The 72,089-nt window shown below is 36.3% G+C and overlaps 1 protein-coding gene and 3 pseudogenes across 3 annotated transcripts; 3 read left to right on the top strand and 1 right to left on the bottom strand.

Moving 5' to 3' along the window:
* The first annotated feature begins 11,095 nt into the window (after positions 1 to 11,095).
* Positions 11,096 to 18,117, top strand: LOC143573754 (65-kDa microtubule-associated protein 6-like). Its single transcript, XM_077058555.1, has 12 exons — positions 11,096 to 11,287; positions 12,406 to 12,609; positions 13,453 to 13,707; positions 14,096 to 14,311; positions 14,402 to 14,557; positions 14,647 to 14,806; positions 15,316 to 15,467; positions 15,679 to 15,766; positions 15,848 to 15,921; positions 16,019 to 16,093; positions 16,848 to 17,206; positions 17,839 to 18,117. The coding sequence occupies exons 1-11, from the start codon at positions 11,219 to 11,221 to the stop codon at positions 17,184 to 17,186; spliced, it is 1,788 nt and encodes a 595-aa protein (XP_076914670.1). The 5' UTR covers positions 11,096 to 11,218; the 3' UTR covers positions 17,187 to 17,206; positions 17,839 to 18,117.
* Positions 18,118 to 20,265: 2,148 nt separating this feature from the next.
* Positions 20,266 to 21,264, top strand: LOC143572546 (putative clathrin assembly protein At1g25240 pseudogene; annotated as a pseudogene).
* Positions 21,265 to 21,993: 729 nt separating this feature from the next.
* Positions 21,994 to 24,454, bottom strand: LOC143573100 (protein BASIC PENTACYSTEINE1 pseudogene; annotated as a pseudogene). The gene is made up of 2 exons (XR_013142370.1): positions 24,370 to 24,454; positions 21,994 to 22,889 (listed from the first exon to the last, which is right to left on the bottom strand). The product of XR_013142370.1 is annotated as a protein BASIC PENTACYSTEINE1 pseudogene (transcript).
* Positions 24,455 to 30,187: 5,733 nt separating this feature from the next.
* On the top strand, positions 30,188 to 45,700 carry LOC143573090 (PHD finger protein MALE STERILITY 1-like; annotated as a pseudogene). The gene is made up of 3 exons (XR_013142367.1): positions 30,188 to 30,789; positions 31,432 to 31,698; positions 44,309 to 45,700. The product of XR_013142367.1 is annotated as a PHD finger protein MALE STERILITY 1-like (transcript).
* Positions 45,701 to 72,089: the final 26,389 nt, after the last annotated feature.

Genomic DNA, 72,089 nt, shown 5'->3' with positions numbered 1-72,089 from the left:
TAGTGTTCAGTTTCCTTTAATGATTCATGCGGATAGACCGGCACTTTCATTTAATGGGATAATTGAACTCTTTCCCTTCAACTGACCTGCGTGAAGGTTTGCCACGTTATTGGGTTCGTGCGGGTAGGACCGCCTTCCCACGCAACGACTTCACGTAATTATGCGGTGAAAACCGGCATATTAGTGTTCAGAAAAGTATAAATGTAAAGTCATCAGCTTCGATGTTCTAAAGAGAATCATTTCCATTAGAAGTGGCTCTTGGCCTTTTCTTTACAAATTGGAATTGATTTACATGCAAACTGTGTAAATGAGCTCCCTTCCATGTTGTTGGGATGGGAGCGCCATCGAGCCGATACGCACCTGGTTCGGGATCTCGTTCTTTACGCAGCATGTAGTCTCGATATTGAAGCTGGAATTTTGATTCGTGTTTTCCCCAGCTGGGGTTCTACACGCACCCGCCTGCTCAGCTTTTATTGCGCCACGAGGTGCGCGAGCGTCCCATCTCTGACAAATGCTTCGACCATGTCTTTTACGTCTGTGCATTCTTCAGTGTTGTGGCCTTTTGTCTTGTGAAAGTCACAGTATTTGCTCCGATCAGCATCGTGACGATGTCGGATTATTGGAGGCTTTGGCCACGGGAGCTCTTCAGTGGCGAATATCTCAGTGACGCTTTTGCTGAGTGGCGTCCATCTGGAGTTCCGGTGCGGCTGTGCATTATCCCTTCCGCCCAATCGATGTTGCAAGCCGGATGAGGTGTCAAAGTTTACCCTTGACTGCCAAATGCCTTGCTTCCGCTTTTTATTTAGTCGGGCGGTGAGGACGTTGTCTTCTCTTGTCTTTTGAGTGTAGAGGTTTGTGCTCTGTGGGAGATCTCTACCCAATTGCTTCTCCGTTTCCGCATAGCGTTTTGCTGCTGTCATGATGGCATCCCATGTGGATGGCATGCCATCTTTACCCGTTAGGGTGCGGATGAGCTCTGGGTCATGCGCGCCCTGGATGAAGGCAGCGCGAACAAGATCTTCGCTGATATTGCCCAAACTTAGCTTCTTTGAGTTGAAGCGAGTGATGAAGTTTGGCAGAGATTCATCTTCTTCTCGTATGCATTTGAGGATTGTCCATTGCTCCTCGGTATACTTCCGTTGCTGGCTGAAGTGTTGGCTAAACTTCTGCTGAAAGTCTGCCCAGTCGTAGATGTGGTTGACCGGTAGACGATCAAACCAAGCTCTAGCAGCCCCAACAAGCGTCATTTGGAACATGTAGCACCACGTGGGTTCCGTCCAATTGCTGACGGTTGCCCCCGCTATGAATATGTTCAAATGATCGTCTGGATCAGATATACCGTTATATGTGCCTATGTTAGGCATTTGTTTGGCACTCTTTGGGGCGATTGCTTCCGCAATGTCCCTTGCAAATTTGGACGTTCCCGCATTTGCTACGTTTGGTCTGAACGTTTTGGAGAAGTCTCGTGGACTTCCACCTGTGCTTTTTGGTTTGAAGGCTTGTCCAAAATGCCTTTTCGGTTGGGATTCCATTTCCTTACGCTTCCCTTTTGCCCTATGGCGAGGGTTCGCGTCGGAGTCGGATTCCTCCGAGTCATCCTCCCAGTATTCGAATTCGTCGGCCTGTTGTACGGAACGCAAGCGTTCGTCCAACTCAGCCTGGAATTCCTTTTGTCGTGCCTCCGCCCATGCCTTAACTTCATCGAGAGTTTGGCGGGGGAGTCTTCGTTTCTCAAGCTGGGTATCAGTGGATCCCAGTAGGCGATCATTTACTGCACTTGCCCCAGCTTGAGTAACTGGGGTAGTGTTCGTAAAATTTACTTCACCTGCCCCGGCTTGGGTATCCGGGGTAGTGTTTGTAAAAACTGTGTTACCGGTGTTCACCCCAGTAACTGGGGTTGTGGTTACCGGAATTTCTCTAACCATCTTTGTAGAAGTTTGAAAAAACTGGAGAAAAATAAAGTTCTAGCTTTATGCACGGATGGCGCCAATGAAGAAACACTAACCGAACCCCGGGCAGATCACTGGTAACCTGGGGGTTAGATAGATGTTTCCCACGAGGGGATAGACCCTTGGAAGATGGTTCTTCTGATAACCTGCAAAACAGACACCGTGAGCTCGTCACTGAGAAGGGGGGGGGGGGTTCCTCCTTGTGACCACCCTCCGGCGTGAGAATCAGACTAGATTGCTCTTTAAATATAAAAGTATATTAAGAGATTGCTAGAGCAGATATCAGGTATATATGATGATAATGTGTTAAGATATGATAAGATGAGATGGTCATACCATTTGTGGTATTTATAGCCGAAGGTAGGTTTCCAAGGAGGTATGGCCGGCTGCAACAGTGTTCCTGTTCCACCAACAGTAGCCTACGCACGTGTCCTGCTGGTAGTTGGTGGGTAGGGAGCGGCTGATAGTGACCAGACCTGCTGTATACTATTCCTTTCCCACCAACTGCCGGCTACGCACGTGGTATGACAAGAGTTGGTGAGTAGGCAGCGGCTAATAGTGACATACAGTGTAGGAGCATGCTGCTCGCCATACTGTTGTTCATAAGCTGTCGTATCTTTAGTCAGATCTTTTTCCCATACCTCGTCAGGTACAGTACAGAAGATCTTCCTGTATCGTACGGACTGGCTTATTTGGGCGGGAGTATTCCCCCTCCCGCCCTTGTGCGGGATTGTTCCCGGCTTCGCTCATTCCTTCAGGTGACACTGAGGAGAGCTAAGTGCCTTGTGCGTGTAGCCTTGCTGCGCGGGTGGCCTTCCCTAATGGCTTGTATCCGAGGCTGCGGGGACAGGCGGAGTCCTTCACCATTGGGAGGCATTTCCTGCGGGAACAGCTTGCGTACTGCGCGTAAGGACGTCACGTCTCTGAGCATGGTTGGTCCTGCGGATCCAGTTGGTTTCTGCGCAGACCTCCCTGTTCAAGGTGAGTCTTGCGGGTCCAACTGGGCTCTGCTGGGACCTACCTCTTCAGTCGAAATTAACAACAAACGTCTGATAGTGAAAAACTTAACGGTGCCATTGTTTAGAGGGTGGACTGTTTTTTAATTAATCTTTAATATGTTTAATCTACGTAAGGATAGTTTAATCCTAATTTCCACTCAAGCACAAATTAATAAAACTATTACATTAAGTTTATACCAATTGGACCCTTCACCGGTCACTATATATGCAGAGTAACATGAGTAATAATCATATATGCAATAAAAATATGTTGGATAGTCATATTATAATATTAAAGAAAGTGAGTTATTGTTGTATAGCCTAAACTCTTCTACACATGTGTGCTTCATTTTCTTTTGCATACGTGTCATTAAAAACATCAAAATATACCACTAAAGTATGGTTACATGTGATTATATAACTACAATTTCTATATGCTCCATCTATTATTAACTAATGATTGGGATGCTAATTGTATACACTCATCAATAATTCTATTGAGCATAAAACAACCACATTATCCGGTGGTTGAAATAATTATTTGTTATATACAGTACTCCAAATTTCAACTAATTACCATGGATTGAAACATAATTTGATATGACAAGTTTAAGAGATTATAGATGTAGGGTAGTAAAAACTACCCGCAAACCTAGAAACCTGCGGGTTACTATTGAGCATCCGCGAAAGGAACCTGCGGGTTACACAAAGGACCCTGCACGTGCATGGTCCTCACGTGATATGGAAGAGCAATTGTAAAAAACTACTTCTAGAAGATTTTCCCAACATTCCCTGATAGCGACATCAGCCAATGGAAAGATGACACCTGGACACCTGGTAAACGTTCCTAACGTGGCCAGGTTGTCATACCCTATAAGCGCTCGACACGTGTCCATTCGGGAAGATATGGAATATCTTGATAGTGACAACTCCACCAATCATCTTCCTCCTTGAGGTATTCATTCACTCTCACCTAATCAGAGCAATTCACTTGTATTCGTACTTTATTGCCGACAGTACAGTAGTTATTCTCACGCCGGATGGTGGTTACGGGAAGACCCCCCATCTTGTCATTCCCGTAACGAGACTTACGGTGTTCGGTTTTGCAGGTACTTGGCCGGAATCTGAGCTCATTAAGCAATCAGTAAACTCACATCTAGAGAAACGTAGATTCGGACTATCCAAGTTCGATCTATGCTTCTTGAGAGGTGTAGAAAGCACAAACAATGAAGCTAAAAAAGGGATTATAAAGTATTAAAAATTGTCAGACTTAAGGCCTTAAGCGGGTCAAATTTAGCGGTCAACATTGCATAGATTCTATGTTGAATGATTATAATAAGAACATATTGACGTCGGATACCTCTATCAATATGAACCTTTTATTGATTGACGGATAAACGAACTTGACCTCATTAATTCTATCCATGTAGGTGATATACAACATGACAAACGAGATTGATGGCCCTTTGAAAGGCTACTTCCTATTCATATACCAATTTGTTTTACAATATTTATTATTCAGATTACTTTATTGGGGGCATGCTTTAAACACCATTCAACATTCAATCACTAGTCAGTTGTTGCTTAGATATAAATGTCACTAGTAGTTGACAACAGAAACACAATAGTAACCTATAAAGAGATTTTTTTTACGTTTGAAACTATTTAAAATACAAAAAGATCCAATTACAATAAAGAGACAGATAACAATCGATTATTTGTGGATTACATGTTGGTTGGTTTAGCACCACGAAAATAATCTCATCTTCTAAAGTGCTACGAAAGAGAGAGAGGTTATTTGATAATATAGTGAGCGATTTATATATAGATTTCTAATAGGTTGTAATAAGGTTTCGATTAACGGGTCAAGTGATTAAAAAACATTATGTTAATTTTCGTAACTACAAGGGGTTTTTATGTTTTTATTGATTTACTCATCCATAAATATATGTTATACATACATTACCTTAAAGTTTGAAGAGAGATCGTCACTTTAAAACTTTTTGTAACAATCAAACAAGCTCTTTCCACAAAGTAGTTATACCTTACGCTTCTGTGACAGCTAAAACTTTATTAAAAAATATTTGTCGGTCATAATATATAATTCATTTTAAATTACTTTAGCATGTAACTTATGAATATTTGTTAATAATGTATCAAAACAAAAGACATCAAAATAAGGTTTTTTAATTATTTAATTATTAATACAAGCACTAGTTTATTTGCGATACTAGTACAAAAGTAACAAATAATTCACTTTGACTTTCTAATTTATGATAATTACTATTATATTTACATTTATATATTTTAATTATACCGTTTCAAAATAAATTAGAACATTCTAAATTGAAATAAAAATAGAGTTACGTTTCCATTAGATTTAAGGGCTGTTTGGTATTGCTTTTAAAAAAGTTAAAAGATGTTTGATATTGTATGTTATTGTGAGAGGAAAAGTTAATAAGTTCAATGTTATAACTTATGAAAAAAGTTATATGATGGTAAATTAAGAACCTAAACACCTTGTTAGGTTGTTATTGACAACATGAATTGAAAATTATAAGCGTCACTCTCAATTGAAATTGCTTTTTTTTTTAACCGCACTACCCATTGGTCATATTATCGGTTTGTGGTGTTATTTATTTAATTATTATAGTTACATTTATGTAATTTGCTTATGGTCATCCTACTAATTTTCATAACATTTATGTATTTCAGTTATAGTTATGTTTTCTCAAAATAATTTACAACATTATAATAATTAAGATAAAACCAGAGTTACTTTTTTTTTATATTATCTATATAGATAAAAATCAAAATGTCGGTGCCACAAATGATTTTTAGGATTTTCTATTTGACCTTTTATGTAATAAACTTTAGAATATTTATAATATGTTAACTTGGTCTAATGGTTAGAAGCGTCCTAAATAGTCTCTGATGTGTGATCCTTGCGAGTTCGATTCTTCACCTGGCAAAAGTGTACTCTTTTTACTCTACAATGTGTGTATCGTTTGATTGCTTTATCAGTTATTTTTTCTTCAGTTTTTTAAGCATGCTTTATTTTTTTTTTAATATGATAACCTGATAAAATTAATTTTAGGTATAGTTTCCGTATCCGTAAGGAACATAACGGATACCGATCCAATTCGCGTTGACTCTCCGCAATGATGCCCGTGTTTTAAACATGTTAACTTGACGAAATTTTTGTTGGTTTAGTTCCGATACCATAACAAACGTTGCCGGAAAATTTTGTTTTAAACATGTTAATATTTTGTAAAATTGGCTATACGAGCGTCACTACTATTATGGGTGTTTCCGTGTTTACTAATTTATTTTTAGGTTTAATGCATAAATCTGTATGAACCTGACCGATAGCGACCACATTCGTGCCACTTTAATTTAAGTTGTATGTGTACCGATACTGTTTTAGGTGTTTACGAAGTTATAGTTTTTGATTTAGTATTGGTGATGCAACAAAATTGATCGATAACAACCGAATTTGTGTTTCGCCGCAACACGCCGGGTTTGCTACCAAGTTAAGATTAAGTTTGTTAGTACTAGTTACAAATTACAAATTGATTATACAATTTATCTATTTATTATATTATAATGAATTATATATATGTAATTTGCTTATGGTCTTCCTACTAATAAATGAAAATTCCACTATACCCACCTAAAAAAAAAAAGAAAAAGATGCCTCCTGAAAATAAAACTTGATGTAAACATTTAACAACCCAAAATAAAAGATGAATTCTCTTGTATAAAATAAGAAAAAGACTGCTTGCACACAGCTACTTCATGGCTGGCTCATCGTCCCCATAGACCCTACATCTTGGACTCACCACCACACCCTCTTTACCTCCGGTGGCACCCACTTCCCGCTAACACCTTTAACCGTGTGGCCCACGCGCCACCACTGCGAGTATTACTTCCTTACAAAATTACCATATTTTAATATAACTTGATATACGAACAAAAAGTGAATAATAATGGAACAAAATTTATAGGTTTTTTTTAAAATATTGTATTTTACTATTTTTAAGGCTTACGTTATTCATACACCAAGAAGGTTATTCACACATTAGGAGAGCCTATACGAGTCGTATAGTGCCTATACGACTCGTATAGGTGTAGTGTCAAGTCATTTTAGTCAAGAGTGTTAGTTTTCATTTATTTGTATCATATAGCCCCCATACGAGTCGTATAGAGCTATACGACTCGTATGGAGTCTGTTTGACTCGTGATGTGCGTCGGATAACCCTATAACAATTACCCTCACAACTAAGCTTTAAATATAAAACGAAAATCCTAAACCACACACAACCGGCAAGTGTACCGATCGCAAGTAGTATAGACCTAGGAAGTCCGAGTATCGAACACGTGAACACGTAAGAACGCTAATGATTACTAACCTTAGACAAGACCTACCTTAGAATAATATTCAATTGATTTTTGATTTCTTTTAACTTAACTGGACTAACTAGACTGAGTGACAAAAGTTACCTAAAATAGAAAACTTAACGGAGAACTAACTGTGTTAACTTCGGATGGAGAAAAACGTCTACCTAGGTCTGAATCAAACTGTAGGCCTATCAAGCTAATGTATTGGATGATATCTAGACACTGGTCCCTAAAGATGACACGACTAAGGATCGCTCTGGCTCACTGGATCACCTCTCGGTCTCACTCAATAAACCCTAACTACTCAAAATCAGCTAAAACGACCAAACCGGGAAACAATTGCTAACGTGTTCTAATGCTGACTCACCTCTCGGTCTCACCAACACTCGACCCTAATGGTAATGAATACTACACAACCAAGGGTAGAGGAACAATCTAACTTAAACCAAAATAGATCAACTAGTCGCTCAAAAAACCTAAACCTGACAAGAAACGAACTCGCTGTCGCGCAATCCTTATTCTAGCATGCAAAGGTAATGAGACGACCCTACTTCTTATCATCTCTCGGTCTCTAAGAAGGTGCCTAACCGCTGTACTTTAACCTCAAATTCACGCAACAAAACCCTACGGTTGTACCTACCGCAAACAAACCCTAAACACAAAGTCTAGAATCAAGCAAGCACCGGTCAATCAATACAAAACTAATTAACCGACACAAGGGGTTCAAGCAATGAATTAATCAATTTTCCAGCCATTAAACACAACCTATTTCATGTCTAAATCAAACTTTACAATTAACAATATACATCTACCAATCAAACAATCCAATAAGCTCATCAAACACTAACAATTATCATCATTCCTAGGTAGAACTAACAAGTTTAGCCTCTAATCATATTTGGACAGCCATGAACACTTAATAAAAACATCATATAACTCATCTCAATAATCAATTCAAGCATTCAATGATCAACAAATATCATAAACAATTCAATCTCTCAATCAATTGCAAAACTAGTTAACAATTATGCAAGAGAACTAAAGTTGAAGAACAATGAAATAGTTGAAAGGATATGGAATGATTCCGGGCTGCTCTTGGCTGTAATAATCAATGGAGAACGACCCCGAGACTTGGTTCTTGCTTCTTCTTCCTTCCTTAGCCGTCACACCTTCAGACCCTAGCCGAACAACACTTGCTTTTCTTCCTTGGCTGCTGCTGGAAATCCTGATCGGAACTAGGGGGGCCGCCCTAGGGTTTTATTTTTTTTATGTTATAATATCATTGTAAGACTTGGGCCTCCATGATGCATATGGACCGGGCTTTGAGTTGTTTCTTGAAATCGTATGCGTAAAAGGCTCGTAAACTCCTCGAAAAGCTCAGTTTCTTCAATCTTTCACCCATAGCCTACAAGATAAAGATTAATATGTAAAACCTATCTAAAACGAGTTAAAACACATAAAATATAATATAATACGTCGATCAAAGGTGCGAAAAATAAGTGTGTTTTACAACACATCAACTCGTATAGTATTTTTTTTAGATTTTTTTTAAATTACAAAATATTAAAAATAATACCCGAGTTGTTTACAAAATAGAAACACGTAATTTAAAAGTAAATATTTTGCTATATACATAAAAACATACAAACAACATGAGCGTTTTTGGGTAACGACTTTTTATATGTGGTTACGCAATCCATTTTGATTGAAGTCCATGTGAATTATCTAAGCTTTTGAAATATAACTGTCATATAAATAATTACGCTTGGAGTAAGAAAAACTGATGCCTGGCCTGTACCGTATACCATCTATACGACTCGTATAGACCATAAAATAATTATAAATATCTGGCCAAAGTACAGCTGACATGCTGTCTATATGAGTCGTATAGACCCTATACGGCTCGTATAGGGTCTATACGAACAAGAATATCTATACGACTCGTATAGGGTCTATACGGCTCGTATAGACTGCGAAAAGCTGCCACACTGTCACCTCCGTATGCATGTTAATAAGTTAGGCCTATACAACTCATATAGGCCCTATACGAGCCGTATAGCCTTATTCACACACCATGGGGATAGTGTTTGTATATAACAACCCCTATTTTTAATATGGAAAATTTTTGCCAATAATCTAGTGGGGAGTGGTAAGGCGGAGACTTGATGTTTTATATGATCTGGGCTCGATTTATGCTCCTATCATTTAGTTTCAGAGGCACCAGGTGATGATTAGAGGCTAGAGAAGTTGATGGCGTTCACTATTTGGATCCTTGAACTGATGGAGTTTTATTTCGCCGTCTTTTCGTGCCTTTGAGTGAGTGTTCACGGGCGTTGGCCTTAGGTGAGGGTTTTTCCTAAATTGAAAGACGAGAGTCTCCCAATGTGATGAATTTAATCAGTAACTCATTTGAAGGATTTGTTGGCGGTTAAAAAATAGGAAAAATTTCCAAAATGTTTACGTTTAAGAGAGAGATTCAAGAATTATCCCAAAAATTACCAGTTATGAAATTGTCGATTTATCTCATACAATTTTGTTGTCGGTGATTCAGCATTGCGAGTATTTTCGTATAAGAGGAAAACGACATCTGTAACTGAAAACAAGACGGCCCAACCAAATATTTGAAAATTTTACGTGGTTTGGCCATATATTTGAATTTTTATGCAACATGATCAAATATGAGAGCAAACGCATGAATTTATGGGAACAAAAGTTATGCAATATTTGGCAAAACATGTTGGGCTGACTTATTTGGTGACAAATGTCTTCTAGTTGGAGAAAAACTCGTCGTCCCGCCTAAAAGACATGTCGTTGCTGACAAATTTAAAGGGAACATACCTAGAGCGCCCTTTATTGTGGGCGGTGTTGTAGTACTCGTTAGGCGCTAGTAAAGCAGTGGGGTAGAAAATAGCGATTAATCGGATTGGAATTTATATATAATTTCATAATATACATAATTTTATATTCAAAACTTTTAAGTTAATCAAATAGTGATTAATTGACGACTAGTCGATGAAGTGCCAACTAATGGTTAATTGGTGATTAATTGACGTCTAGTTGTGATTTTTACAACCATGATTTGAGACGCAAGACATGAATATCTTAACAAAGGACATGTTGAGAATTTTCCCTTTTCTCTCGAAAGACATATGTAGGTACGACAACAGTGTATCTTCCAAAAAGTCTTAATACTCGTTATCCTCGTTACCCAAGTTCGAATCCCCCAAGAATTTACACGGCCTATTTTCACCCAAACAACGAAATCTTGTGCTAACATGCGCCTATCCATCCAGTGCGCATTTTAGCCGAATCAACTGTATTTAATAAATTAAGTGGTTAAAATGGGAACAAAATTTATGGGCTATTAAAAGAAAGTATTAATTAAATTTAACAAAACAGAAGAATTTAGTAAAAGAAAAAACGATGGGCTAACGTGCGCAGATCCGTCCGGTGCGCATTATAGCCACATCCACTCTTGAAAAAGGGGTTTGCTTGCTTGCTTCCTTTGGTGGTCCATTTTGTTTGCTTGTCCTCCTCATCACCATTACTATTACCTAATAATAATAATTCTTATCCTTTGTGTTTTAGTAAGCTTCCAAAACAGATCTAATTTGGGTCTTTCTTGGTTTCTTGATTTTCCCATTTCAACATATCATCTTTTGAAGCAAAAGCAAGAGCCATAGTGGAGTTTGTTGAAGGATTAAGCTTTAGATCTTCAAAGGGTTGTTGGTGCTGAAGATAACCAAGGCAAGAAACATGGAAAAAGACCCACCAAGTTTCTTGTGTTTTTAAGAAAACAAGACTCAAGAAACCATCATTTTGTGGTTAAAAAGGTTGGATTTTTAGGGGAGAAAGTGGGAAAAAAGAACAATGTTGGCAGGGAGTCCTTCTAGTGTCCGTACAGCCACTAATTGTAATACTTTACTTAGGGAGTTGCAGGTAATCTTTCTTCTTGAAAACACAATCTTTTTTGATAAATTTGTGTGCTTTGGGGTACCCTTTGGGGTTTTTGACATGGGTTTGTTTTGAAAGTTGATGATTTTGTGTAATTTTGTAAATTTGGTGGTGTTTTTGAGTTTGAAAATGGGAATCTTGAAATGGGTATTGAATTTTTTTCTCAAATTCAGTGAATTTGGGTAATTTTTGTTAACCAATTTGTTTAGTTTGGGTTACCCTTTGGGTTTTTTGACATGGGTTTCTTTCAAAACTTGTTAATTTGGTGTAATTTTGCAAATTTGGTGGTGTTTTTGAGTTTGAAAATGGGAATCTTGAAATGGGTATTGATTTTTTATTCTCAAATTCAGTGAATTTTGGTAATTTTTTTTAACAAATTTGTTTATTTTGGGTTACCCTTTGGGGTTTTTTTTGACATGGGTTTCTTTCAAAACTTGTTAATTTTGTGTGATTTTGCAAATTTGGTGGTGATTTCATCTTTGAAAATAGAAATCTTGAAATGGGTATTTGAATTTCTTCTCAAATTCAGTGAATTTTGGTAATCTTTTTTTTTTTTTTCTCAAAACAGTTTTTTCCCCAACAAATTTGTTTATTTTGGATTCTTTGACATGGGTTTTGATTCAAAACTTGATATTTATGTGAAAATTTCCAAATTTCTTGTTTGAAAATGGAAATCTTGAAATGGGTATATGGATTCCCCTCAAGTTCAGTGAATTTTCTGTTATTATGTAGTTGGAATTTTAAGCAGAAGTTATGAAATTAAGGGTGTATTCTCTGTTCCCTGAAATTTAGGCAAGTTGTGAAATGTTATTTAATACATTTTTTATGATTTTGTTTATAATTTTTTGATTTAATATATTTCACATGCTTCCTGCTCTTCTTGTTTGATGAAAATTTGGAAATTTCAAAAACAGTAGTCATTTTTGTATTGGATTTCACTGACTTGTTATAGTACTAATTTTGTATAATATATACAATTTCAGAAATTCTATTACATATTTTGTGGTATATTTACTTAATTGTTCTAGCCAAGATTCTTTTACATAATTATGATAATAAAAATGCCCTTTTCAATTTCTTATTTGGATTATGTCATGTGGCAGCAAATATGGATGGACATAGGTGAAAATGAAGCCGAGAAAGACCGAATTCTAATGGAATTGGAAAGAGAGTGTTTAGAAGTTTACAAACGAAAGGTCGACGAAGCGGCAACTGCCAAGGCGCGCCTTCACCAGTCGGTTGCCGCCAAGGAAGCCGAACTCGCCACCCTCATAGCCACCATTGGTGACCTTAACACTCATTTTCCGGTAAACAAATATTATTAAATTTTAATCAAATTAGCCATCGTTGTCAACTTTATTATTTCTTGTACCTAATCCTAATCATCATGTTTTTATTAGCCTTTCAACCACTCCTTTGCTTTAATATTCTTTCTCTTTCTATATAGAGATGTACTTTGACTTTGAAAGTGAAGTGGATTTAACCTTATATAACCGGCTTCATAATTGTAATGATTAATAGAACTTTTACTTTTAAGAACTACACACCTTGAGTGTACCTTTGACTTTTAAGAGTCAAACAATAATGGCATAATTTTAACTAAAGGGTGTAAACGAGCTGAGCCGAGCTCAATGAGCTCTAATTTTAAAGCTCGAGTTTGGCTCGGGCTCGCTTATTATTTAATTAATTTTGTAATTTATGTACTTATAATTATAATTATAATTTTTATAACACAATTATAATTATTTAGTTCTTTTTTAGATATTTTTATGTATAATAATATATTAATTATTATTTTTATGTACTTATAATTAATTTTCACAGTTATAAATTATTTAGTTCTTTTTTTGATAATTATATATATAATAATTAATATTATGTGAATATATATTTAATATGTTAAAAGAATTATCTAACAGAAAAGTTCGTTTAGGCTTTTGAGCCTACTCGAGATATATATTTGATGCATGGGCTCGGGATCGTTTATTAAACACGCTTATTTTTAGGCTCATGCTCATTTAAGCTCAACTCGATTTGAGCTTTTGGCCAGCCGAGCTCGAGTAGCTCACGAGTGGCTTGGCTTGTTTAAATGAGCAATAGTATTTATAACTTGGCTTAAAAGTGTTCTCTTCTTTCATCGAATCATACAGATAAACATGGAAAACAAATCATCATCATTGAAAGCTCAACTTGCAATGGTCACACCATTGGTAGAAGATTTGAAAGTCAAAAAGGAAGAAAGAATCAAACAATTTGCAGATATAAAGAGTCAAATTGAAAAAATTAATGGTGAAATTTCGGGATTCAGTCAATTTGCAGATTCATTGAATCTTGAAGAACAGGACTTGTCACTCAGAAAACTTGGCGAATACCAATCTCATCTTCGAACTCTGCAAAAAGAAAAGGTATGATAATTAACAAAGGAAATACTAATACTATTTGCAGAGTTGCATAAAGCTACAATCTTTTTATAAAAACTTGTTGAATTTGATAGAATTACATAAGCTACACTATTTTTATAAAATCTTGATATACTTTATAGAATTATATAAAGCTACAATGTTTTTGTAAAGTCATGATATATTTATAAAGTTGCATAAAGCTACAGTTTTTTTATATATATTTTGATATATTTTATATAAGAGTTACATAAAGCTACAATCTTTTTATAAAATCTTGTTACATTTTATAGAATTACATAAAGGTACAAACTTTCTATATAATCTTGATGCATTTTATAGATTACATAAAGCTACAATCTTTTTACTAAATCTTGATGTATTTTATTCGCAGTCGGAACGGCTTCATAAAGTTTTGGCCCATGTGAATGAGGTGCATTCCATGTGTAGTGTTCTTGGGTTGGATTTTGGTAAAACAATTAGTGAAGTGCATCCAAGCTTGCACGGTACAAGCTTAGAACAAACAACAAATATAAGTGATGGCACATTGGAAGGTCTAGAAAACGCCATTCTTAAGTTGAAAACCGAGAAAAAAGTGCGGTTTCAAAAGGTAAAGTCAAATTAAAACTTGAAAAACCTTATTAGTTGTATGTTTAAACTAAGATTTTTATTATTTATTTATTATTTTTATGAAATACAGCTGAAAGATATTGCTGCATCATTATTTGAACTTTGGCAAATAATGGATTCTACAAAGGAAGAAAAGAGTTACTTTTCAAAAATTACTTCGGTTATTAGATTATCCGAAGCCGAAATTGTGGAACCGGCAGCTCTGTCGTTGGGGATTATTCAACAGGTTTAACTTCTTTGTGTTTTTTCTTGTTAAATAATATGATAATATAATGATAATAATAATAATAATAAAAATAATAATAATCTTGGCAGGCATCACAAGAAGTTGAAAGGTTGAGTAAACTGAAAGCTAGTCGAATGAAAGAACTAGTTATGAAAAGGAGATCTGAGTTGGAAGCGTTATGTCACAAGACTCATGTCGAGCCCGATCCGAGCACGGCTATTGACAAATCTAATGCAATGATAGATTCAGGTAAATGGGCCTTAGTTATTCAAAACTTAAAAACTAAAAACAGTTCTTTTATTAAAATAACTAAAAAATGGGTACAAAAATAGGGGTGTTCATTATTCGGTTTAGAACCATGTAAACCGGACCGAAACTGAATACTCAATTCGGTTTTCGGTTGTGCAAACTCTGAATTTGGTTATAACTAAATAAAACCTCTATCAACAGTTTAACAGAATATCCATAATATTTTTTATAAGGGTCATATATGTTATGTTCACTACTTCAGAAGTTTTTGTTTTTTCTCAACCGTATGTTTCAAAATCCCGACTCAAAATCTTTTATACCAACATAATTAATCTTTGTACAATAACAAAATAAGCTAGTCACTTGATAAAGATCATACCAAGTTACTTATCTCTTTATGTATTACTGGTGCATTATAATAAAATTTTAGAAGTAAACTATTTTTAATATTTTTTTTAGCCAAAAGGAATCAGTTCAGTAAAATTCGGTTGAAATCGGTTTATTTGTAGGTCTGGTGGACCCGAGTGAACTTTTGGCGAACATCGAAGCACAAATTAGTAAAGTAAAGGCTGAAGCTTTGAGCCGAAAGGAAATCATGGATCGGATAGAAAGATGGCTCTCAGCATGTGAAGAGGAAAATTGGCTTGAAGATTATAACCTGGTAATATTCTTTTCCTTTTTCTTAATTTCAAAAAGACCAAAATACCCTACACTGGAGCTAACTGAAAAAACTAACACCAGTTAGGGGAAGGGCGTAAACTATGACAATATACGAACATAAAGGATGATTTCTGTTATTTCCTTGGTTTTTCTAATTAATATTTAAAGTTATAGCTGTTGACTTACTTTGACTTTTGTTTTTACACCCTTAGGATCAAAACAGGTATAGTGCCGGAAGGGGAGCACATCTTAGTTTAAAACGGGCTGAACGGGCCCGAATCGCTGTTAACAAGATTCCAAGTATGTGTATTCTTCATTTGCTTATAACATCATCCATTTCATGTTTTCTAGTAATTTTTTAATTAATCTATAAAATAACAGCAATGGTTGACAATCTAATATCTAAGACACTCGTGTGGGAAGCTGATAAAAAACAGTCATTTCTTTATGACAGGGTGAGTATTCTTATGCAACATAGTTGTAAAAGTTTTGTTTTTGTTTCATCATTATTATCCCAGATGTTGATTTTGATTTATTAAATGTTTTGTGTAGGTTCGTTTGGTGACGATTTTGGAGGAATATAAGCTAACGAGACTACAGAAAGAAGAGGAAAAGAAGCGATTCAGGGTAAATCATTGTGTTGTTTTTGTGTCAGGCGGTTGGCTAACGGGTTGAAACGGGCCACTTTGCTATGGTTTGGCCTGCACGGATATTTTTTTTAATTTATTTCTTTCAATAAATATTGATGCATTAATTACGACTAGGGGTGTGCATGAAATCGAAAAACAGATATGACTGAACCCAAACAAAAACCAACCGTTTTCGTAGAGAGCAAGTTTTCGGCTCGGTTTTGTTTTTGCATGTAATTAAAACTGAAAAAACCGAACCATGATTATGGTTTTTCATTTCTAATAATAATTTTGAATGTTAAGTAATTTACAAGAGTTTTATAAATAGTGTAACCCAAACATTTTAGCCCAAATGTTTAGGCCCAAAGTTTTAGGCCTAAATTCATTATTTTGGGCTGATTTTTTCGGCCCTAAATTTTTAGGCCAAATGGTAAAACCGATACCGAACACAAACTAAAACCTGGAAAAACCGTAAAAAAAAAACCCTGGAAAAACTGTAAAAAACAAAACCAAGTGATTTTCAAAACCGATATTTCGGTTTGACCCCAAGACTGATGATAGTCATTTGACCTGTTCCCACTTATTAGCTAGTATTTTTCAAATCGGCACATTCGGCCCGTTTGAAATTAAACACAAATGATTCAAAAATAAACAGGTCATAATTACCACCTAAAAAGCCCGTTTTTGGCTCCCCTTCACGCATGAGAAAAAGAATGGTATTATATTATTAATATTCATTTACTCTTGCACAGGACCTAAAGAAGCTTCAAGACTTGCAACTTACAGAACGGGAATCCATTTACGGGTCCAAGCCCAGCCCGAGGCGAGCCAGCAGTTTTCGGATGTCGAGTAACGGGTACCGTGGAAACAGAAATGGGTTGATGACACCGCAACCTCGCAGAAACTCGGTTGCAAGTCCAACAACGGAGCCCATGACTCCCCGTTCGTATTCAGGCCGTCAAAACGGGTACTCCAAGCAAATGAGACGGTTAACCACCGCCCCATTAAACTTTGTGGCTATACCCAAAGAAGACACAATATCGTTTTCATCCGTATACGATTCTGAGCCCGGGTCCCCCCTTCAGAGCTGAATCTTTGAAATCATTAACCGGTATGTCTTACTTTTAAACTTTGGGTGACTTTTGATCCACTTGACCCGTTTGACCGAATTGACCCGTTAAGGATAAAACATAACCCAAGTTGACCTGTTTATAAGCAATATGCCACCGTGGTCTTTTTTCTTTTTTCCTCTCTTTAAGTCTTGGAATAATTAAAATAATCAAAACATATTTAGGTAGACAAAAACAAATTATATATTAGAGCATATAGTTATGGCGGTTAGTTAGTAGTTACGTTTTTGTTATATGTTGTTATTCCTAATCGTGCTACTATATAGGAGGCATGACTATGTACATTTTAATAATTGTAAAGTTTTATCATTTTTCCCACAATAAGTGTGTAAAACGATGCTCACTAGAATTGATAAAATGTACAATGCAAGGCCTACTATATATAGACCCGAATAGGAATAATAGCCTGTAATTCAAATGTAACAATAATTATCTGCCAAAACTATACGCTCAGTGTTTATATATTGATTGTGATGTTTGTCTCCCATAAGTTTGAATATGTTGGCTATTCAAGGTGGCATATTGCTATTAACGGGCCTAATACTAGCGTCTTTTAATTTGGAACATTTGAAAAAAAAAGCGAAAAATAATATGTGACGGTTGGTTGATGCAGCAGGAAGGAAGCTTGTGTTGTGTGTTGATTGGAGTAGAGACAGGAGCAGAAAGGATGTGAATATTTGAAGGGTTGGGTTGTACACTAGTTTTTTATGATTTGAACAGCAGCTGACAGTTTAGCAACAGAGTGTGGTGGATATAAATAGGATTTGTATGATGTTTGTTTGGCAGTTTACTTGTAATTTCGTATCCGTCCGTGCGTGCTTTTTTTTTTGTTTTGATTTGATGGCAATGGTCATCTTTGACGCGGTTTCATAAAATCCAATAACTTGTAATATGATATCTCTGCATTTTACTGTTGGGTGGTGGTGGTTTTGGCGGCGGTGTGAATTCTGGCTTTTACCAGTTGTGGGCTGGTGATTTTATAAGGTCCGAGGTTATTTGGTAAAATGTAGAAATATCATTGGTAAAATGTAGAAAAATAAAAACACGATGATCGCCTTTTCATTATTTGCGTTTTTGTGGCTTACGGGCTGCAACTAATTGTGAATTACCATACAACATACAATGAAACAATGTGTGTAGAATGTTAATCAACGTCGCTATGAAGATGATAAGCCGAGTAAGTAGTGAGCGTTTAAGAGATTTCTACACGCGATTGCTTGTGCTTTTATGGGGACAATTCGTTGGTATTTCGGGTATATAGAATGGCATTGAACCGGCAAGTTTGTATGTGTGATGTGTGTTTTTTTTATTTCTTTCTTTTCTTTTCTTTTCTTTTTTTTTCCAAAATAGCGGTAGAGATGTTTATATAGGTCTGTTTGATCAATGGGTCACGTTTGTTTAGATTACTCATAGACCATACGCCTTGCAATGAAGCGTGTGCAAAATGATAAGTATGCTATTAGAAGACGTCATAATTTAAAATGCGAAAGTTTATCCATGAGTGACACAGTTTATGAACTCGCCAACTTCGTAATCTAGACAAACACTAGATTAATATGCTATGCTACTTTGTAGAAAACTATTTCATTACAACAATGCGCCATTTAATCGACGAATGTGAATCACTTGATTAAATAGGTTTTAAAAACGTAGTTTATCTTGATCATTTTCGCTAAAACACACATCATTTTTCACCGACAAATAAAATCTAATTATAAGTCTAATCATTCAGGCATACCTAGAATTTAAGCTTCTAAAGTAAACCAAGCATTCAAAGAATCAAAGTAAACCATTTAGAGGATTAAATTGGCAAAAACCCAATTAAACATTGTCTAACATATTAGAAAATAAAATGTTGTCTAAGATCCTAACATATTAAAATCAGATTAGATTTGAAAAAAATAAATAAAATAGAGTTGGATTACCGTTGAACCTAGGGTGAGCAGAAAACCGAATTAATCGAATCGAAATCAAATTAACCAAAAAATTGCACCGAAAAAATCGAACAGAAGCATTAACCGACGGTTAACTTTATGTTTTTTTTTGAAAAACCGAAATTTCAGTTTCGATTCGGTTATCCATTTTTAAAAAACCGAAAAAAAAACAAACCGAACCGAACCGATTGATGATGATAAAGATTATCAAGATGATGAGGAATGGACTAAACTTTTAAGATAAATAAATAAGATGATGAATGAAGATCGGGACTAAGCTTATAGTTCCACGCTTTAATTTTTAAACTTTTAAGATAAATAAATAAGATTATCAAGTTTTAATTTTTAAACTCTATTTTGCAACTTTGTATTCATATAGTTCCCCCGTACGTCGTAACACGTGCCTATTTTTGTTTTTTTGAATTCAATATATATGTGGACCGTGGTATTCTAACACGTTCTTATACAAGCTTAAAATATGTATTTTCATTTTTCATTTTTTTTTGCAATGTCAACACAAAAAAACTGAAAATAACCGAACCGAAACCGAAATTAACCGAAAAACCAGAAAACCGAAAAACGAACGGTTTGAATATTCAAATAACCGATTACTTCAGTTTCGATTTGGGTTTCGCTTAATAATTGAACCGAACCGAACCGTCTCAGTTCTACTTGAACCGGTCTTGTTTTACACACTTGGTTTAAAGTGGTTATTTTAATATTTTAATGATTTTCCTAAAAAGTTTAATAAATATATTTACAAACAAAAATGATATACTCACCAAGTGTTGGTAATTAAACCATCAACTTTGAAAAATAAAAAATAAAAACGGTTTACTAATTAAGGATATAAGCTTTGCATTGAAATTCAAACGGCAGTCAAAATTCAAAAAATTATAGTTACTAAATAAAGATAACCGCAAATAACGTACACCATAAAATCAGAGAAAAACTAGGAACACAATCATTTGATGTATAATAATAAGAAACATCACAAACACAAACTTCATACACAACGGGTATTGATTCAAGAACATAAAAGCCGTAAACGGTGGTCGGTGGCGGGGACGACACACGGGAACCAAAAGAACGAGAAAAAAATAGTAATGTGGACGCTCAAAGGAGCCTCCAACGCGTTTAAAGACGCCAGAAGTCTTTTAATCGCTAATTTTACCCCTCGTTCATCATCTAGGAATCCCGAGATTGAGGCTGCTGTCATAAAAGCCACCAACCATGATAATTCACGTGTTGATTACCGGAGTGCCCAACTCATATTTGCATGGATTCGCGTGTCGGGTCATTATATCCGTCCTGTGATGTCAGCATTGACCACCAGGATGGAAAAGACCCGCACATGGACAGTGGCATTAAAAGGCCTCATGCTTTTGCATGGGGTTTTTACATGCAAAGTCCCCGCCATTCAAAAGATTGGCCGTTTACCTTTTGATCTCTCGAATTTCAAAGACCGACGACCGGATATGCATAAACAGGAAGCGTTCATTCGCGCGTATTACAAGTATCTCAGTAAAAAATCGGCTTTTCTGGCGAAACATTCCGAAGATAAGAAAGATGGAAGTCTTAGAAGGGGGAACAAAGAAAGACCAAAGCAATGGTCCATGATGCAACATTTAGCATGGTTGGAAAACCTTCAAGGTTTGCTTGATATGTTGCTCGAGATCAAACCGCAAGGCGAGAAGATGATGAACGCGTTGGTTCTCGAGGCGATGAATTGCATTGTGCTCGAGATCTATGATATTTATAGCCGGGTATGTAACGGGATTGCTGCGGTTCTTGTGAGGATATACTCGATTGGCAAAACCGAGGCTGGGATGGCAATCTCGGTTTTGAAGAAAGCGTCATCACAGGCTGAAGTTCTGTCTCGCTACATAGAATTTTGTAGAGATCTCGGTGTTGCGAAAGCGGCACAAAGCCCGAGAATCGTGCGTATCCGTGATGACGATATTCAAGAACTCGAGCAAATAATAGAAAATGCTGCGAGTCGACGTGAATCAAGACAATCGAGTCCAAAACACGAGGGTAAATCCTCTATATCGGCCGAGGAGATTACTAAAAAGCTTGAATCATTGCAGCTTGATGTAACCTAAGGTCACGAAACAGCAGTTGGTCTTGAAGTTGGCCGTGATTCTTCGGTTGTTAAAGCTTCTTGTTCTTATTGTATAACCTTCGGAATGATTGTTTATAAAGCGATTGATCAAATATATATGCGAATGAAGTTAACATCAAAACACACGTGTGAATGATCTCGATTAATACATTTAGTTAAGCGAATCATATTCGACTTAAGAGGTTGGGTTGATCGTTTGGTATCTACTTTGTATGTCGGTATCAATTTGTCAACCCGCAAAGAAAACCATTAACACCCCTAGACTTTATAACACGCCGAATAATTGTCTATAAGCCAGTTGATCAAATCTGCATCCGAATGAACATATGCATCTTCCGAAACGCTACACGTAACCACAAGCCGATCATAAACATGTTCAAATCAACACAAGCGCATAACCTCGATCGACCCATAGCCCATAGCAACCAAGAACTATACAGAAACAGTTTTTAATAAAGAACACCAGCAAAAATTAGCAAGTAACAACAACGTCAGCTTAAATTATACCAAACTAAGAAAAAGAGTTCATAAACAATAAATCTACTGTCAAATTCACCAAGGCATTGTCTTTTTTTCCCATTAAAAAAAAAACCAGTTCCAGCCGCCCCGAAAATGCCTAAACCTCGAAAAAAGGTAAACAACAAGTAAACCTCCAAACAAAGCCTAAGACATATATACACTTACAACAAACCACCACTTCATTTCCTTAAAACACTTACCTTATTGTCACAAACTTATTCGTCCCGTGTTTCGCCCAGTACGCCCTCAAATCAATCGCATCCGCAAAACTATACCCTTCCGACGCCAGTTTCTCTAGAACCTTCTTAAACGCGCCCTGACTCATCTTCCGACCCGCAATTCTCGCACCACGGCGTTTAGTACTCATTGGTAATGGGTACATTGATATGGTCGTGGTGCAGCATGCCGACTGCCACCCACCTAACCCCCATCGGTAACACTGCTGTGGCGCCCCTGTACACGTGCACACGGGTATCGGGATTCCTGAAATGTCCATATCCACGCCGTTTATCACCACATCCATGCTTCGTTTAATAGTTTTCGCTCGATGGTTCGTGTTTTGTTTCGGTGTGGACGCGGGTTTTTTCGGTTTCTTCTGTTTCTTCGGTCCCACGGGTTTTAAGCCGGTTGCTGATCCTCTTTTTCTGATAGAACCGTCGTCTCCGCCACTGTTACCGTCACTGCTAACGCCGCCTATGTCGCCAGCATCTTCACCGACAACTACATTGTTTATTACAGGTTCTTTTGATAAATCGAGTGGCGGGTGCATGTGGATTGAATGAGAGGCTGAAGTACTCGGAAGGACAGAAAAATTACTGTTTCCGGGTAGCATATGAAGGAGTCTTTCGCGTTGAATCCACCCGTCTCGCATCATGTAGTGCATGGGCATAGGCGGGTCGGACACCACACGTGTGTGCGGGTGATGGTAAGTTGATACATTCGGGTTAATCATGACGGGATTTTCGCGTATAGAGAACGGTTTGTGGTCTCTAGGGTCTCCAATTGGTGACATGAGTTGCAGACCAAGATGTTCCTTAAATGGTTCATAATATCCCCAATTTCGCAATCCATCATCATCCATTGCAACTAATATTCATGCAAATAAGCAACAAAAAGATCAAATGATTAACGTTTTAATATGAGAAATAACATCCTGGCAAATGAAGTAGAAACGCAGAAAATAGAATAATAAGTTAATAACAAAAGAATCAGAATCGGCAACAAAATAATAACAAATACTTATAACAGCAAAAGAAAAAAAAACTAATAATAACAACAAAATTTAAAACAAGTACTTATAATGTCTCATAATAAAAAATCAGCAAATACGAGCAAAAAATAAGAGTAAATACTTATAAAAAAATAGCAATTGGTTCTCACTGTTTTCATGTTAAAAAGCATTTGTATTTGATCTTGTATTTAATACTGCATTTTTGGTTTTTGTACCCAAAGTAATTTTATTCGCTTTTCCCTTTTTTTGTTCTTTTTTTTCAATTTTTATTAACTATGTTGCTTTTTAATATAAATGAATTAAATTTTAAATAATAATTTTGTTTACTTCATGAAAGAAAAAATCATTAACTTTTGTTTTAAGTTAAATAAAACGAACCAGACATGTTTCAATGTTCAATTGGGCATATTACGGTATCACACCGATATAGTAACAACCAAATATCCACCGTGTCCACTCTGCAGCGTGTAGTAAGGGTGTGTACCGTGTACGGTTCGGTTTAGTTATTAGCCTAAACTAAAACTAAAATCCTAGGTTAATCTAATTTATTAGCCAACCGGTTTTGGATAATCAATTCGTTTATTCAGTTAGTTTGTCGACTTTCAGTTCGGCTAATTTCGGTTAATAACCAAAACCAAACTTTTGCTTAAAAATACATAAAATCGTGGTATAAATACATGAAATGGTAAAACATGATATATAGATATAAAAGCTAGAAATATATGAACATATGAATGGGTCGGTTCGGTTCAGTTCAATTAATTTCGCTTAACAGAGGGTACAAAAAACCGAGATTTTTAGTTAATTCGGTTTCCATTTAATTCAATTTTGGTAAATTCTGATTCGGTTTCGTCGGTTTTCAGTTAACGGTTCGGTTTCCAATTTAAACATGGCGAAACAACCGAGGCCTAAAAGCTTCGATCCCGTAGACCCGATGAACAATTTCAATAACCCGCTTTTATTAAAATCAATATAGTTTAAAAGTAATGCAACAAATTAATTTTATTATTATTTATTTAAAAAAAAGCCCCAAATTGTACAAGCAGATCTGATTTCTAGTGATTAAAAATACCAGATCTAAAATAAAATGTGACAAAATAAACAGATCTACAATACAAATTCAAAGTTTCAAACACTAGCAATATCATCGATTAATAATATAGAAACAATAGACAGATTCATATGGAATCAAATGTTCAGATCCTGAACCGTAACAACATTAAACAGATCAAATGTTTTTTTAAGGTGAGAGAAACAACAGTTCGTGTGTGCGTGTGTATGTATTATATATATATATGTATGTATATGTGAGAGAGAGGGTGAGAGAGAACTTACTTGGTGTGGGTAAACAGTCTTTTTAGGGTTATGGTGTTCGGAGAGAGGAGAGAGAAAGGAAATGGGAGTTTAGTTTAGTTTAGTTTAGTTTGGGTTGGGTTTGAATCTATCAAACAATAATATTATTTTCTTAAATAAAAATAAGGAAACATGTTCGTGACTGTGTTTGGTTGCTTGCACTTGCCGCACATGTGATCCAATCCCAAAGTCTAAAACCATTTTCTTTTGCTACTTGCAACTACCTATTTTTTTTCTTAAAACATTTTTTTTTAATTTATAATGATCACTAAATTAAAAAATGTTGGCATAAGATGATTAGCATGGCTTAGGGCCGGAAATGTAGACACGATACACAAATGTATGGCTTAGGGCCGGAAATGTAGACACGATACACAAATGTATGACACAAACTTACACGAATTTAACATGTATCTGGTATGACCTTACCCCAGGTTTCGTGTATTAAACAGGTAAACACGAATCGACCTATTAATTTTTTGTGTTTAAACAAGTAAAATACCCGTTTATCTGTTAAGTCTCGTTAGTACATGATTAGATTTTTTTTATAAATAAAAATATATAATAATATAATATAGACAAACCCTTCTCTGATTCTCCCTCTCCTGATCTTCGGAAGTCGTAGCCCTTCGATTCTCCAGTCTACCTCTCCACATATCTGATTCTCTTATTCTTTGGCAATCTGACTTCCTCGCAGTTGTAACGGCTCCATCGGCCAATGAACGGCCGAACCCATCCCCGATTCTTCGGCAGGTTCTTGCCTTATCGTGTATACATGATATCAACAGGTTCGTGTTCGGGTTTGTGATACGTGTGCACGATAAGTTTTCGTGTTGTGTACATGTATACATGTTTCGTGTTCGTGTCTTATCGTGTATGGGTATACGTTATGTAAGTTAGTTAATATGGTGATTAACCATTTTTTTTCCTTTTAAAAATTATGATACCGTGAAACGACGAAATGTTTATTTAATTTCTTATTGTTGACCTTTACATGGTGTAATTGTTATGGGTTGAAATGAATTCGGGTCATGTAACACCCTACTTTTGATAATAATAAATAAAAGAATTTTATTTATTTAATGGTGTGCTATTATTTAATTAGGTTAAAAATAATAATAAGTTGAGTGTGGGTTTAGAAATAAAAGATGGATTAAAGGATGGTGATGGGCCTTAAAGTCCATGGGCTTAAGGGTATTTAAACACCCTTAAACCTCATAAAACCCTCATTTCCATCATCCTTGCCTCCATACACACTAAAAAACACACACGAACACTCTCCTTCAAATCCAGATCTAAATCCGAGCTAAAGGAGGGCAGATTTCGTGTTCAAGCATCATCGCAACAAGGAACCTAACACGATTCACATGCTGATTCAGATCCGAACCAAACTGGATCCAAGAAAATGTATGTTTTAAGATAAAAGGTTATGTATTTGATGTCGGTTTGCCATGAAAATCGATAGGGTGCTAGATCGGCTTATATTAAGCAGGAAAAATACAAACTTTACTAAAAAAAAGTTATGAATGTTGTTTCGGATAAAACGGACAAGGTTAGACTCAACAAAAAGACGGGTAAATGAAGTTCGTACCATGTAAGAACTGATAAGTAGAGTTGTTACAGTCCGTAACTCGTTGTAGTAGTAAAACGGGCCTTTAAGGGATGAAAGAAAACGATTAAAACCAAAAGGCATGAAAAACTAGAATTTGAATCGAATTCTTAAAAGTTTGATTCGACTGGAAGAAAATTCGATTCGATTCATTTGGAAATTCGATTCGACTCATTTTGGAAATTTGATTCGACTCATTTAGGAAATTCGATTCGATTCGTTTGGAAATTCGATTCGATTCGATTCATTTGGAAAATTCGATTCGATCCGTTTGGAAATTCGATTCGATTCGTTTTGGAAATTCGATTCGATTCGTTTGGAAATTCAATTTGACTTGTTTAAAATGTCGATTATTCTAGTGAATTTTTAATAAAGACTTATTAAAACCTAGCCAGGGGCTTCCGCCATAGGACCCAGCTACCAGGGGCGCTGCCCCCGGACCTCTGTTCGTTAGGGGCTTCACTAACCTAGAAGTATTATTTGGTTAAAAGTAATTAATTGATACTTATAAATTATTGCGCAGTTAGCCGTGTGCAACTAAGGAGAGGTGTTAAAGTTAACTCCCGAGATAACATGATCCAGGTGAGTGTCTAGCCCCTTTCTCTTTGAATGTTTGCGGGGCTGTGTGCATACTTGTAAAAAAAGAAGTGGTTTAAGATGATTAAGTATAACTATGCATTGTGAGATATTGTCATATGTTTTAATTATGCTTATACATATATGAATGTAAGAATTTAGATGGCAGACCATTACAATATCTTTGCAAGAATGAGGGTGGCAGACCTTATAATATCTGTGCAAGAACTAGGTGGCAAACTCTATAATATTTGTGCAATAATGAGGGTGACAGACCCTTACAATATGTGTAAGAATGTAAGAATATAAGTATAAATCTGTAATGATAAAAGTATGAGAATGAAAGAAGTAAAAAGGTAAGTATGGGTTGTATGTAAGAATGGTATTTTCGGATACAAGAGTGTATGTTTAATGTGTAAGAATAGCCTGTGACTTGCTAAACTAGAACTCACTCAGCGTAGCTGACTTTTAGTATGCACGCAGGTTAGTAGAATGAAGCAGCTGGCTTGAGGCAGGACATATGGCAGTGGACTGAAGTGGCTGGCATATGAGGAAAGAAGGATGTTATGTTTTTATGGTTATGTTTTATGTTAAGACAGCTTGTGATGTTTAAGGACAAGAATTGAATGATTTGTAAGAAATGATTAATGTTTTATATTACCGTGAAAGTTTTAATTCACTATGATATTTAGAACTGTGCTTATGAGTAAATCCAATACCCAATGTAGGGCACCAGAATTGAGGTCTTACAGGTCAATAGGAGTTATATTGAAAAGTAGTTTGAGTAAACAAGTATTTTAGAAAGTATCGGTTTAGTTTTGGTTAAAACGAGTTTTTGACAAAGGATAGTTAGGTTGAAATGAGTTGTTTAAGGAAAAAAAACACCAATACATGTTCATCTCTAACATCTTTTTTGTGGTGGCTTTTGATGGTGGTGTGAAGGTGGGACGACTACGAGTGACACATGCGGTGGTAGAGACAGAGGATGTAGTAGTAAAGATAATTAAGATTGGTATTGTATACTACCAAAAAAATTTATTGATATCTAAACGAGTGAAAGTATATACTGAATATCATAACAAATTTATTGGTTCGGTACTGGACAATACAAATACTATTGAAAACGAATTGTACCGATACTAAATACATGAAAAACAAATAACGGTACCTATTTATTCGGTTGGTACCACTTTAATACGGGGTTTTGTACAAAATTTCTCCTCTCTAGGCATTTACGGTGCTAGTGGTGACCGCAAAGGTTGAGGTGGCAATGGCATGTGCAATAAGTAGGTGGTGGAGAAAAACAAATGTTATGGATGGTGCCAACATAAATTGATACGTTGTTTAAGTTTGGTATATTGGTTTTAAATAATCTTAACTATAATCTTTTGGTTGGTGCCGGTCTCAACTAACGAAATGGTTGGTGACAATCCCACCTTTTAATATACTAGCTTCCAACGATCCATGACTAATGGAAGCGTGACTCTGTTAGTCTCCGACCGCTGGAAAAACATTTTTTGCCAGAAAACACAACCTGAATACCACCATTTGAACACCATCGCTGACCACCACCGTTGCCGCCGCCCGAAAACGTTTTTCCGGCGACCACAATAATTGGAGTTTTTACTAAAAAAAGGGTTCATAAAGGTCTTATCTAAGGTTTCAAATAGAGCCGTGACGAAAAGATTGAGTTTTCCGGTGAAAAAAAAGTTTTCCGACCGAAAACGATTTTTCGGCGCCCAGAGACTCACAAAGTTAAGATTTCGTTAGCTGTGGATCGTTGGAAGCAAAAATGTTAAAAGGTAAGACTGTCACCAATCATTTCGTTAGTTGAGACAGACAGTGACTAAAATATGATAATTAGAATTATTTAAAACCAACATACCTTTTAATTTAGATGATCCAGATGAACCTTTACATATTTTATTTTTGTCAGATCAACCTTTTCTTTTAAAGAATTGGTCACGATTGCCAATTATATTATATACTTAATAGTTAATAAACATATGATTTGTTAGCGTATCTACAATAAGACATTCTTGAGTGTCTTGAGGTGTTTTGAAGAAAATGATGTGGATGAGAGAAGCTATGATGTGGAGGAGAAAGGGTATTGTAAGATTTTAGCCTTTTAGGTGAAAAATGTTTCAAAAATGAGTTTGTGAGAGGAAATAAAGGGGAGAAGAGAGAAAAAATAAGGTATTTTTGTGAGGCCTAGTGCCTTTTGGCACATAAAAAACACCAACGCAAACATGAATCACCCTTATTGATGATGGTTTTAGTGAAATCAAATCATACGCAAAAAATATGTCGTGTATTTTCCTTAAGAAAATGCAATGACATTATATTTGATTATTCTCCATGTATTCGATCAACACAAAAATGCATTGTGTATATATTTTTTTAATTTAATGCTCAAAGAGTTGTTTGGCTTGCCACCCGAGAAAAAAATGATGACATACATTATAGCCGTTTCATGCCCACAGTCTCCATTGTGAAGTCGAGTTTGGCACCTCTTCGTGGAATAGGTGTACGATTTTCATCATAAAACAGTACCAGCGTGGCCTTTGCACTGGAAAAATGTTAGAATGCAATGGGAGACAAAAATGAAAAGTGTGAAAAAATTTGTGGTAAAAAAACCCTTTAAAAAAATTCAAAAGAAATCATAAAAAATCATAACTCAAAATATAAATAGAAAACAAAAAAATTAAAAAAACTAAAATGTTTCTCCTGTCTTAATTTCTCGTTAAAAAAAGACGAAAAGACACAATGTCGAAAAAAAGACACAATAACGAAAACAAACAGAAAACACAATGATAAATAAAAAAAGACACAATAGATCGAAAAATATAACACTATGTCGAGCAAAATATAACACAATGTTGAGTAATATAACACATTGTCAATAAAAAAAATACACAAATAATATAAAACAAAAAAACACAATAATAAATAAAAAGACACAATGATTTTTTTTCTCAACATTGTGTATTTTTTTTAGAACGAGGAAGACAGGAAAAAATATAGGAAAAAATAATATATATTTTTTGACTTTTTTAACATTAAATTTGAATTATGATTATTTTATTCTTTCAATTTTTTTTAACACATATTCTTTTCACCATTCTTATTTTTATATATTCTCATTTGTAGAATAAGCTAATCCCTTTTTACTATCTGACATAAAGTAATCACAAGGTTATATTGTAGTGCTACCAAGTCAGTGTTACTGATTTTAAATTAGGACTTAAAACTACAGATGGAGATTATATTTACAAGATTCGACGAATGAAATATTCATACGGGTTAGGGACAATTTTAGTTATTTTTCCTAGGGGTCGGGTACTTGGGTGTAGGGGAACATGCCTCACACTCAAAATACGGGTTAGGAGCAATTTTAGTTAGGAACTAATCTTCCATGTTAAGTGACAACACACTAAAAGTAGTTCGGATCCCGTTGCTCCTTATCATAAGTATTAATTACCTAACAAACCCTAATCACACTAGTTAACATATAATGAATATAAAACTAGAAATTAACCAAGTATTAACAATATTACGGCCGTTCAAAAGAAATAACAATATAACGGAGTAGTTGGCCAACAAACATTGCATGTCACCCTAAGATATATGGCTGTGTGCCTCGGCTGACCACAAAAATTGTCGGACTCATGCACTACTTGCATGGTTCCTTTAATCTAATTTAAATACCACAATAAACAAGCAAGAATCACTTTACCATAGATTTTCTCAATCATGCACATAGTCACTCTAGTTGATTTTTAACTTTATGGACTTATATTAGAGACACCCTTCTTTACATATATACACAAGCACATCTTGTGTGATCAATCTGTACATGTAATTACATACTATTTAAGATCCCATTAAATCCGCTTTGAAAGATTTCCTTCTCTTGCCAAACATGTCGTCTTTGGACCCGAGTGGATGCAAGAAAAGGAAGAGAGTAGAGAGAGTTTTTAAGTTCAAGGCTTTCGGTGAACAAGGGCATCCGATAGAGAGTTGCGGCACGTTTCGGAGCAATGTGAAGGCTCTCCTAGAATATGGAAACATAGAAATGGCATTTGTGAATGGAATGACATTTTGGTCGTTTCAACTAGAAGTCCATCACCATCCCCCTTCTAATATATTGTTATTTGTTGTTGAAGAGCCAGTTGAGGGGTCACTAAATCGCCATTGCAAGCATTGTATATATGTTGGTAAATCTTTTTAATTTATGCTATGAATTTCCCATAAAATGCGCTTTCTATGGACTTTTTTTTCCGAAATAGAAAGAAAAGAAGAGAGCAAATGTTTTTAGGAAAAAGAATTTTTGTTTTTAGTTTCTAGGTGACTCATCATATGAAATGGCGGATCCTAAAAATTGTATATATGTTGTTAGATATTGTCTGATGATATGGAAGTTTCGAACACGTTCTGCCATTTGAAAGGACATAACTAGTTTAAATTTTATAGGATACGCTATTTCAAATAGAAAATCATGAATATATAGTTCTCTTCAAACAAGTACACCTTTGATTTGATGTAACGTTTTTTTTTCATGAGATCTGCTATTTTAAATGACAGATCCTAGAAAATTCAAACTAGTTCCATCGTTTGGAATGACGAAACACCTTCGAAACTTCCATGCCATTAGACAAAAGTTGACAACGTGTGTACAATTTTTAGGATCCGCCACTTCAAATGGCGGATTACCTAGAAACCAAAAAATCTCTATCCTAGAAACTATTTGGTCTCTTCTTTTCTTCCTATATTGGGAAAAAATGAATTTTCCCTAATATGCGATTTCTATTTGAGTATGCAAGTGATTAACCGTTGATTTTGGCACCATGAAAGGACAGGGTGGGGAGACCATATGATATGCAATAAGAAGTATCATTTTCTTGTGCCATCTAAGGATACAATGGCAGCTTTTTTGAGCTATGAAGGAAACCAAAGCAGTATAGTAATGGGTAAGTTAAATTTTGTGGAATTAAATGGCATGGTGTGTTTCACTCTAATGGATTTGGGCATTTGCTATGTGTCAATGGGTCGGAGATGGGTTCGGACTTGGCTGGGCACCGCGTCATGGAATTCTGGAACCGTCTATGTATCTGCTTGCAAGCCAGGTTAGGTCTAAACCCTAAGTTGTGTACTTGTGTAGCTGCAATATCGTTCACTATGTAGGATATGGATGAATTTCATATATGCTTACTTTATAACGTGATTGATTTTTGTTACAACAATCTTTACATGCAATTGATATTTATGAAGTCATTAAACCAGTACTTCATCATATATAAAATGTAGCCAGGAAAATTCGGTATGATAAGAATTAATATTTAGAATTTGTAATTAAAAAAAAAATGCTCCTTTTAACCTATAATTTTGAACTAAAGATGGAATTATTCTTTTCAACCTTTAAAATAACCGCGGGTGTTTGGGATTCCTTATCTTACCTCCTTATTACTTATTTAAGTCATAAGTTATAAGTTATAAAATTAAAACTTATGACTTATACACTCACAAAGCCTAAATTTTTCAAATACCTTATAACTTATATTATAAGCTTATAAATTATTATAAGCAACAAGGAGACAAAATAAGGAATCCGAAACACCCCTGCATATATTTAGACCATGTGTTGTTGGCGAAAAACCCACTTTACATCATCTTTTTTTGGGCATGAAACACCATTATCACCTTGAAGGAAGAAGGGGGGGGGGGGGGGGGGTAAGCGCAGGGGGCAAGCTAATTCTTTTCCTCCACTACACTTGCTTTTAAGGTCAAGTTTTGTTGCTAACTAGCAGAATTGGCTTCCGCGATATCAATGATTTTATATGTGTGCATTTGTAATTCATATTTAATCTTTATACTATAATCAGCTATCTTCCTACATATTTCATATAAGTTAACATGCAAGCTACACAAATCAAAAAGAAAAAAAAAAGAATACAAACATAAAGAATATATACTACATCAAAGCACCTACATAAATATTATAATACAACATACTTAAAAAAAAATAATAGTGCTACAAATTCTCGTCAAGCCCTTACACATACAGATACACATACAGATACACATACACATACACATCCTATCAAAATTTCTAGACGGTATCATCAAATTCGTACACATACGCATTCTACCAAATTTCTTACGTAGTATATCAGCTATCTTCCTACACATTTCATATAAGTTAACATGCAAGCTACACAAATAAAAAAGTAAAAAAAAAAAGAAAAATACCAACATAAAGAATATACTACATAAAAACAACTACATAAATATTATAATATAACATACTTAAAAAAATAAATAATAGTGTTACAAATTCTCATCAAATCCTTACATATACCCATCCTATCAAAATTTCTAGACGGTATCATCAAACTCGTAAACATACACATTCAGTCAATTTTCTTGCATAGTACCATCAAACCTGTGCATAAGGGGGCAAGCTAATTCTTATGCCCTACAACACTTGGATTTATGGTAAAATTTTGTTGCTAGCTAGCGGGATTGTTATTGTGACCGAGCCGTTAGAATTAACATGTCCGACGAGGTCCGAATATGTATTCCAGCATCGTTAGGGTTTGATATAAATTAGGGACTTTTGGTGATTTGAAACGTTCATTTGGTAGGGTTTGGGTTTCAATTTGCTGAATTGATGAATTCACAGATTTAATAAAATATCGGTGGGGAGAGACGGTGGTGATATAGTGGTTTTCTTGCTTGATCATTTAGAGATATGGTGGCAGCATACCTGATGGTGGCTGTGCTACGGGTTGGTAGCGACTGGTGGTGGTGTGTGAATTGCAAAAGAGAGAGAGAGAGAGTGTGTGTATGAGAGAGAGAGAGAGAGAGAGAGAGAGAGAGAGAGAGAGAGAGAGAGTGAAGAGACTGTGCCATGTAAGCCGCCATCCAGGCAATTTTTAACAACTAGGCATGCCACGTAAGCATTAGACCAACCGAGTTAACATTAAGTTAGTCACATATCAATGTGAACAAATAGGTTAAAAGTTATGATCGCTAGCAGCTAACTTGTTAGTTGAGATTGTTATTTGTCAACCGTCAATAGTTGCCCAGGATGATTTAGAACCAACTTTCTATGATTAATCAAAGGAGCAGTGCTTGAGTGATAAACCGATGACTTTCTCTAGAGAAAATAATTGGTTATATTCTTGCTTGTGAAAAAATGTCATAGGCGAGACGGGGTTTTACCATAGTGGGCCCTCGGGCGAGGAGTTTCCTTGAAATTGGTGGTGGACTGTGTTACCATCGCTGTTTGCGATCACGTGCATTGGTGGCCTTTTGCCAATGATGTATCCGGGTGGTCAAACTTTGTTGATCGTAAAAGAAAGAAAGAATTTAATTAATCAAAAGGCTTTGTCATAATAGTATTGATGTGCCCCTTAATTATAAGGCTGTGTGTTGTCGCTGAAGCCGGACTCCGAATTCATCCAATAATATCGTGCCATGCATTGCTGACTGGATACTCGCTGAAGCCACTGTTGAAACCGCCTGAGCCTATTGTGGTCTAGACGAACAGTGGCTTCAGCGAATTATCTGATTTATTTATTTATTTAATTTTTTCTTCTAAATTTGGAAACTATAACTAAAATTACATTAAAATAAATATATTAACAAATAATATTAGTCTAGAACAAGATCATCGGGACGTCTAGCCCATAAATTCTCAACCAACTCATGACGAAGGTTTCCATGATTTCGCGGCTCTTGAGATATAAGATGTTTTGAAGTTTTTCATCATCGGTGATTGTCGATTCAGGTCGTGAGAAGCCACCTTGGAAATTTTGACAAATAGCTATACAGTGGTCTTCAAGAACCATGCTATGTAGAATTATACATGTGTAGTAAACATCCATTATTTTCTCCCTTGACCAAAACCGTAGTGGCTTCGAAATCAAATGAAAATTTTTCTTTAAAACTCCAAACGCCCTTTCAATGTCTTTACGTGCCGATTCTTGCTTCTTCTAAAAGTACCTCCGGTTGTCTTCAACTGGATATTTATAAGCTTTAACAAGCGTCGACCATTCATTGTAAATCCTGTCAACCAGGTAGTAGCCATGCTTGAATTGAACCCCATTCGCATAAAACGTTTGAGTTGGCTCAGCCCCGTCAATAATGTCATCGAATATCAGTGAATGCTCGATAACATTTATATCGTTATTTGACCTGAAAACACCAAAAAATGCATTCCAGAACCAATGATCATGGGAGGCCGCCGCCTCAAGTATAATATTAGGGCTGGGGTGATCACCCCAGTGGAACTGAACTCGCCAGGCCATAGGACATATATCCTATCCAATATGTGTACAGTCAATGCTACCGAGTATCCCGAAGAAACCATGTTTTTCACCGTGCACCTCGTATATGCATTGGATATCATACAAAGTTGGTTTGCGCAAATATCTTCGTGAGTAAATCGATATGATCCCTATGTATAAACATTGTTAAGTAAACCCCAGACAATATACAAAATATAACTTAACGAAACATATATGTATTCCTTGACAGAAAAAATGAAGTCGTGAAACCTTTTCAGACATTTCTAGGTATTCATCCATTGCGTCGACGAAATTCCATATGCTAGTTGACAAATAGAAGTTGTACATTTGTGGATGGTCGTGAAACCCGATCTATATCTTGCATCTTCTCTTTATTGAAAAAAAAAATACCGATCAGACAAATCATTAGATAAACGCATGAATAGTTGTCTACTCATTCAATACCGACGCCTGAAATGTTCTTCATCATAAAGGGGATCGGGGCTAAAATAGTGACGTATCAAAGTTTCATTAGCGCCCACTCGATCACGACGAAGAGGTGGTTGTCTTGTTAGTCTTTGTCGTCCTCGAAACTATTCAACTAACAGGTTAACTGTTATTCTCCCGGCTTCAAAAATAAGGTCGTTATCCTCCGAAGAGCCGAGCGAATAAAAGGAATTCCATTGCATTTTTGGTTTGTAATTGGGTGTATTGGAGAGAAATGAGTAGAATGAGTGAGTATTTTTTGTTGGTTTTTTGGTGTGTGAAAGTGTTTGTTTATATAGGTAAATTTAAAAAGGAAAAAGAAGCCATCAACGGTCATATCATGGATCCAAAAAACATTCCATTCCCAACAGTCACTTCACCAGTCGTGGGCGCTCGCTTGCGGCACCATTTGCGGCGGCCCGTTGTGGTGTTCACCACCGACATGGCTAGCGCCAGCCGCTCGCGGCTCTGGTGAAGCCACCACAACGCACAGCCTAAGAGATGAGAGGTCAATTAGTATATTGTAGTTAGTAAATTTAATAGGTGTTTCTTTAAGTCCGTTAGACAAAGGAGACAAATTTGATTAATGCTATTTCATTAATGCTTAGAGCATTTTCATTAGCTTCTCTATATTCATCTTTCTAATTATATTAAAAAAATACCATATTTTCTCTCTCTTTTTTTTTAATTAAATAATATTATTTGTACACTTTTATTATTACACTTTCTCTTTTCTCCATTCAAAACCATTTCAAAAATCATTAAAAAATTATAAAGGGTGAACAATGTTTTACAAATTTATTTATGAGCAGTAACTTTTATTTTTTCTTCATTTATAACCACTTATAGCTACTTCATTAAAAATGGAGAGCCCACGTACATAAGTATGAAGGACCTGTTGTGAATCCGAGTTTGGTAAAATTTATGTATGAGCATTCAATAGAGGATATTGTATTTCCAGAAAATCAATATATACTAGGTACATATGTTCAATAAAAACATATATTTATGATACATAAAACAAGCAATGAGTTGGCAATGTATGCACACACCTGCACACCAAATTAATTATTTACTGATTTTGAAAGCTCAATTCAAATAGGGTTTGTCTATTCAGACATCCTTTTTGCTATTCATACACCCATTTTGCACACATTTTCTCTTTTACATACACCCTCTCTAAAGAATGAAAGGGTGCCTAAATAGCAGCACCCTTTAAATATGGGCAAAGCACGTAAGTATAAACTGCTTTATACTTTTTCCTTTTTTAATAAAAAAATCTACTATACTATTAAAACAATTACTCTTTTCATAAATAACAAACATTCTCATAATTTCTTACTAATAAAATAATTTAAAATTAAAATAAATTATAATCAACTTAATTATATTAACTTCTAATTTACTATACTATTAATACATGTGTTCATTAATGAGTTTGAGTTTTTCTTTTCAAAGTTTAATGATAATTATTTTTTATTTTGGTTTCATTTTGGTTTTTGGTTTTTTTTTTCTATTTTAGTTTTTATAAATTTGTTTCGTTTCAGTTTAAATTTCGGTTCAATTTTTTTATTTTTTATTTTTTAGTTTTGTATTAGATGGGTTTAACGTCATTCAGTTTTTTGTTTTGGTTTTTACAATTTTTGTTTTTTGTTCAGTTTCAGATTTATCGGTTTTAGTTTTTCAGTTTCATTTCGGTTTTGGTTTTAGTTTTATTGGCATTTGGTTTTATTTAGGTTTTTGTTTTTGTTTTTGGTTTTGTTTTTTCAATTTAGTTTCGTTTTGATTTGTATTTAGTTTGTTTAGTAATTGGTTTTAGTGTCTATTGAAAAATAAAAGAATATAGGGGGTTTACAAATTAAGTAAAAGGTTCATATGACTTTCAACTGGGTTGAAGTCGATGAAGCTTTATTTATAATTTTTTTTATCTTTACGACCAGTAGTAATAAATTCGCATTTGGTAGAAATAATTTCAAAAGCTAAGAACATTTTATGTGTTACCTTTCATTTTTTCTTCTTAATCTTCAAGTGTTTATTTCAATTTTCATTTATGAAAATGGGTCATTTTAGAAATGTTTTGATTTGCTTTGGCTCGGGTAAAAATGGATTATTTGTAAAAGGTATCAGTTTAGTTCCGGTCAACGAGTCAATATAAAAAGGTATTGATTTTGTTATGGTTTCAACGGGTCTTTTTAAAATCATATCGATTTGGTTCGGGTCATACTGGGTCAATTTTAGAAGATACCGATTTGGTTCAGGTTAAAATGGGTAATTCCTAAAACGTAATGATTTGATTTTGGTCATAAGATGTCATTTTAACAAGGTTTCGATTTAGTTCTGATTCTTAAATGTGTTTTCGGCGTGCTTCAGTTTATTAAAGTGCAAGACCTTTTACATGAAATGCAAAAATAGTTTTCGTAGTCAGTTAGTCACTGTGTTTGTTAGATTGGTGTATGAAATGTCATCAATTATGTTCCCAGTCCATGAATAAAAGAAGCCCGAATCATTTTTGAATGCTTATCGGGAATCTATCTTGGATGCTTACTTTCTTATTTGCTTGCTTTCCATACTAATGTTAGTGAAGTCTGTTTGTTTTCTGTTAATATTATTTTTTAAAGTTTATCAAGTTTATGTTTTAAAATTTTAAATTTTCTTCGTAAACATTCTACTATGTAAAGTCATTTTTTGTAAATTTACGTATTTTAATACTTTGCTTGTGTATGAATATGAATTGCAATTAAAAATCATATTACTGTCTCAAGAAAATATATTAAAAAATAACTTGTCATTTGAAATTATATATGTGTTTACTTGACAATTTCTATAGTTCCACCCGTGTCGTACACGGGTCACTAACCTAGTTTAAAACCATTTCAAAACAAAAGCTCGCATTCACTAATACATTCACCAACCATATCAAAATTATCAATTATAATTGCTATAATTGTAAATTTGTTATCAATAATGTATATGAGTAGAATTAAATCGAGTTTTGTTAAGTTTTACCTTGACTCGTTTAACTTATAAGGGCTTGAGCTCAAGTTCAGAAGTTTTATTTGTGAATTTTGAGCTCTCTCATAACTAGTTTTATAAACTCGAGCTCACTTATTTATTATTTATTAAAAATTTAAATATTCATAGTCTCAATATTTATCATCAACAAACAATTTTCATTATGTATTTTTATTATAAGTTCATATATAACAATTATCAAGTTAATACATATTTAATATAAAAAAGCTATGTAAGTATATAACAATTATCAAGTTAATATGATTGACTTTCCCGATGGATCTGGAGCTAACATGATGATCGTCGTTTGAGTCATGCAAAAACCTAATTAACCTAAGTAGCTAGTGTAAGTCAAGTATCGTATCCACCAGGAGTATGTGGTCAGTGTGAAGTGAAATCAATTCCTAACATTATGAAGTGAACTATATCAAAGTGCTGATCACACTAGCAAACGATTTGGTTTTAATAATAACCAAACAAATTAAGCAAAATTCAATCAATAAACAAGACAAATCACACCCAGGTTTCAAGTATGTAACAAAACAGTAATCTCATGTTCATTTAACAGATTAACTGTCAAATATCAAATCAGATTGATTAACGAGTTAAACCTAGGCATCAACAATCGCTAACACACGGCACTGGTTATCAAAAGTCCCTGCCAGTGTGATTCAACTAAGGGCAATTGTATGCTTCATCATATTTAAACTAATTAAGCAACCCTATAAGCAATTATCATAACAACTGGTAAACTAATCGTTCTGATCGAAGTAAACCTAAACCAACTGAATGCACAATAATATTAGACATCAATACTCATAGATTAATCAAAGACAATTACAATTAGTTGTTCTAGTACATGATAACTAAACTGAAAGATTTCAAACTATACATCCCGGGAATGACTCAAGAGGATTCAGCCGCTCATGATCTTCGATTAGTCTTCGGCTATTGATTCAGGATGATGAACTAAAAATCCCAAGGTGATCGGAGGTGATCCAGGGCTCCTGGAATTGCCCCTTGTCATCCCAAAATGGCTGGAAGTCGTTCTCCCTGATTAGGGTCCGTAAAATAGAAGATATAGGCCAAAACACTTTTTCCCGTCTTTTAGGCCCGTTGCGTAGTGAAATGGCCATATACCCATACCATGGCGCTACGTGATAGAAGATAACCTCATATTTGGATTCCTCTCATTGAGAAACCTAAAATTCATATATTATGGGTTCTGTAACTCATTTTCTAGCCCAGGATATACCCGTTTTACTTCTTGGTCGCTTTTGTCATCTCGAGATATCATTCCATGCTTGTAAAAGTCTCCAATTTAGCATCTTTAACGATCCATGACCTGAAATACAAAAGCACGCATGAGGGACCAAAGTTCTAACAATATACTAAACAAAACGACATAATTAACACACTAATATATATACAAAATACCCGAACATCATAACACCGGTCTTGTAGCAATCGGAGTTTTTTAAGGAGAAGCATCTTTAACCCAAACTTTGATCAATGTCATGGACTTATTTCCCTTGATGAATCAAAATCCCGTCCATCTTCTTTTCAACTTGTAGGCCCAGAAAGAATGTCATCTCCCCCATTGAACTAATTTCAAATCGACTCTGCATTACCTTTGAAAACTCTCTACACAGATTATCACTCGTTGATCCGAAGATGATGTCATCAACATACACTTGGACCAGGATCATATCGTTGCCAACCTTTTTGACAAAGAGTGTGTGTCAATAACACCTTTCTTGTAGCCATTTTCCAATAGATGTTCAGCTAACGTAGCATACCAAGCACGTGGTTCTTGATGAAGGCTATAGAGATCTTTGTCAAGTTGGTAAACGCATTTCGGACGATCTGGATCCTTAAAACCTGGCGTTTGCTTAACATAAATCTCCTCCTTTATTTTTCTATACAGGAACGCAGTCTTTACATCCATTTTAATAATTACCCCTTATCATCCTTCTTATTTCTGAACACCCATTTGGTACCAATCGGTCTCTTGTTCTCTGGCTTCTTTACCAGCCTCCACACATTGAGCTTCCTGAACTGTAACAACTGCATAGCTTCAGCACAGGAGTTCTTTAAGCTCAACTTTAGAAATAAAACAAGCAAAGAGACATTTGTTAATAGTTCCAGACTAACTCCTTGTTTGGATGCTGGTAGAGGGAGAGCCAATGATGTTCTCAGTTGGATGTGATCGGTGAATGGGAAACTGAGGGACAGGAACAACTTAAAGTTCAACCGTAAGGCTTTCAACCGGGTAGAAGACACTAGGCGTATTAATTAGGGAAACAGTTGGTCGTTGAATGATGTCAGGTTGATTTACCAAATATTCAAAAGCAATGGGACCATCCTAAAGATTCTACATGAAAGGAAAGACAACTTCTGGAACTGGAGTTGAATCGGTAGTGTTTGAAGCATCAGTGGAAACTTCATTTGCAACATCTTTAGATGCAGAAGATGCTTCAAAGTCAGCAGGAGGAGGTGTGGATATAGATTCAACTACATTTGCCTCTATCTGAGGAACAACTACAGGCTCTGAAGGTGATGGATCAACTCTATCAGTCGACTAGTATGAAGAATCTGAATCCAAGTCAAAATCATCTTCAAAAAGAATTACGTCGGTTGAATCTGCGGCTTGTGGAGCTGGATTAACTACAGTCGGTTGAGGAGCTATAGTTAATATGATTCTGACTTGAGCACCACCAGACAGATTAACATTATCCAAACTATCTATGAGAGCTTGAACCAATACAAATTGAGGTACTTTAGTTGGGGCTGGAGTAGTTGTAACTGAAGGGGGCAGACATAACATGAAACTGGCTGAACAAGTAGTTATAATCAAACATCCAGTTTGGACCAGTGCGAGCATCTGTTTGATTTTGCTCTTGCTAGTCAACATTGAAGGATTCCACAATCACTCCTACTTTCTTGTTGTAAACACGATAAGTGGTCTTGTTGGAAGCATACCCAACAAAATAATACTCATCTGCCTGTTCAGCAAACTTGGGACCTAAATTGGCATTTGTATGAAGCAGAGTACATGGACACCCAAAGGTCTTGAAGTAGTTGACTTGCGATTTGGTTTTGTATTAGACTTCATATGGAGTCTTCTTCAGATGCTTGTTAAGCAACACATGATTTTCAATGAAGTAAGCAGTATTAATTGCTTCACCCCAGAAAAACAAAGGAAGCTTTGAGTCTGACAATATCGTTTTAGCAACTTCGATCAGTGTTCTGTTTCGTCTTTCAGCAACCCCATTCTGTTGTGGAGTGTACGGGGGCACTGAATTAACGGTCTATCCCTTTGGAGTGGCAAAAATCATTCACCATTCGGTTGCAGAATTTTGTTCCATTGTCTCTATGTATAAACTTGATTCTTTTGTCGGCTTGATTCTCCACAAGTGTCATGAATCTGATAAGGAACTGAGCTGTTTCATCCTTATGTCCTAGAAGAAAGGTTCAACTGAAACGAGAATAATCATTAGTAAGAACAAGAAAATAGCTTTTCTGCCTGTTGCCAAAGAATGAATGGGTCCAAACAAGTCCATATGCAACAGTTGAAGAATAGAATCTTTAGAATTTACAATCTTGGGCCTGTGAGGGAGTTTGTGTTGCTTGCATTTGGAGCAGAAAATACATTTTTCAATGCAAGAGAAAGTCTTAACAGGAAAACCCCTCACATGTTCTCCTTTCATAAGTTTGTTTAAATTCTTAAAGTTGATATGACCAAAGATGTGTATGCCAAAGTGATGAATCATTCTCTGAGGCTTTAAATAGTAAACATGAATCAGCTTGTCGTGAATACGAGCTTCTTATGTCTAAAATGTATATATCATTATGACTCAGAGTACACATCAGAATCCATTTCTATGGGACTTGAAAACCTGGTTTTTAAGATCAAACATTCATGTTCAGTAAAGAGAGTGGAGCATTTGTTGTCACAGATTTGAAAGACACTAAGAAGATTATGGTTGAGTTGTTCCACTAGGTTGAAATCTTCAAAGGTCAAAGGGTCATTAGAGACCTTTCCTCTCTTCGTTATTTTCCCTCATATGTCATCTACAAAGGATGCGGATCCACCATCAAACGGTTAAACGTCAAATAGTAAGATTCGTCTCCCGTCATATGTCGGGTGCAACCACTATTTAAGTACCAAACACTATTGAAAGACCTTCTTAACTAACCCTACATGCATTAGCAGTTAATTAGACATGGGTTCCCGAGACAAAGATGTCTCAGGAAGATTAACCACAAAGTCACCCAATTTTATTTTATTTTCTGAAAACATATTGCTTGCTGTTGAATCATCACTAGATGAATAGTCCTTAGGAACCCATGCAGAAACTTGTTCCTTGTTTTTGAAGTTCTTGGATCTAGTCTTGTTTGTTTTAAAAACAAAATCCTCAGCTTTTTCAATCTTTGGATTTCTTTTCTTTCTCTTTGAAACTGTTTTCGTTGGATTCTTAAACTCTGCAGTCTTTGAATCCCTTTTTGCTCTCTCCTTTTTGGTTATCCAAAAAGGCTTTTTGTTTTTCTAGGTTTTGGATCTCATGTCCATTTCACTGGCATTACTCACAATTTGATTAGCCCTTGATCCCGAATTGCTAGCAGTTATAGATCGAAACTGATTGAACTATTTTTGCATATCTCTCTGTTGTCTATGCCAGTTCTTGCAATGTCTTGCAAGGTGAGATGGATTGCCACATACATAACAACAATTTCTACTATAGACCTCATAATACTCATTAGAGCTATAAGATCTTTAATGATACTGAGAAGATGATCCTTGGAATAAAGGAACATGACTGTGATCCTCAATTGATTTTTGACCATAATAATGAACATACGTGTGCATTTGTAATTCATATTTAGTATGTATCCAATAATCAGCTATCTTCCTGCACATTTCATATAAGTTAACATGCAAGCTACACAAACAAAAAAGTCAAAAAAGAATACCAACAAAAAGAATATACTACATAAAAGCAACTACATAAATATGATAATAATACAACATACTTAGAAAATAAGTGTTACAAATTCTCATCAAGCCCTTACATGTGCACATCCTATCAAAATTTCTAGACGTTATCATCAAACTCGTACACATACACATTCTATCAAATTTCTTTGCAGTATAATCAGTTATCTTCCTACAAATTTCATATAAGTTAACATGCAAGCTACATAAATAAAAAGTAAAAAAAAAATACCAACATAAAGAATATACTACATAAAAGCAACTATTTTTATATATACTATTAGCAAGTTTGGTTGTTTAGTTTCTATCAGTGACTAGTAAAATCAAGAAAAAACATAGAGTTGGTTTCTATTTATTATTTTTATATGTACTATTAGCAAGTTTGGTGTCCAATAATGGTTCTACATTGTGCTTTGTTAGTATATTTTTAATTTTTTATTTTAAACCCACTATACTTTTCACCTTTTGCAACTTTGTCACAAAATAATTTTTATTTTTATGTATTACACTTTTCTACTTTCAACTTTGGTCTTTTATACTTTTTATTTTTTTTACAATTTTTTTTGTTTAATGTCTCGATCTTAATTTTGCGAGTTAACATGTCGCAACGCGTGTGGGTGGTTCAACGTTTTTACGTCTAGTTTTTTCGTTAAACGGCCCCGTCGCAACAAGCAATCCTAAGTTGACTTAGTAATTATTTTCATTGTTTTACGTTCTGGTTTAATTTTTGTGTGTTAACACGCTGCATCGGGCGTGCTTGGTTCAACACTTATACATCTACTTTTGTTCGGTAGTACACCCCGTCGTAGTGCGGGGGTTTAAATACTAGATTACAACATAATCCATCCTACTTTTCAAAACTTTTACCTTCTGGGTTTGAAGTTAAATCTTCATGTCAGCTATATTAGGCTTTGGCTAACCTGGCGCTAATCATCTAGTTCTTTGCAACAGGAAAGTTAGCTTGATTGATTTGGCAAAGCAGAAGAACATGGATTTGAGACTCCTTCACGGGGCAGCATATGGGCGGTCATGGTTCGGTAATTGGGGCTACCTGTTTGGCCGAGGAAGCTTTGGTGTCACAAGACAAATGTATCAAAAATCCCTTGAAGCCCTCCAAAATATTCCTTTATGCATCCTTGCTCATCACATTGGCACTTCAAATATGGATATCCCAACCTTGTTCTCTAGATACCAAACGCTTTCAACCCGTTCCTTATTGACCCTAGGTGATCTGCTCAGGTTCTGCTAGACCTCAAACACCGGCTTCCTAGAGAAAGCGCTTTGAATACATACAACCCGGGGATCTTGGTTGAAAATTCTTGTAGATGGTCCCCTAAACGTATTGAAATGGCTGCACGGGTTATTGTTGAATCACTAAAGAAAGCGAAAATCAGATGGGTTTCAAGGCAAGAAGTTAGGGATGCTGCCCATGCCTATGTTGGTGACACGGGTTTGCTTGATTTTGTGCTTAAGTCGTTAGGGAATCATGTCGTCGGGAAGTATTTGGTTCGTCGATGCTTGAATCCGGTAACCAAAGTATTAGAGTACTGCTTAGAAGATATTTCCAACACTTTAACTAACCAAGAAGAGTTTGTTATAAATGATTCGAAGTTGAAAGCTCGGTACAAGATCTCTAGAGTTCAACTCATGAATGACATGTCTTACATCTATAGGCACATCCTTAGAGGACAAACCAAAGAAATGGATAGATCTATAATGTCTTCCATTTCATTAGCATCAAGAATAGTCCTTGATACCAAGTACTTCATTAAAGATTATAGCGTGGAAATGTTTTCAAAATATGAATCAGAAACCGGAGAACAGTCAAAACTTTATTGCACCATAGCAATACAAGACAAGGGAGAAATCTATGGGCATGTAGAAGGTGAAAAGAAGTTAATTACCGCACCGTACGAGATCATAATGTTAAGAAACAACACAACATTTGATGAGCTTATAGAAGAAGTGGAGAAAAACTTTAAGGAAATATATTGGGGACTAAAGAGCTTCATGTTTGGGTCAATAATGAACAAAAATCCTAATGGATCTGATCAGGTGTTTAGAGTTACCAAATCTGGAAGCAAACTTGTCTTTCAAGGAAAATTACTTGAGATGGGACCAAATCTTGAAAATATATACGAAAGTGGCTCACGACAAAGAGTCTTTGTGGATTGCGGTTGTGGAGCAAAAGATGATGATGGTGAAAGAATGGTGGCTTGTGATATTTGTGAAGTTTGGCAGCACACAAGGTGTTTGAACATTCCAAACAATGAAGAAATTCCGAATATATATGTTTGCAGTCGATGCGAACAAGACATTCTAGTTTTACCAGCACTACCATAGTAACAAACTAGCTTAGAAATCTTGCTTGATTCAAATGTTACTAGTTATCTGTAACTAAACTACTACTTTAATTTTCTTTTAGTGCTCTCTTACACTACTCTTGCAAAAGTGGTGTTCCTAATGAAATTTGTGAGTTCCTATTTTGAACTTTTATCTGCTGCATTCGATAAGGTATAATCATGACCAAATCTTTAAGTTTCCCAGTGCATGCTTCATTTTGTTGTCTTTACGCATATTTGTGATCAGGCGGTTGAAGCTAGTTTGCTGAAATTTGGTGGTTTCGGAATTAAAATTCGGCCATATGGATAAGTAATTGATTAATCTTGCGGAGAATGTTGGTCTGATTTCATTTCATTAACCAAAAACTAGCTAGGTGATATAATTTTTAGCACTTGTATTAATTACTATGTCTATTTGATTGATGAATTCATCATCTATGTGGGCGATGGACGCAATATGATGTTTTGATGGAAACTTTGAATTAGAAAACAATCGAGGGTCAAATTCTTAAAACAAAATTAATGACATTGAAGACGTTTAACACAATTTATTTTTGGTTTAATTTTGGTGACCCTTCAACTTTTGGTGAACTTTTAATTTTATTCCTTTCCACTATAAAACCAAGGTGACAGGGGGTTGTGATTAAACTTGAAAACTTTCACAATGTTTGTGAGACTTTCTATACTCTCAAAAACACTCAACAAATAATTCTGTTCCTACGATCCTGAAGGTGTTTTTTAGGCTCATTGGTCTACTCTAGTAGTTCAATTGCTCTTTGTTGTTCTACCGTGGGAGACATGCGCGTTTTTAGTTGGGACGGAAAATCTGTTTTAAGAGAACGACGCCAAACACGGGCCTTGATTTAATGCTACTACCCCTTTCTCCATTTGTAATTTCCTTTTAAGTTATTTGGTTTTCTATTTTTATTGTATTTTATAGATAAAATTGTGAACGGTTTCCCTACAATAAAACCGGTAGTTACATAAATTTAACCACTCTTAATGTTGGAGTAAGAGCCGTAATGTTCGACGATGAATTAATTATTACAACTCATTTTCTTTTAAAGTAGCGTATTGTTTAACGGGCATATCCCAAATTAATAGACTACATTAGTGATTTAGTTTCTATTGTGGATGATCGCCAAAAACCTATTGAACACAACAACTGTTTTTAACAAAGAAGACGGTTTGTCGGTTAACCAACTTCGTTATGCAATTGACCTCGATAATCGTAGCTTGAGGAATCTAGAGTATGATTGGAATAATTGGGTGGCCACTATAGTCAACATCTTTAAGTGGCGAGTCGTATTTGAAAGGATCATGACACATTGTTTGGCCGATGGTGTAAAATCCAAATCTTTGCTTTTGTTTTTGTAACGAATATATTTATTATTCCCAATTTTGTCTCTTGAGTAAGAAAAGGAAAATGATAAATGGGATATGGAAGGCTTGGAACGATCTTTAACAACAAAGAAGCAACATTTTGCATTGGAAGACAGAGAAACGGTGGGTTAGTTTTAGTTGAAAATAAAGGAAAGAGTTAATTGCAATTATGGTCCTTATGATGACATCTAAAACGTAGGTTTTAACCCCGTGGTGATATTTTCGTAGATATGGGCCATGTGGTGGTTCTTTTTTCTCAATCCGGGTCCATCATCAAGTCATAGCGTTAGTTAGTCTGTGAAAAGACACTAACACCCTTGTAATTTGCAACCCTGTTGTTTTTAAATAAATGCAATTTGGACCCTCGTTTTGTTTAACGATTTCTCTCAAAAAAATAAGGGAAAATTCTTAAAATAGCCCCTTTTAGAGAGAAAAGTCCCAAAATAGCCCTTTTTTCCTCAAAATCTTTTATAATTTGGACTGTCAAGACGCATTGGATTAGATAAAAATAAAGACTAGATTTTGAAAGAAAGTCAGGTAAAAAACGAGATTTTGGGAAATAATGCCATGCGAGTCTAAATTATTTGTAATCTTAGAGCAAAAGTTCAAATTTTTCAAAAACCTTTTTACTAAAAAAAACCGTCTTGAGAGACTGTATTTTTATGTTTCCTACCTTTCCCGTCCATATTTCAAATTCTTAGAAAAATATATTTTTTACAATTATACCTTTTAACCACCACCACCACCTTCCAACTTGTCATGTAATCACGCAACCAGTTTCGATTTCCACCGCCTCCGATCTCCGGTACCATTTCTTCCACCGGCGCTTCATCCTTATCGCCGGAAACAGCTCTCCGGAATCGGTTATGAGATTCCGGTTACGAGTTACACATCCTTATCGCCGATCTCCGGTACCATTTCTTACACATTCAAAGTTTTTAAGTAATCATGAAACCTTGCTAATGATATTATAAGCTATAACAACCAACCAACTGAGACATAATATGATTAATATACCTCTGGAAAGGACCAAGACCCCTGTTTCCCACAACAAGGAGGTCTGGCTTGACTCGTTTAACCTCATGGCAGATTACTTCTTTGGGATCGTCTTTCTTAATCCATGCTTCACATGCTACCTGTTACAATTTTAACCACCAAGCTCAATGCACATGAAAGATATAGTGCGTGCGTGTGTGTGTGTGTGCGCGAGACAAAGAGAGAGAGAGCTGTTTCCACCGGAATCTCGTAACCGGAATCTTCGAATGTGTAACTCCGGTGGAGTTCACGCACCGGAGAGCTGTTTCCGGCGATAAGGATGAAGGGCCGCTGGAAGAAATGGTACCGGAGATCGGCGGCGGTGGAAATCGGAACTGGTTGCGTGATTACGTGACAAGTTGGAAGGTGGTGGTGGTGGTGGTTCAAGGTGGTGGTGGTTAAGGGGTATAATTGTAAAAAATATATTTTTCTAAGAATGTGAAAATATGGACGGAAAAGGTAGGAAACATAAAAATACTGTCTCTCAAGACGGTTTTTTTGAGTAAAAAAGTTTTTGAAAAATTTGAACTTTTACTCCAAGATTAAAAATAATTTGGAATTGCACGGCATTATTTCCCCAAATCTAGTCTTTTACCTGACTTTCTTTCAAAATCTCGTATGTATTTTCATCTAATTCCCAATGCGTCTTGACAGTCCAAATTATAAAAGATTTTGAGGAAAAAAGGACTATTTTGGGACTTCTCTCTCTAAAAGAGGCTATTTTGGGAATTTTTCCAAAAAATAATAACAAAACCTTCCACAATGGGTTTCGACCTGGGTCTAGCCACACCAAGTAAACACTCGCAACCAACTGGACTATAATTATTATTGTTAAATTTTTTATTATATTATTCAAATCATAACCCAACTACCACCAGCTTCTATACCCTCTCCACATCATCATCTTCATCATTCAGATTTGAGTTTAGCTTCTATACCCTCTCCAACATCAACATCACCATTTTTTTTAAATGTGGCTTTTGATCAATGTTTGCATAACGATAAATATTGTGTTTGTTAAGGTAGATATGCGTTTCCCCAGTGACTGTTGAGTTGAGTGTGCCAAAATTTAGTAAAGTACAGCTACGAACTCATAAAGGTTCAGATAGTTGATTGCCTGTAAACGTGCCTTACAAATTGAAACTCATCAACCGACATCTAGGCCCACCGCTACCACCACCACCACCACCACCGACCACCATATATGATCCCTCTTTCTATATTCTTCTTCTAAACTAAACCCAAACTTTCATATTTTGCAAATGGACGGCGACAGTGACGGTGGCGAAGTGTCGTCTGATAAGTGAACCACCACGGAGTCAATCTTGGTCGGCAAGAGCAATCAAGACATGGTTGTATCTGTTGAGGTTTCATCACTGATTTTGGTTGATGAGAATGCTAAATTAGGACTTAAATTGAGTATTGGAAGTGGTGATGAAGAGATAAATATGGTTGCAATCCTCTCATTTCGCCGGAGACTAATGTGTATGTGGCTGGCGAGATTTGGTTATGTCGTCGGAGACTATGATGGACATGGTGGTGGTCAGCGGTTCATGGCGGTGATGAGGGTTGAAGATGACTTGGTGGTGGCCTAACTGTTGGCAGTGGCGAAGCTTAGGCTTCGCTATGGCGGTGACCGAAGTCACGGACCCAAAAATTTTGGGTCGACGATTCGGTTCGTGTTGGTGGTTTGGGTCGGATCAAACAATATGACATCTATATATCTATTTTTTTCATTCATTCATTCAAAAATGATTGTTCTTACAATTAAAAAACTAGACCTAAAATATTCATAATAATACGAGAGCCGAGATGAGGGGTGAGCACCTTAGAAGAAGAATCACAAAGCAGCTTGACGACCTTTAAGATTTTTGAATTCGTCTTTTGTCCATTAACCTCTTTTTTGAAAAAAGAATAAATTGTATATTGCATTTTGATGATTTACCAAGTTAAGAAGATTTAATAGGATAAGTTAAAGTAAAATTTCACCATACAAAACCAATTATAAGCTTAGTTGATTAATTTCCCTAAATCTCCAATTCACATAGAACTATGTTTAACAACCCTAATTTTATAATCCTTGAACATAGAACTATGTTTAACAACACAAAGATAGAACTAATGAACTATTACCTTGCGGTGGGTGAGCGGCGGCAGTGGACGAGCGGCGGTCGACGACAACCGATGGCGATGAGCAGAACAACAGTAGAAGTGGCACAGGTATGGCTGAGGCTGGAGTAAAAGACCCATTCCTTTTTTTTTGTAAGCTTTGTTATGTTTTTATTTTAACAATTTACAAAAAGCCAGCTCAGTTTTGAGTTTTATACAAACAAAGTTTTTTCTAATTTTTGTAACTTTTGTTTATAAAAAAAAAAATCAAACGATAGGGTATTATATTTAAAAACAAAAAAAATCAGTGGTGACTCGTAGCATTTTGGAAAAATACTTTGGGGGTGACCGTGCTTAATACCTATAAAATTTTTCGAGAAAAATCGTAAAATTTACCCTACTAACGGAAAAAACAGCAGTGACCGGGGCCACCCCGGGTCACTTCATAGCTGTGCCCCTGAGGTAGTACGGCGGAGGAATGGTGGTGACGGTTGTGGGGAAGAAAGGGATCGGGGATGGGTTATCTTATTATTATTATTATTATTATTATTATTATTATTATTATTAGGTTTAAGCATGAAAAGACAAATCTGCCCTTTATTTTTACGGTTAACCAATCGATCAAACTAACAGAAAACCCAAATTGAAAAAAAGGACCACCACAGGGCCCATATCTACAAAAGTCCCACAACGCGGTTGAGACTTGCGTTTTGGGTTTCACCACAAAGACCATAACTACAATTACCTCTAAAGGAAATGATCATTATCACTTGGCATAAATTTTTTAACTTTCTTTTTTCCCCCTAATTTCACCATTCTTATAACTAGGGGTATAATCAACCGGAGCCGGACTTGTGCTCGTTAAGGCTCAGGCTCAACTCGTTTTAGAAGAGGGATCGAGCTTGAACTCGACTCATTTAGAGCTCTATCTGTAAGGCTTGAGCTCGAATCTTGAAAATTTTCAAGCTTGAGCTTGGCTCATTTATTATTTATTAATTATTTTATTTGTTTATTCTCATAGTCATTGCATATATATTTATAGCAGGGCCGTGCCCGAAAATTGCTAAAAACTTTTGAGCCAAAGACAAGTATAAATTCATGCATTAAATAAAATATACATTCAACAACTAATATGTAAGGAATAAATGATACAACGATAATTGTAATTTCAATAAACAAAACATAAATATTGCAACAAAATAATCTAATTTAGTGTTATTGTTTATGATTTGGGCCTAGACTTATTGAGTTAGTGTTTATGATTTGGGCTATAGTTGATAATTTGGTTACAATAAGTTTGATTTTTGAATGGGCTGGTGGTAGAGGTGTACAAAACCGGTTTTTTCCAAACTAAACCGGTTTGGTCAAAACCGGTTTGACCCAAACCGGTTTGATTTATAAACCGATTTAGAAGCAAAAGAGGCCGACCTAGTCTAAGTCGGTTCGGGTCGGTTCAGTTTAGAACCGGTTTAAAACCGATTGGTTGTTCAAAAGGGGAATCGGTACCAAAATCGGCGGTTTGGATCAGTTCATGAACTGGTTTGGGTGAAATCGGTTTTTTTGTACACCTCTAGCTGGTGGTGTTAAAGTTTAAATACAATTATTTCACATACAAAGGGTTGTCGGACGGAGTTACTTCAACGTCTCCGCCGCTAAGCTCTAATAAATTTTAACGGCGTCTCCCCGGATATGCTTCAATGATTTTATGGTTACAACTGAAGGTATTTATGGTGAGAATTAAAGAAGGAACAAACCGGTGTGACATTAAAGGTCACTGGAGGAAGATCGGTAACCGTTGAACTGAAGTAGATAGTGGCCGCATGGTGAGGTATAATCAATTGGACATTTAATTTAACGGTGTCTTACAGAGAGATAATACAGAAAGATCAAAGGTTGTTTATCTCTATTATAATGTAATACACACACATACATACATAATTTAAAAAAAAAATATCGGGCTACCGAGATGATCGGGGCGAGGCTGGTCAACCTCCCTGCCTTCCCATCTAAGACGGGTCTAATTTATATAATTATAAATATAATATATATTGCTTTTGTTTTATCTTTATCATAATTATATATATAATAATAGTTATTATATAAGAGGAGGGTTCAAATAAAAATAAATAATTTCATAGGAATGATAAGAAATGCACAACATTTGAAGTTAATGAACTATTTGAGCCTATCTAGGACACTATGCAGACTAAATCCTAGATCCTAAGAAACTATTTGGTATTTTGAAAACTACTAATCTCAACCACCATATCCTAGATCAAAAGGCCTAGATTAATTCTTACCCTTCCTAGAAAATTATCTCTTTTTATTTTAACCCACCCCTATTATATAAATATATATTAAATTGAACTTATATAAATTATAAGCTCATTTAAGCTGGTGAGCTGGCTTGAGCTCAACATGTGAAACTTAGGTTCAAGCTCGTTTAAGCTCGGCTCAATTCGGGCTTTTCATGAGCCGATCTCGAGTAGCTTAATAACTCCCACACTTGTAACTTCTCACAAAGCGAAAAGGAATCTCGGTCGGCAAGGTACCTGTTTCAGTCAATAGACAACATTCTCGACTTGTCAGCTTCTACCTTGAGCATCTCAGAAAAGATCATGGAAATCCATCAATTTTTTTCTAAGAAACGACGTGTAACAAACAAAATGTTGTATATTCCCTTGTCCTCTATCTGTGTATGTGGATTTCATGTGTCCGGAGACAAGACATTCCTTGATTCCCTGGGTTGATAGATGATACACATATATATGATGCTCTTGAAATTTTGTGGTTTGGATTAAAGGTGTTGGTGGAACATTTTATCTCTTTCTGAAAGTATCACACACTCCTTCTCTTTTGCTTCTTAATTACCATCATTAATCCAAATCATGGCCAATCACATTTAAACTTAAAAATAACATTGCACTTTGTCAAAGTTTGAGGTAAATGACTATAATTATTGAATTTTTAAGGCACTTTCAGTTGGAAACCTCGAATGTTGTATTTGGGCTAATGTTTTGCTTAACAGGTCGAGTTTGTTAGCTGTAGTGTTGTAGAAATCGCTAAGCGTTAGTCAGACCGTGGGATAGAGACTAGTGATTAACCGGTATTAATAGTGAGTAATCGGATTGGAATTTGTATGTAGTTTTTCAAATATGCATATATGTACCGAATTTTATATATAAAATTTATAATTTTGACCAAATAGCGGTTAATCGGCGACTAGCCGATGGGCCACTGACTAGTAATTAATTAGGAATTACTCGGTGCTTAGGCAGAATCTTTACAACTATACTTATAGGCAATGAAGATGTTCAACGGACACCATCGTTAGTTTCACAATGTACGATTATATAAAACTTCATAAGGTTTCATATGAATTTAAGAAGTCTTCTGATGATTTTTATAGTCAAATATTTTTTTAAAAATGTGTTGCTTTCACAATGTCATAGCATATAGTCTTATTTTGTGGGCTAGTTCATATTGTTGGTTAATTATGTCGGTTTTGTAATTTGCAGTTTTCAGCTTTTCGTCAATATATTTACATATTATATTTCACCTTAACATAATTAGTCTTCTTTTAAACATGCATTCATAATTAATTATGAAAAACTCTTCAATTAGGGGGAAGGACACAATCGGGTATAGGATATCGGGTACAGTACATGTTAAGAAAGGAGTGTCCCTTGCAATGGAGGTAGTCATTTAATGTAGCGGTAATAGTCAATAAGTAACCAATTAAGGTAGTGGGGATTTGATTTTACTAAGTGGGATAATCTTTATTAACTTATTTATTTATTTATTAATTATTTTTTTAAGAAAAATAGTTTTTGAGTATTTGAGATGAGTGTTGTATAATTAAGGTTTTTATATTTATAATTAACTTGTATTAAATTTTATTTACTTGAATTAGTTAATTGTAAAAAAATGACGTAGAATTTCAAAAGATGCTTAACATCACCTTAGAGAAATTCCAGAATTAAGGAAATGAAAAACATGACATTGACATGTAGGACAGGAGTCCAAGGAAGGCTAAGGAGCAAAAGATGCACACCATCCATCGTTATGAGTTATGACTAGGGTTGTAAATAAATCAAATGTTCAGTAAATAATTCGTGGACCATTTAACAGAAAGTTCGTTTATGTTCGTTCATTTAATAAATGAACGAAAATGAACAAGAAATTTCATTTGATTAGTTAAACAAATGAACATGAATAAGGCCAACGCCCGTTCAATTGTGCTCGTGAACATTCGGTAATGTGCTCATGCATGCTTGTTCATGTTCGTTTGTGTATGTTGTTCATGAAAGTTTTTTGTACATTTATTTAGTTTATCTAAACATTTTATACATTTTAATTTATTGCCCCTTACATAAAATAGGAAATCATATTCTCACTTTTTTACAATGTTCTTATTTCCTTTCTCATATAATTCATATTGATGAATACATCGATAACAATCTCTAGGCTTCGCCGATTTTATTTGTGTCCGTGAACCATTCGTGAACGCATTCGTTTCCTTAATGAATGAACACAAGCATAAAATCTCATTCGATAAGTGTTCGTGAACACATTATTTTCTTAACAAACGAACATGAACGTCAAGACATTGTTCATGTTCGTTCGATTCGCTTGCAGTCCTGGTACTTAGTTTCTCGAAAATCTTAGGAGTCGATACTTCTAAGCTAAACATTACATGATGCACGATATAAAGTAGTTATTTCTTTTATATATTTTCAAGTCCCGGATCGATAATCAAACACGAACTAACGAATAACTCTCGTTTATATTAATTAGAAAATATAACTCAAAAAACTGATTACAAACCCTAATTCGGTTTGACTCTTGATGAACCCTAACTCGGTTGCACCAACTTCATAATCTAATGTCTAACCATAACTCGTTTTATATAGACTAACCAAACTTGCTAGTAAATATATTACCAAATATAATAAAACCCTAATAATTCTTAGGCTGGGCTTTACACTCGGGCCAAACAACAATTGAGCCAACAATCACCCCCTCATTTGTTGTATCCGACTCATCTGACCAAGCCCTAATTTCCTACTCGAAATTGGCGGATCTTCAACTTCACGCTTGTCCTTTTCTTGATTCTCCCGAGGCTTTTCTTGATCTCTTGCAATGTTCTTTGGGATCCACTTAGCTTGAAGTAACACTTGCTTCGTTTGATCATTAGACGTCTTCCCTTGGGCTTGAATCTCTTTCTTGACCGCGCTTTTAATTTCTTGAAAACTTTTCTTTGGACTTTGAATTTTGGAACTTGGATCTTTGATTGGAAGCTGACTCGTAACCGGCTTGTCTTCTTTCAGTCCAACTCCTTGAAGAATCCGACCTGCAAAATTCTTCATTCCAATGCTAGCTCGTTTACCAGGACTTGTTATCTTGAGGCTACTTTTGTACAATCGGTTCTTGGTCCTTGTCACATTCAACAAAAGCTTACCTGTATCATCTTTAGTGGTTAGTAAATCGTGTTTCATGTGAATCTCGCATCCACCTTTTATTGCTTGACCAAGACTTATGTTATTGCACTAGCTTGGGATGTAGTAGACATCGGTCAACAGGCGCTGCTCCCCCGTTTTCCCTTCAATTAAGATTGACCCTTTTCCCCGAATATCAATACAAGATTCATCTCTGAACTTCACTGTTCCTGTTTCTTGTTTATTCAATTTATAAAAGTACGCTTTACTACCCGTCATGTGATTCGATTCTCCATTGTCGAGATACCAAACATCTCTCTCCATCGGCTTGGTTTCGAAACGCTTTGGAATCCCAGCGTCTTCATTCAGTAAAACCGTCTTTTGATCACTTTATATCATAAATAAAGATGGATCAAAATCATCAATTTTGTTCAAATTAGATTCTTTCTTTTTCTTCATACATTCCAGGCACATATACGCAAAGTGACCGAACTCATCTCAACGGTAACAATGAATCTGTGATCTATCCTTTCTTCCCCTTCGACGATCATTAGTTATTCTTTGTCCCTTATGACTTGACCCACGATCTTGACTACCTCGGTTTTCACAACCATCTTGGTCCTCATCGTCTCGGTCTTGACCTCCCGTTTCACGACCTCTTCCACGTCCCTTTGAACTCGACCAACCCTTACCTCGGCTACCGGGCTAATCATATGACTTGCCTTTGTAACTACTTTCTGATCGATTGAAAAGTAACTGACCTTGTGAATTTGAAGCACGCTCTCTCCCTCGTAGACGTTTCTTAAATGCCTTAAGTCTTCCAATAGCATCTTCAACATCAAACTATCAAGATCAAAACTTTGCTCGATTGAGGGTACAAGTTGGAAGTATTTTTCTGGAACCGCATCCAGTAACTTCTTCACCAAGACATCTTGCTCAAACACGTGACCTAGACTTGTTGCCTTTGAAACCATACTTGTTATTTTTCCTGGAAATTCGTCAATCGTCTCGTTTTATGCCATCTTGAGTTTCTCAAATTCACTTTTCAACGTTAGCAGTCGAGCCTTTTGGACTCGCTCGGCCCCAACATATCGTGCTTTCAAAGCCGTCCATATTTCTCGGGCATTTTTGTATTGAGAAATCTGAAGTAGAATATCATCATCCACTACTTGAAACAAAAACGATTTTGCTATTTTATTCTTCTTCGCATCAATTACCGCACCCTCTTTTGGTTGAACAAATTTCCATAGGTCTTGATCATCCAATATCGCTTCCACCACAATCGCCCATTTGATGTAGTTTGTTCCATTTAACTTTGGAACTTGCAGTGATATCCCCCTACTAGCTTTGGGTTGGATTATCGGTCTTTCCTCGTCACCTGCCATTAACGTCGAACCCCCTTACTCCACTTCGTTGGAACAAATATAAACCAATCAGTCTTGAACAACTTTTCAGACACGAACCTACTTGTTCGCAAACCCGGTTAACGAATACCTGTCGAAAAACCGAACACGTGTAAAACCACTAGAACCGGCCTTGAAAAAAAAAACAAAACTCTTGTTTTTTTTTCTTTCGTAAGCTACTGTGCAAACCCAAAACCAAGTTGACTTTTGTGACACAACAAATTATTCTTTAATCACAAAAGACAAACCAACAAATCCTGTAAATTATGGAATCGTAAAACAACGCCGGCACCGAGAATCTAATTGCAACAACCTGCTTCAACTTTTGCCTTCGAAATAAGTTCTTGCCCAACTCTGAATCTCTCAGAACCAAACATACATCACTTGCAACGACCCAGCTCTCCCGACTTTGAACTGCCGCAACTCGGTTCCGATATGCGCCGATTCGGAAACCCAACTCGCCTTCGATCATGGAACCGATGATCCGCCTCACCGCCGATCAAAGTTAACTCGATTATCCATTTCTTGAATTGGTCAATTCAAGTCCCGAATCGATAATCAAACACAAACTAACGAATAACTCTCGTTTATATTAATCAGAAAATATAACTCAAAAAACTGATTACAAACTCTCAAACCCTAACTCAGTTTGACTCTTGATGAACCCTAACTCGATTGCACCAACTTCTTAATCTATTGTCTAACCATAACTCGTCTTATATAGATTAACCAAACTTGCTAGTCAAGACATTACCAAATATAATAAAACCCTAATAATTCTTGGGCTGAGCTTTACACTTGGACCAACACAACAATTGAGCCAACATATTTGATTCATGTGAAAAATGCAAAATAATTGTTACACATTTTATTTGGGGTAATTAATTCTTCTCTTCCTCTGGCTATTGTAAGAGCTTGTCGCAAAGGTGCTATCTTTTGACCCTTAAATGTACCCAATTTAGATATGTTAAGTTTAGCAATTTTACCCGACTATAGCGATTCAGATAATTTTATAGCGAAACGTGAGACATATATGTAAAGAATAGACAGAATTACAGAAATTGTCCTTTATATTTCACCAAAATTTCACTCGTTATCCCTGATCTTCAAAATTGCTCTTTTTTATCCTTTACGTTTCAAAATCCTTCAGCGTTTGTCCTTTTCGCCTAACTTAGTTAAAAATCCTAGTTAAGTCAGGTCGTCTGGCTTGCACATAAGGGCAAATTAGTCATTTTACCTATTAAATTAAAAAAATGTTTTAATAAATAAAGAAAAACAATAAAATAAAAATATATATTTAATTTCTTTCTCTCTCCTCTTCCTTCTTTTTCTTCCTCCTCATCCACCTCCTCCTCCTCTTCCTCCTCCACTACCAATCTCCGGCAGCCACGACCACCACCGTCTTCTCCGACAAAGAAAACCACCTCCACCTCCACTTCCACCGACCACCACCACCACCACCACCTCGGATGAGCACCGGTGAACCCGTTGAACCTCCGGTGAAGCCGATGAACTGGAGCATCTACCTTCTGGAACGTACCGCGTGTGGCGGCCCAAGGCCGACGGCGGATCGTCACCGCAACATATGACTAAATGTAAGAAGAATAGCTCCACCTGATCTGGATCTAAACGCTGGAGATTCCGGTACTTGCTCCGGCGGAGTAACAGCGAAGGTAAGGAGCCGATGATGCTCTTAAGTTCTAAGAAGGAGAAACGGAGTTCAGGCGAGGTTTCGAAAGCTACGGGAACTCCACTCCCACAGAAGCCGGAGAAGTTTTCGTCTGGATGGCGGTTCACAGTTGCTCGTCGGAGGTTCAACGGGTTCACTGGTGCTCATCGGAGGTGGTGGTGGTCGGTGGGAGTGGAGGTGGAGGTGGTTTTCTTTTTCGGAGAAGACGGTGGTGGTCGTGGCTGCCGGAGATTGGTAGTGGAGGAGGAGGAGGTGGATGTGGAAGAAGAAGAAGGAAGAGGAGGAGAGAGAAAGACATTAAATATATATTTTTATTTTATTGTTTTTCTTTATTTATTAAAATATTTTTTTAATTTAATAGGTAAAATGACTAATTTGCCCTCATGTACAAGACACATGACCTAACTTAACAAGGATTTATAACTGGGTTAGGCGAAAAGGACAAACGCTGAAGGATTTTGAAACATAAAGGACAAAAAAGATCAATTTTGAAGATCAGGGATAACGAGTGAAATTTGGGTGAAAGATAAAGAACAATTTCTGTAATTCTGTCTAAAGAATAATTTATGTTTCTTATAATAACGTTACATGATATTTTACAAGGAGGGGCGTTTTTGTATGCTTGGAGGCTGGTTTGGTGGTCCCTTGGACAAGTGAACATATCATATAAAAACGAAGTTAGCATAAAAACGTAGAAATCAGTCAGCATCAATGATCAAATCAGTATAATGGATAGGATTAAGTTAATTATACTTTTGAAATTAGTTGGAAGTTGGTAAAATATGGAAATGGAAAATGAGAGAATTTCATGTTGTGGTGAATATTTTATTTAAGGGGCATTTACGTATATTCTCTCCCTAAGTTTACATATATACCTAACCCACAAAATCAATTACATATTTCTCTCTTTTAAAACATGTATATTACATATTATCCATTTCATTGAAATTGATCTGTATTATGACTATTTTACCGTCATTTAAAAGAATTTTACTGATAATCCTTACTAAAAACATATATATTACGTACTTTTATTTTATTTAAAATTAACTAATGAATTTACATAATCTTTTTCTATTACCAGTTTCTTTTTATTTTCATTTATAATCTTAACTACTAACTATTTGTATTCATATATATTTCTTTCAAAATTGATTTCTGATAAATACGACTATCTAATTTGTTCGCGTATTTTTCTCGAGTTTTGGGCTAATCGGGTCGATTAGGTATGTTGATGATCTATGGTATAATGAATAAACTACAGTTACTACACTTAGATTGTTATCATATTTGCAAATCACGTATCAAAGTGAGACAAATTAAACCTCAAAATACACATATGAACAGATAGTTCAATACACAATTAACATCTATGTTTCAAACTCAGGATGTAAATATGCCATAATTATACAACTTTGGGTTAAAAATTACTAAACATTAGTAAATAAAATCGGCCAATATAAGCATTACTAGTACTTTCAGTCTTTCAATGCCTACAAGTTCCGTTGCTTCTTCATCATTAGGCCAATCATTGTCGATTAACGCCCCCTTGACGCCGCTTCCTTTGTCAACATGTTATACCGCCCACACACTTAACGCCGTATATCGTACTTCTAGCACAGTTTTTAACGCCCGTTAACGCTACCAACCTTGCAAAAAGCAATGCCACGTCAGCGATGATGCGGGTTTACGCCCGGTGGGTGTTAATCATCAACGATAGCCTTGGCAAGTTTAGCATTTGCTGCACCCTTCTGCACAATTTATATAAAAAAAACATTACTTCAAATAAACTTCTTATAAAAACATAAAAAAGAACTCAAACTCTTCTATTAAATATTAACAGTTAAACACAGGTGATAGAAATCAACAAGTTCTTGTATAAGCACCCAAAGAGTAACACAAATTCTTGTATAATTTAGATGTTCTGGACAATGGGCTCACGAGATGATTCAATTTATAGTGGGCGTTCTCAAACTTGTACCTCACTCTATCAGTGAAGAATTTACAAATAGTACATACCTGAACGATTAAAGTCATCCAACTGAAGAATTTCTAAATGGGTATTAACTAAGATGTGTCACTGGGCGTTTTGAGCTCCGACGACAAAAAGGGGAAATTGAATGCTTACAGCCAACATATAAATAGAACAAAGAAGGATTGCGTAGAAGAACGTGAGAAACGAAACGCAGCTACGTTCTGACCTAAGTAGAAGCAGGGATTGATACAGGGGTAAATGAGTAATTTTATACAATAACGGGAAATATGTAATTTAGGAGTTTAGTAAGGGATACATGTAAAAATCCATTTATTTAAATACACAAAATCTCATACAATACTAACCAACTTTCAAAAGTATTTTAATTTGATCACTAATGCATATTTTCTTCAAATCGGGTCACTAAATTTTCAAATCAAGTCTCACCGATTTTTTTTGCGTCAAGGAAGAAATAGAGGTTAAATGTGGGGGTCGGAATTGCACTATATGTAGTTAAATTTAAAAAGAATTAAAAAACGTTAATTATATTAAAATTTAAAAATAAAAAATAAAATTTACGTTGCCACTCAACGTCAACTTAAAAAAAAAGGTAAAAACATTTCCTATGTGAAACAAAAAAGAAATAGGCTAAACAAACATGTTAAAACATTTAATTTAATCAAACATGAAAGTTGAGTGACTTAATTGGAACACTTTTTAAAGCTAAGTGATCTAATTGAAACACTTTTGAAAGTTGGTTACTATTTTATGAAATTGCCCCTTTAAATACTATATTAAGACACATAGCATTACAAGATTTACAAAACACATGGTACAATCTTTAATAGGAGCAAAATGATTATTAAATCATTAAATCTCACGTGTATTTCAAGTTATTCAAATATAGTTACAACATATCCCCTCATCTTTACTAAACTTTTGCTAATTTAAATAATAGTTACCTAATTAAAACACTTTTAAAAGTTGGTTACTATTTTATGAAATTGCCCCTTTAAATACTAGCATTACAAGATTTACAAACAATAAAACACATGTTACAATCTTTAATAGGAGTAAAATGATTATTAAATCATTAAATCTCACGTGTATTTCAAGTTATTCAAATATAGTTACAACATATCCCCTCATCTTTACTAAACTTTTGCTAATTTAAATAATAGTTAAAAATTTGTCTCTTCATCTTTAACCTCTACTTGACAATTTTATTTACTTTTTTTTTGTTTTCTTCCATATTTATAAATATATTATATCATAAAAAACAAAGAAACTTACAGTTTCGATAAACTCATTTTTATAAACGTTTCTATATAAATTTCATTTAATACCGAGTTGTCAGTTATAATGTGCAAGTCAACGACACATGAATGTACAACCTAAATATGCAATCATAAGAGCATTCACATTCTTTACACTATCTTAAAATCTAAAATTACACTAAAGATCACTATATTTTCTATTTTCTTTCAATTAAATAATAATTTTTTATACACTTATTGTTATCTTTTCTTTCTCCTTCACTTACAACAACTTTCAAAAAATATTAAATAATTTATAGGGTGCTAAAAAAACTTTTTAAATATACAGAAAAATCACTGCATTTTCATTCTCCTCTACTCACAATATCTTAAACCAATGTCTAAATTTTAAAAACTCACTCACATAATTTAATGGGTAGGATGTTAATGCTCTAATATAAAAGGTGGTTAAAAGCATCTAGCGCCTACCTATTTTTTATCACAAAGATACAAACAAGCCCTCCAAATATTGCCACAATCCAACTTGAGGTATTCAATAAACTTCAAGAATCACATTACGTTTTCAATTTTATAATTTAAATACAAAAAATAGTAACACATTTTTTTAACTGTAACACATAATAATTTAACTTTTGACCTCAAATCAATTGGCTTGATGAATAATTACATATATGTACACTATTCTTTAAAATAAAATAAATCTCATATTTGTGGCATTATTAATTTTAACCTTAAATCGACCGATATACTCATTTGTGTCGTGTTGACACCCACTTAAAATCGTGTCCAGTTTGGACCGTGTTTCACGTTTTGCCGAATCATGAACACCCATAATTGCGTGGGCAACTCTCTAGTATATATATATATATATTACATGAGAAACGGGTAAATTAAGACACTTGATTTTAAGAGTTTTACAAATGCTAATGCATAAAGTACATGTGTAAAAAGGGGTAAACTTGTCTTTTAAACATGATTCAAATAATTTACAAGTCTGTCCCCTTATCTTTAACCATATTATGTTTTTAATTTTAATCTTAAACTAACTTTCCAAAACGATTTTTAAACGACCATAATTTTTTCGTACGCTAATATTTTTGGAAAAAAAGTGCACCATAAGATCGAGCATTTTATTCTATTCAATTTGAGTATGATTATGTTATCATTTTTTCAGTTTTTAAAAAATTAATATGTTACGTAGGGGTGCTCAATGCCGGTTTTTGATGTTTTATAAGTTAAACTTGTGAGTCCAACCATTCTAAGACGCGTACCAAACCGTTCACTACGGTTTGAAAATTTTTAAACCAATCAACCGAGTGAAAGTAAAAAAAAAAACGATCGTGAAACCAATCACATAATTTAATGGGTAGGATGTTAATGCTCTAATATAAAAGGTGGTTAAAAGCATCTAGCGCCTACCTACTTTTTCTCACAAAGATACAAACAAGCCCTCCAAATATTGCCACAATCCAACTTGAGGTATTCAATAAACTTCAAGAATCACATTACGTTTTCAATTTTATAATTTAGATACAAAAGATAGTAACACATTTTTTTAACTGTAACACATAATAATTTAACTTTTGACCTCAAATCAATTGGCTTGATGAATATTACATATATGTACACTATTCTCTAAAATAAAATAAATCTCATATTTGTGGCATTATTAATTTTAACCGTAAATCGATTGATATACGCATTTGTGTTGTGTTGAAACCCACTTAAAATCATGTCCAGTTTGGACCGTGTTTCACGTTTTGCCGAATCATGAACACCCATAATTGCGCGGGCAACTCTCTAGTATATATAGATAATACATGAGAAACGGGTAAATTAAGACACTTGATTTTAAGAGTTTTACAAATGCTAATGCATAAAGTGCATGTGTAAAAAGGGGTAAACTTGTTTTTTAAACACGATTCAAATAACTTACAAGTCTGTCCCCCTATCTTTAACCATATTATGTTTTTAATTTTAATCTTAAACTAACTTTCCAAAATGATTTTTAAACGACCATAATTTTTTCGTACGCTAATATTTTTGGAAAAAAAGTTCACCATAAGATCGAGCATTTTATTCTATTCAATTTGAGTATGATTATGTTATCATTTTTTCAGTTTTTAAAAAATTAATATGTTACGTAGGGGTGCTCAATGCCGGTTTTTGATGTTTTATAAGTTAAACTTGTGAGCCCAAACATTCTAAGACGCGTACCAAACCGTTCACTACGGTTTGAAAAATTTTAAACCAATCAACCGAGTGAAAGTAAAAAAAAAAAACGATCGTGAAACCAGACTGATGACCGGTTTAAAAGGTTTAAAGGTTTTAAACCGACCCATGAACACTCTTAATTGTTACGTGATTCGCAGTCTAATATATATATAACAAAACTTGTCAAATACTAAATAATAAAAGAGATTAAAATGCATACAACATTTAAAGTTTGGTTTGGTTTCATTTTTCCGGTTTCAGCATAAGCCGCGTACAAAACCGTTCGCTACGGTTTGAAACTTTTTTAACCAACCTACCGAGTGAAAGTAAAAAAAAAACGACCGTGAAACCAAACTGATGACCGGTTTAAAAGGTTTAAAGGTTTTAAACCAAACCATGAACATTCTTAACTGTTACGTGATTCACAAGGTTTGCGTTCGGACACCCGCAGCATCGCGCGGGCACCCGCCTAGTATATATATATGTGTGTGTGTGTGTGTGTGTGTGTGTGTATATATATATATATATATATATATATATATATATATGGGAGGAATAATTTGAGAACCTTGTTGAGTTTTAAAAACTTTAAGAACCTCATTCTTAACCACACATTAAATTAAATATGTTAGATTATGTGGTTGAGATTAAATATAATTAAAAAAAGCAAGTAAGAGAGAGAATAAAGATGCAGAGAGAGAATAAAGATGCACAGTGATTACACTAATTTAAATGTCCGTTACACCTATGTAAAAAGCCAATTCGGTGCGTAAAAAATGTTGTAATTTTTCTACGTATATTACATACATGTAAAAAAAATTATAAAAAAAATTGTTACGTTAAGTTCTTTCAAGTTCTTAAAACTCAAAGTGGCTCTCAAAAGAAATCAACCACACACACACACACACACACACACACACACACACACATATACAGGGCTGACTTATTATACAATAATGGCTTATCGCACATTACGCGGTGGCATTTTCTTAAATAACCCCAAAACCAGTTCGTGATCAAATTCATCGATTACAAATCGATTTTAATCCAAATTATGAACTCCGCGCTCTATCTCTTCCAATTTCTAAACCTTAATCAGCGTTTAAAGTATGAAATCTCAAAAGTCAAAAACCAAAATCTTCAAAATTGATCAAAAATTGATGATTTAATCAATCGAATTGATGTGTAAAAGGATTTATATTCATCAATGGATTATGAAATTGCTGAATAATACACCCAATTGAGCTTTGATTATGGTTCAAAATGTCACGTTTAAACGTTCTGAACAAAACTGAAGATACTATGTACATTTAGACGTCTTGACAAAAAAAAAACACACTTTAAACGTTCAGGACAAAATTGTAAGACACTAAGAACAAATGACCAAAAAGAATTACACAGTTAAAACATTCAGAACAAAATCTAAGAAGTTTAGAATAAAACTTAAAACGTACATAACAAAACACTAAGAAGTTCAGGACAAAAAACTAAGAACTTCAGGAAAAAAAACTACGAAGTTCATAACAAAACTTAAAAGTTCAGAACAAAAATTTAAGAAATTTAGAACAAAAAACTAAGAAGTTTAGGACAAAATTTAAATAATCTGATGAAGAAATTTTAAACACCCAGCACAAACCTTTAAACGTTCAGAAGCTGAGATATGAAATTAAACTTTCTGTAACATGAAATTGAACGATTAAATTACTTCATATAATCTTGTAATTTTCAAATAATTATCAACCGACCATCGATTTGATCATCGATTTCATCTTATGAATAAATTTGAAAAGCATTTAGACTTTTATATGTTGAAATCAATTTTCAACTTTCCAATTCAATTGAAGTGGAGTATGCAATGGAGTCGGTGATGATGGTTGAATAATCGTTATTATGAAGGAAACGAGTTGAAAGATTTTACAATATTGTCACCGTGTGTTTTTTTTGAAATCAAGGGTGTGAGGATGTCTCTTACGTAATGTACGATAAGAGATTATTGTATTGAATCTTACACACACACATATACATGTGTGTGAGCGAGTGTGATAAAAAAACTCATTTTAAAAAGAGAACTCGATAACTAATAAAGAACTATTTTTATTTTTCTTTAAAAAATATTTAATAATTCTTATTTTCTTTCATCATTCTTATATGTTGATATTGTTAAAAAAAAAAAATCCAGCTGATTTAGTGCTTATGTGGAATAGTGTGTATTGTATATATGCAATAATGTTGTTTTGTATATGAAGAGACGTGGATCGACTCACTGGTAGACGATCTACTTTCCTCGGGTGTGATTATACTATTTCACCGATGGTTTTCTTGGATCTGGGTTCTTCCACCTACAAAATGAACAGCACCGTCAACTTACCCCTCAGAAAGGGACAGAGGGGTCCTCTTTGGGGTAACCCTCCGGTGTGAGAATAAGTATTTGTGGAGAAGATAATAATATGAGAGTAAGGAAATCTCGGGAGTATTGCTTGATCGCTGAATACTCTGTGATTGAATATGATTGTGTATGAATGAATGAGTATGATTGAGTGTTTCTCCTTGTGGAGTTGATGCTGTATTTATAGTGCTAGGGTTTCCACTGATTGGGCTCAGCCTTGTTGGCCTCCTCCAATTGCTCTGCGCCACGTGTCCTCTGGGACACCTGGCGCTTTCTCATTGGTTGTAATCACGTGGTAGCACATGTGTCATGCTAAGTTGTCGACCTTTCATTTGGCAGCTGTCAACATCAGCATATTCTTATTCCTTAAAAAGATACCTTCTGGAAGGTTGTCTGACGTGCACAATCAGGGTTGCCCTAATCCTGATTTGGATAAGGACGAAGTTGATTATGTGCATGTGTGATATGCGCCAATCCTGAGGATGCGCGAGGTCTTCTCTTTATTCTCACGCGCAGATGTTTCATGCGCAGATGTGATATGCGCCGCGCGCTGATGCGCCACGCGCATATGTGATATGCGTGAGCATATGTGTGCCTGGGCATATGATGCCTGAGCATGTGTGGTGCCTGGGCATATGATGCCTGAGCATGTGTGGTGCCTGGGCATATGATGCCTGAGCATATGTGATATGCGCCATGCGCGTAGGTTTTGGCTTAGTGCCTTCATAATGTCTTGATTTCAAGCTTCTTATCTTTATCTTGTGGGTTGACCCGCCTTGCTCCGTGTTGAGGCGGGTACATACCTCTTCAAGCCCCCCCAGTCTAATGTGTGTCTTGTCTCGCGCGAGCGAGGCAAGATAGATATTAGACTTATCAGTTTGGTCTTTTAGTAGTGGTTTGTCTTTTTCTTCTTATTATTCACCGTTGCGCGAAATTCTATCCTCTTGGTTGCAAACAAATCGTCCCTGGACGTGGTTGGTTGTTGCTGACGTGGTTCAGTGATGGAGACGTGTCAGGCCTTTCGTGTGCTCGAGGTGCTACAGTTGCCTTTCGTGTCCCCTCACATGCTGTCAGGGACACGTGTCGCGCTCGCGTTGGTCCGTTCCTGCGAGTGGTGGCGCGTGAACTCTGGCAGCAGCCGTATAGTTTCCTTTCATGTCCCCTCACACAGTGTCAGGGACACGTGTCGCGCTCGTAGTGGCTTAATCCTGCGAGTGGGGGCGCGTGAAGTCCGTTCAGCACCAAAATTTCTCTCTCCTGGGCCTATAAAAGCCAGCCCTTAGATTTTTTTTATCCTTCATCTTCTTGTTCATTCTTCTGAGCTTTTCTTTCTTTGTCTTCTGATTATCATTGTTCTGCTTCCCAAATATCTGTTGTTCAGAAGCATCGTTTGTTATTTGTCACCGTTGTATGTCTGATAGCTCAGACAACACAATCACCCCCATACATTGCCGTAGAAAATCGTTAGTAATGTCTACATTGAAGAAGACCGGCAAGGGGAAGAAGGCTGCTGAGGGCTCATCGGAGGAGGTAGGGAGGACCAAGGCGGCGAAGAGGTGGAATGAAATCCCCTGCAAATTGAGGCAGGCTGATCTTGACAGCCTTATCGCCTCTCAGGGTTTTCCCACCCTGTTTGGCTGCATGTTGCCTGTGGCCGGGCAAACGGCAGCGGACCCGCCTACCGGCTATATATCCCTATATAGCCATTTTTTCACCCACTGCAACCTTCGTCTCCCGATGACAAGGTTTGTGGGTGCACTGCTTCAGTTTTATGGGATTCATATATCCCAAGTCCATCCGTTTGGACTTGTGCGCATGACTCACTTTGAGTTCATGTGCAAATCCCAGCGCGAGGAGCCCACCCCTCGGCGCTTTCAGTTTTTTTACAAGCCCAAGATCCAAGACAGTTGGTTCTCTTTTGTTCCTCGCAGTCAGAAGGTGAAGTGCTCCACTGTTTCATTCAAGAGCCTTCATGACTGGTCTGAGAGGTTCTTTTACATAAGGGCTGGTGTGATCCCCATCCGTATGACCATGCGCTCGATTTCTTCTGCGCCTGCGGATGTGGGTGTCCTCAAGAACCCAACTGGCGCCTGGGTTAATAAGCTGACCGCTGAACCATCCCCCGCCAAGAACATTTGTGAGGAGGCGCTGGTGGGGGTTGGTATGAGCAAGAGGTGGGCGGACAGCGCGCTTGAGCCCGTTATCCAAGTCGACGGGTTATGTAAGTTTTATCTCATTGCTTTACTCCTGCGCGAACATAATTCTTTTTGCTGAACTCATTTGACTTGATTTGTGCAGTCACCAAGGAGTATATCCATGCTGCCTATGATGAGCACATGGAGGGTGGCTCCGTCGCGCTTGGCGCTGGGGAGGTTGGTTTCCCGGATCGCTTTGATGACATGTTCATCCCTGTTGATCTGGGATTTGTCTTCGACAGCGATGCGCCTGGTAAGCCTTTGTACTTATGCATTTTCCTTTACAATACCAAATTTTGCTAACACTTCTGTTGCATGTATTGTAGATGCGCTCGAAAACTACGAGCTGGAGCTCGCGGAAGAGGAGGAGGAGGAGGAGGCGCCCCAACTAAAGCGTAAAGCTAAGGGGAAAACTGGCGCAGGGGCCAGTAAGAAACAGAAAAAAGATGTTGCCCCTGTTGTTCAGGACCCTCCTACTTAGGCGGGGGGATTTGGGAAAACCCAGGAGTTTACCACCAAGGTTTCCTTGTCTTCCCTGCCTATAAAAGTGGGCAGACCTCCTGTCCACCTGAGGCATGGTGCCACTACCTCTTCCCTTCGCGCGGCGGAAACGCCCGCGACAGGTAAACTTTGCTTATCCTTTATGGTTCTATGAGCGCGATTCTGATTGAAGTACTAATGAATCTTGCTCACTCAAATGTTTGTAGAGCCGGCGACAGCGCAACAAGATGCCGAGGCTGCGCCGGAGGTCGCTTCGAAGTCCCCCGTTTTACCCTCAAAGAAGGGTAGAATGGACTTCATGGCGATGTTTGCTTCGCGAACGGAGTTGCGCCAAGGTACGTATTGCGCTCTCTTTCCTGACTTTCTTTTAGACCAAGTCATGAACCGTTTTTTTTTTCTTGTTGATTTTTTCGCAGAAGCTGTAGCTGGCGTACAGGCTTCTGGCGGCACTCCTGGCGCCGGCGCCAGCGCCGTTGGCCCTGCTCCTGCTCCTGCAAGCGATGAATCTCCCCTTATTGGGATTACTAAGGAGCAGGAGGCCGTTTTGCGCGCCGACCTGGCGGCGCCGAGACCTCCCTCACCTCCTCCTGCGCACAACCCTCCTCGCGAGACCGATTTTGATTCTAGGTCGCAGGAGAAGAGGCCTATTTCAGAGGAGGATGAGGAGGTTCATGCTGAAGACTCCTACGACGCCCGCGCCAGCCCTGCAGCGCCACGAGGTTTCGCGGCGGAGCCATCTCGTGGGGCTGGCGCTGACTTTTCTGCTTCGTCCCCGCAGGTATAGTTTCTTTTTTTCTCCGCTGCGCGGACTTCCATCTTAATGTTTTGATGACTTAGACAATTTCTTTGTTTTTTGCAGGAAGCCGATCACACTTATCGCCCGAGATGGAATATTACTGAAGATAGCACATTTCAGTCCATGGGGGTGTGTTTGGAATTCTGGGCTCATGCTGTGCCTCCATCTGAAAGGAGGTTCCAGGAGGACCGCGCTCGCGACGACCTGCTCAATGATCATATGTTTGCTGGGTCGGCCTTCATTGCTGCCTCCCAAGAGCTTCGCTCTGATTACGTAAAAGTACGTGATGCTCTTGCGGAAGCCAAGCAAGAGGCTAAGGTGTCTGCTTGGCATCTTTCTGATGCTCGCGAGAGAGCTGAAAAGCTCCAAGCCGAGCTCAGTGAGAACAGAGCCAGTGCCAACAGCGCCTTCGTGAAGCGCGGGCATGAGCTTCAGGCGGCGCGGGAGAAGTTGCAGGCGGCGGAGGCGGATGCGGCCAAGTTCGCGCGCAGGGCGCGCGACTTGGAGTTAGAGGCGGAAGCGCGTGACCAAGCTCTTGTCCAGTCTATCACTGAAAAATCATCACTGCAGAGTGAGGTTGCGCGCCTGAAGAGGGAGCTGGCGGCCGCGCAGGCCGATAAAGATGAAGCCCAGGCGACGGCGGCGTCTAGCCAGGAAGCACTTGATGCTGCGCGAGCGGAGAAAGAAGAAATCTTGGCGGCAGCAGCGTCTGACAAAGAGGAGCTGAAAAAGACTAAGGAAACTGTTGAGTTATTAAACTCTCAGGTTCCTTCCCTCGAGACGTCTGTTGCTGTCCTCGCGCAGGATCGCCACTGGCTCATCTCACAGGGCATGACTCGTTGCGCTTTCGCGATGAAATATTCAGACGAGTTTCAGGCTCTTGTGATGGACTGCAACGCTGCCGCGCGCTTGGTGGGCCGAGCTGAAGGGTTCACGGATGGTTACGAATATGGCATGTTAAAGAAGAACCCATCCGAGTACCCTTATCAGAGCAACGCTGCCTGCGCGGAAATGGCCGCGATGGGGGAGAAGTATATGAACACTCCCATTCCCATCCTTGCGCAGGTATTTTAACCTTAATGAGATTACCTTGACTTATTTTCTAAGTCTTTTTGTACTCATATTTTTGCTTATGATTTGCAGATATCCGCGCTTGCTGACCAGCCCGATCTCGTCGCGCTAAAGAAATTACTTGACGAGTGCGAAGGGGCTGGTGGCGGCGATGATGGCGCGGCGAATGCTGGCGTTGCTAGCGGCTCTGGCGTGGCCAAAGGATCCGCTCCTGACACTGTCATGGTAGAAGACTCCATTCAAGATGAACAACTTGACTACGGTCAGTTTGGAGATGATGAGGAGCAGGCTGCGCCAGATGCTGAGGGCGATGATGAGGATGATGAAGAGGCTGATGTCAACGTGGAGACTTGAGAAGCCCTTCATGTTTTTTTTTTTTTATTTTTAGTTTGTATCTCATCTTGTAAACTTGTAAATTTCACTGCTTTTGAATGAAATGTTGTTTTTTCCCTTCTTCGCATCTTGCGCATTCCCATTCATCTCTTTATATCGCATGTTTGCTTGTTGAATATAAGATAGGCTTGCACGTTGGAATAAGAACAAGGTTGTAAGGGATTTATTATACTTAACCCTTGTCATATTGTAAGTGACTTTGCCATATCTTGATTATGTTGACACGTGTCTTGGCGCTTTCATTATTCCTCTTTTGCGCGAAGTTATCGCGCGTTTATGGAATTATGAGTTTTTTAGCCTTACGCGCCAGTGTGTTACTCAGATATCCATTACAATTTTATGCGCGACCTCGACCTGAGACCTTAACAACTATGTTTTGGCGCTTGCTCTGCCTTAGTTGTGTTTAGGTATTTTATGGTCAGGCTGCGCATCATGCAGGATGGATGTTGTGAGTTGTTTGAGCTAAGGCTCACATTTTTGGGCTAAGGCCCTGACGTTTTAGAGTTAAGACTCTTTAACGCGTT

Source organism: Bidens hawaiensis, unplaced genomic scaffold (assembly GCF_021521415.1).
Source record: "Bidens hawaiensis isolate Kalapana, Puna unplaced genomic scaffold, B.hawaiensis_p1.1 tig00001382_1, whole genome shotgun sequence".
In the NCBI taxonomy this organism is placed as follows: domain Eukaryota; kingdom Viridiplantae; phylum Streptophyta; class Magnoliopsida; order Asterales; family Asteraceae; genus Bidens; species Bidens hawaiensis.
Note: the sequence above shows the minus strand (reverse complement) of the source record. Positions and strands in the feature narration are given on the sequence as shown.

Coding starts and splice junctions, on each gene's coding strand:
- LOC143573754 (XM_077058555.1), top strand. CDS start 11,219: ATGTTGGCAGGGAGTCCTTCTAGTGTCCGTACAGCCACTAATTGTAAT. Junction 13,708..14,095: donor GAACTCTGCAAAAAGAAAAG/GTATGATAATTA, acceptor TTTTATTCGCAG/TCGGAACGGCTTCATAAAGT. Junction 15,468..15,678: donor GGCTTGAAGATTATAACCTG/GTAATATTCTTT, acceptor TTACACCCTTAG/GATCAAAACAGGTATAGTGC.